The following is a 66,637-nucleotide window of genomic DNA, read 5'->3' as shown; positions in this document are numbered from 1 at the left end:
ATCAAAACAGAACTTGTACCTCCCAGTCATACCTACCAACCTACCTACATGTGTGCCCTTACAGTTTGTCTTCTGTCTTCTTACCTGGACGACTGCCCACATTGCAGCCTCTCCGGGTGAACCCTAGATCATCCCCTCTGCCTGTCAGTGACATTGTTCCTGCAGTTGTCTATGCTCCTGCATCATCAGTATTCTCACTCTACTGGCTAATTCTTCTTCTTATATAAACACATTACAATCTTCTGTCTTAAATTGCGCTCCTTTGATCCCCTCCATCCTCTGCTTCCCTTAATGGAAAATTTCCCTTTGTCCGTCTTGTCTGCGCTTGCTGTCTCCTTTCTCTTTATCTCATTCATTCATGAACCCAACATAAGCCGACTTTTGCTCCCATCCCTTCACAAAATCTTTCTTGTCAAAGTCACACTAATACCCTATTGCCAAATCCCGTGCTTATTTCCCCGTTCTCATCTTTCTTAGCCTATCATAGCATTTGACACAGTTGACTACTTCCTCCTTCTTGAGGCAGCTTCTTCACTTGACCTCTCACTTTTCCTTAGAGACTCCTCAGTGTCTGTCTTAGTCTGTTCAGGCTTCTGTAACAAAATGCCATAATGCATGGCCAACATGGTGAAACCCCATTTCTACTAAAAATACAAAAATTAGCCTGGCGTGGTAACGCATGCCTGTAATCCCAGCTACTCGGGTGGCTGAGGCATGAGAATTGCCTTGTAGCTTAGAAACAACAGAAGTTTATTTCTCACAGGAGGCTGGGATGTCCCAGATCAAGACACTGGAAGACTTGGTGTCCAGTTCCTCATAGACAGTGCCTTCTATCGTGAGGCAGTTTTCTGGAGCCTCTCTCTCTCTTTGAGACACAGACTTTGTCTGCCAAGCTAGAGTGCAGTGGTGTGATCACAGCTCTCTGCAGCTTCGATCTTCTGAGCTCAAGCGATCCACCTACCTCAGCCTCCTAAGTAGCTGGGACTACAGGTGCACGCCACCACGCCTGGCTAATTATTTTATTTTTTATAGAGACAAATGACCCTATGTTGCCCAGGCTGGTCTTGAACTCCTGGCTTCGAGTGATCCTTCTACCTCAGTTTCCCAAAGTGCTGGGATTACAAACATGAGTCACTGTACCTGTCTGTGGAGCCTGTTTTTATAAGGGCACTAATCCCATTCATAAGTGGTCCACCCTTGTGATCTAATCACCTCCCAAAGGCCCACCTCCTAATTCCATCACACTGGGGATTAGGTTGTCAGCATACGAACTTGCAGGGACACAAACATTCATTCCATAGCAATCTCCTTCCCTGGAATTCCCCTTTCTTCCTTACCTTTCAGTGTTGACAGCTGAAATGCTAAGGACTTAGTTCCTTCTCATTGTCATTAACACTCATGCTGAAGGAGATCTCATCCAGTTCAAAGCATTTAAATAAATTCCTGTCTTTAGGATTCATACACAATAGGCTAGATTTTTCTGCACACTACCCTCAAATCTCAGTCATTTAGAACAACAAAGATGTTTCTCTTTCACTGTAAAGTGTCCGTCATGAATCAACAGGGGTATCTGTTCATCCTGGTCGCTCAAGGACGTGGTGAATCATACTCTTTTTTTTTTGAGATGGAGTATCGCTCTGTCGCCCAGGCTGGAAGGCGTGGTGCAATCTTGGCAACCTTGGCCTCCCTGGTTCAAGCAATTTTCTGCCTCAGCCTCCTGAGTAGCTGGGATTACAGGCGCCCGCTCCCATGATTGGCTAATTTTTTGCATTTTTAGTAGAGAAAGGGTTTCACCATCTTGGCCAGGCTGGTCTTGAACTCTTGACTTTGTGATCCACCCGCCTTGGCCTCCCAAAGTGCTGGGATTACAGGCGTGAGCCACTGCGCCTGGCCGAGAATCATACTCTTTTTTTTTTTTTTTGAGATGCAGTTTCGCTCTTGTTGCCCAGGCTGGAGTACAATGGCATGAGCTCAGCTCACCACAAGCTCCGCTTCCAGGGTTCGAGTGATTCTCCTGCCTCAGTCTCCCAAGTAGTTGGGATTACAGGTGCCCACCACCACGCCTGGCTAATTTTGTATTTTTAGTAGAGACGGCGTTTCTCCATGTTGGTCAGGCTGGTCTTGAACTCCTGACCTCAGGTGATCCACTCCCCCCCCCAACTTGGCCTCCCAAAGTGCTGGGATTACAGGCGTTAAGCCACCGTGACCGGCCCATACTCTTAAAGCTTAAGGATTCTGCCTGAAGTGAGACAGCCACCTCCACCTTCATTTCATTGGCTATGGCAAGTCACATGGCTCTGCCTAACTTTAAGGGGGTAGACAAGAGGGTCCTACCATAATGGAAGGAGTGAATTAAAAATATTGGTGGGCCAGGTGCAGTGGCTTATGCCTGTAATCGCAGCACTTTTGGAGGCTGAGGCTGGGTGGTTCACCTGAGGTCAGGAATTCGAGACCATTTTGACCAACATGGTGAAACCCTGCCTCTACTAAAAATACAAAAATTAGCTGGGCGTGGTGGTGCACACCTGTAATCCCAGCTATATGGGAGGCTGAGGCAGGAGAATCGCTTGAACCTGGAGGCAAATGTTGCAGTGAGCTGAGATCTTGCCACTGCATTCTGCCTGGACAATAAGAGCAAGAATCCAGCTCAAAAAAATATATATATATTGGTGAATAGCTTTAATGATTACGACAGTTCTCACAGTTTTGTCTCAGACCCTGACATCTCTGCTAAACTCTACACCGGTGGATCAAACTGCCTGCTTGGCATCTTCTCTTAGATACTTAATAAGCAATGCGGCCGCGTGCAGTGGCTCACGCCTATAATCCCAGTACTTTGGGAGGCCGAGGTGGGTGGATCATCTGAGGTCGGAAGTTTGAGACCAGCCTGACCAGTATGGAGAAACGCCGTCTCTATTAAAAATACAAAATTAGCCAGGCATGGTGGCACATGCCTGTAATCCCAGCTACTTGAGAGGCTGAGGCAGGAGAATTGCCTGAACCCGGGAAGCAGAGGTTGCAGTGGGCCGGGATCGCGCCATTGCACTCCCACCTGGGCGATGAGAGTGAAACTTCATCTCAAAAACAACAACAACAAAAACCTACTCTTTATTGAATGCTTATTACTTGCTTTGCTCTATGCTTTACATTATCATACTTTATGAGACATTTCCCCCATGACAGAGAAGGAATGGAGACTCAGAGAGGGTGTGTAACTCTCCTGAGATCACACAGCTGGCAAGTGGTAGAGCCTAGACCCAGTCCCAGGTCAGTCTGCCTCCAAGTTCATGCTTCTAGCCATCATATGCTAACGAATTTGTCCTGCCATGATTTTGGCAAAATACCGAGTGAGCAATGTATTAATGCACTCTTAAATTAGAACCTAAAAGTAAGGGAGGATTAATAATTAACTGTTGCCATAAAGAAGAACTGGGCGGGCCTAGAAGATTGTGAGCTTTAAATGGAATGGAAAATATATTTGGGAATTCGGATGATTTAGGGTCTTCCATATTGGATCTAAAACCACCCAGATAAACATTTCTATACTTAAACAGTGACCTGATAACAAGCCCAACGTGCCAAAATAACTCAGCGCTCTTGATCAGTCTTAAAGACAAACAAACAAGCAAACCTCAGGTCAAAGCGTGTTTTTGACCAGACTTTGACCTTACTGAACTAGGCTGGCTGAAAGGGCATTAGTATGTTGAACGTATCTTCTAAAATTGCTTCTGATCTCAGCTATTGGGTGATGTAACTGGAAAGTTCAGGGAGTGCTGCGTCATGCTGAGCATATTCTGTTTCCCTGGAACGAGGGCCTCATTGGCTCTGTCTTCTCCAAACAGCAACATGTCTTATTAATAGGGTTCTTTCTCCACAGGGCCATAGATTATTGATGGAGCTCACTGTTAGGCAAGGCCTCCTGTCACCCTAGACAAACACAACACAGCTCTTCAGCCTCACTTCAGCGGGCACAGATGTCTCCATATAGCAGCCCACGTGCGTGCCCGCCCAAGGCAATGTGAGGGTGGCTGTCGTTCAAGCTGCTGCTCAAAGGCAGAGCGCCTCTTCTCAGGCTGAGTGAATAGCAGAGGTATCAGGTGAGCTTGAAAAGGGAGGGGAGGGACACTGGCAATTATTGTCATTGTTCTAGACAGACATCATTGCTGGATGTCCCTCAGGTTGGCCGGGAAGCTCTCGCTGGACCCCAAATCCTGATTGTAACCTGGTTGCATTAAAATACCTTCTCTTCAAGCTCTTTCTCATGTCTTGCTTCATTTAGGCATTTTATTACATGCAAAACTGCACTGAAATGCACAAAGCACCAGGTCTATTGTAAGATAAAGTAGGTTACCAAAGGAATGCTTGTTTAATTATTTTTCCTATCGTCTTTTCATACATACTTTAAAAGCTCCTCTGATAGGAGTGTAGTAGGAGGGACTTGAACTAAAATTGTAGTGTTATTATAACTGAAGGAAGGGACTCCTGAGGTTACCTGGCCCAAACTCCTTGAAGAAACTTAAGACAAAGAAATAGACTTGCCCCAGCACATAATGGTGAATACTGGTGGAGCATGAATTGAACTTGGAGCCTCTAGCTTCCCAGTCCCATGCTGTTCTCATCATACAGCCTGCTGGCTTCCTCTGAGCCTGGGCTCCTACCTTGTATTGTTAGGATTCCCTCTGTGCTCCTTAGATCTGGCTATTTCTCCTCTGGTGTATATCACAACTCTAAGAATTTGGACTCCTATCCTAGTATCTGGCAAGTTGATTATTAGGTTTAGAAATAGCATCAGTCTCCTAAAAAGTTGGGTGATGAGTCACATATAATAACTATTTAACATATCCTACTAACATTTGCATTTCTGTTTTATAATTAAAGCTAATCTGTAGGCCAAACGCAGTGGCTCACGCCTGTAATTCCAGCACTTTGGGAGGCCGAGGCGGGCGGATCACCTGAGGTCAGGAGTTCAAGACCAGCCTGGCCAAGATAGTGAAACCCCATCTCTACTAAAAATACAAACATTATCTGGGCATGGTGGCGGGCACCTGTAATCCCAGCTACTCGGGAGGCTGAGGCAGGAGAATTGCTTGAATTTGGGAGGCAAAGATTGCCGTGAGCCAACATCACGCCACTGCACTCCAGCCTGGGCAACAGAGCAAGACTCCATCTCAAAAAAAAACAAAATAAAAAGAAACGAATCTGTAATACATCTGATACTAAGAAGTAACCTCTTGTGCAGATACATCCAGGGGCTCTGTCACTCATAACTTAACACACCAATTCCTATTATTCACAAATAAGCAACAGCCACAAAAAGAGGAAGAGAACTTATATTTTATAAATTAGACATTGGGATGAAAAAAGCATTAAAGATAAATGAATTTATGTTGGGGAAAAAAAAACTTTGTTAATATGGCAGTTTTAAGATGACATCAAATGCCTCTTACTCTTTTTACCAAAAGGTGGGATCAAAGTCCCTGCCATTGAGTTTGGGTTGGGACTCACCTGGAATTGATAGAATGTGGTGGAAGTGATGCTATGTAACTTCTCAGGCCAGGCCTGGAGAGGATGTGCAGCTTCCACCTTGTTGATGGGAAACATTTGCTTTTGGAGTTCTGGGCTGTTTTGTGAAAAGTCGTCTAACAGCCCTGGGGCAATCATGCTGAGACGCTATTGTGGAAGTGATCTTCCCACCCCAGCAGTTCAGGCCACCAGGCATTTGAGTCCTCTCAGCCATTCTAATCATCCCACTGATTGCAGGGTAGACACTAAAGAGCAGAGAAGATCTGTCCCCACTATGCCCTTTCTGAATTTCTTATTCACAGGCAGCAAGCACAAGAAAACTGCTGTTTCTGGACAGGCGCGGTGGCTCATGCCTGTAATCCCAGGACTTTGGGAGGCTGAGGCGGGTGCATCACCTGAGGTCAGGAGTTTGAGACCAGCCTGGCCAATATGGTCTCTACTAAAAATACAAAAAATTAGCTGTGTCTGGTGGCACAGGCCTATATTCCCAGCTACTGGGGAGGCTGAGGCACAAGAATCACTTGAACCCGGGAGGCGGAGGTTGTAGTGAGCTGAGATCACACCACTACACTCCAGCCTGGGCATCAGAGCGAGACTCCGAAAGAAAAGAAGAGAAGAGAAGAGAAGAACAGACAGAAGAGAAGAGAAGAGAACTGGGTGGGGTGGCTCATGCTTGTAATCCCAGCACTTTGGGAGGCCGAGGCGTGCGGATCACCTGAGGTCAGGAGTTCGAGACTAGCCTGGCCAACATGGTGAAACCCCCGTCTGTACTAAAAACACAAAAATTAGCCGGGTGTAGTGGTGCGCACCTGTAATCCCAGCTACTCGGGAGGCTGAGGCAGGAGAATCGTTTGAATTCGGGAGGCGGAGGCTTCAGTGAGCCAAGATCGCGCCATTGCACTCCAGCCTGGGCAGCAAGAGTGAAACTCCGTCTCAAAAAAAAAAAAAAAAAAAAAGGAAAAGAGAATTGCTGTTTCTATTTTTATTTATTTATTTTTAAATTTTTTTCGAAATGGAGTCTCACTCTGTCACCCAGGCTGGAGTGCAGTGGAGCAATCTCAGCTCACTGCAGCCTCAGCCTCCTGGGTTCAAGTGATTCTCCTGCCTTAGCCTCCTGAGTAGTTGGAATTACAAGTGTGTGCCACCACACCCAGCTAATTTTTGTATTTTCAGTAGAGATGGGATTTTGCCACGTTGGCCAGGCTGGTCTCAAACTCCTGACCTCAAGTGATCCACCTGCCTCGGCCTCCCAAAGTCCTGGGATTACAGGCGTGAACCACCATGCCCAGCCTGTTTTTATTTTTACACAACCAAGTTTGGGGATGGTTTATGATACCTCAGTAAGTAACTGGAACAGTTAAATAGTTCAATGCTTCTCTTTGTTTAAATTTATGATTCTTTATACCATGTTGCATGCTATTTTTATTTTGCCACCTTTAGCGAATACCTTGCCTCACTCTTTGATACACTTGCATGTTCCTGTAGCCTTTCTATAGTTTTTATGCTTGGATCCGTATCAGTGTTAACTAACATCTCTTCTGTGTCTGAAAAAAGAAGAATCTATAAACATATACTGGGTGTATCTCACTCGACCTGAGTTCATGAAAATGATTAAAATTTTACCATTACCATTGCAAATAATTCCTCTGGGATGATTATAAGAAAGATAAGTGATCTATAAAATAGTGAAAATTTTAATTTTAAGAAACCAGCTTCAGCTGGGTGCGGTGGCTCACGGCTGTAATCCCAGTACTTTGGGAGGCTGAGGCAGGCGGATCACGAGGTCAGGAGATCGAGACCATCCTGGCCAACAAAGTGAAACCCTGTCTCTACTAAAAATACAAAAATAAAAAAAAATAAAAATAAATTAGCCAGGCGTGGTGGCGGGTGTCTGTAGTCCCAGCTACTTGAGAGGCTGAGGCAGGAGAATGCCGTGAACCGGGAGGCGAAGTGTGCAGTGAGCTGAGATTGTGCCACTGCACTCCAGCCTGGGGGACAGAACAAGACTCTGTCTCCAAAAAAAAAAAAAAAAAAAAAACCCCAGCTTCCACCATTTTAGTTACTCCTACTTCATTCTAATAGGGATTTGAAAAAGTCAGTTATTCAAAGACCTAGTAAAAATTAAGAACGTCAAGGACATGTTAGGAGTCACAGACTGGCTATTCCACAGAAGCAAAACCCCAGCAATGTGTACTGAGCTTTTTATACAGAGGAAATGCCCAGCAGTGCCCAGTAAAGGTTAGATTTTAGTTTTGATATCTTTGTATTAGAACAGGAAGGGAGAACACTATTATGACAAAAAGACAAAGCATGATTCTAGAAATGAAAAATTATAGCAATTTTCATTTAAAAATTTTAATTTGTAGACTGTACTCCCTGTATCATTTGTCTACCCCAGGGCTGTGAAGGTCTGAGCCAACTCAGTTAGATTACAAACTTCTGGAATCGGAGGATCTCAAATATGACACCAGTTTATCTTGTTTTTGTTTTTTTGAGATGGAGTTTCACTCCTGTTGCCCAGGCTGGAGTGCAATGGCACAATCTTGGCTCACTGCAACCTCTGCCTCCCGGATTCAAGCAATTCTCCTGCCTCAGCCTCGCGAGTAGCTGGGGTTACAGGCATGCGCCACCACGCACAGCTAATTTTGTATTTTTAGTAGAGACGGGGTTTCTCCATGTTGGTCAGGCTGGTCTCGAACTCCCAACCTCAGGTGATCCACCCGCCTCAACCTCCCAAAGTGTTGGGATTACAGGCGTGAGCCACCATGCCCGGCCCAACACCAGTTTATCTTTTACAGTTACAGAACCTCTAGCCTTCTAATACAAGCTATTTATATCAGGATCTGAACTGTTATCTAATTAGCAATACTAAGATTTGAATTTTCCCCTTTCAGCTTGGAGACGCATATGCTGTGTATCAGTTCAGCTGCTCCTTTAGGTAGACTATAATCAATGCAGATTTCTTCAGAATAAGTTCAGATGTGGTGATTATTTTTGATTGAGAAGATGCTCCCAATGAGTAAATACAGCTTAGATAGACCTTAGCTGCTGATTTTCCCTTTACCCCAAGAACCTGGACTTCATTGAATATATAAAAAGTTTCTGCCAGGCGTGGTGGCTCACACCTGTAATCCCAGCACTTTGGGAGGCCAAGGCGGATGGATTACGTGAGGTCAGGAGTTCGGGACCATCCTGGCCAACATGATGAAACCCCATCTCTACTAAAAAATACAAAAATTAGCCGGGCATGGTGGCAGGCGCCTGTAGTCCCAGCTACTTGGGAGGCTGAGACAGGATAATTGCTTGAACCTGGAAGGCAGAGATTGTAATGAGTGGAGATTGTGCCATTGCACTTAACCTGGGCAACAAGAGTGAAACTCTGTCTAAAAAAAAAAAAAAAAAAAAAAAAGTTTGAACTTACTTTATAGCATGGTGGCTATGTATTTCTGTACAATTAAGAGATTTACCTTTAACATTGGTTGATATCATTCTTTGGGAGAATAATTTGTCTTAATGGTGTACTGGCAACACAAACATATTTCTTTTTTTTTTTTTTTTTTTTTTTTTTTTTTTTTTTTTTTTTTTTTTTTTTTTGAGACGGAGTCTCGCTCTTTCACCCAGGCTGGAGTGCAGTGGCGCGATCTCGGCTCACTGCAGGCTCCGCCCCCCGGGGTTCACGCCATTCTCCTGCCTCAGCCTCCTGCATAGCTGGGACTACAGGCGCCTGCCACCTCGCCCAGCTAATTTTTTGTATTTTTAGTAGAGACGGGGTTTCACCGTGTTAGCCAGGATGGTCTCGATCTCCTGACCTTGTGATCTGCCTGCCTCGGCCTCCCAAAGTGCTGGGATTACAGGCGTGAGCCACCGCGCCCGGCCTAACACAAACATATTTCAACAAATTTGTTCAAATTTCCTGGATTAAATTTGCTCCCCCAAAGGGAGCAAGTATATTACCCAAGACACTTGTATTTTTTTGAGCATTTTCTTGAATGGGAATGAAGGAGTGACAATTGCTGAGCCAAAAACTCTTAGCAGTGCCTGGCAGTGTGCCATTCCAAATCCTCCCCTCTGCTGTGCAGAGATCCACAAGACTTATTGCATAGTTATAAAAATCCTCAAATACTGATGTACTATATCTCTTAATCACTCAGAACTCATCACATTAAGAAAATCTAGGCTGGGGGCGGTGGTGCACGCCTGTAATCCTAGCACTTTGGGAGGCTGAGGCAGGTGGATCACAAGGTCAGGAGATCGAGACCATCCTGGCTAACACGGTGAAACCCCATCTCTACTAAAAATACAAAAAATTAGCCAGGCATGGTGGCGGGCACCTGTAGTGGTCCCAGCTACTCGGGAGGCTGAGGCAGGAGAATGGCGTGAACCTGGGAGGCAGAGCTTGCAGTGAGCCGAGATCGCGCCACTGCACTCCAGCCTGGGCGACAGAGCGAGACTCTGTCTCAAAAAAAAAAAAAAAAAGAAAATCTGGTAACTCCGCAGAACCATCAAAATTCTCTTATAAGAATTATCCTGTGCACTGACAATCACATTGAGCACAGAAGCTTGGAATCAACCAGAGGTATTGGCAGTAGCCAAGTGAAGCCAAATAGTTTCCAATAAAATGAATTTTTTCTCCAGCTTCTAGCTTTTACATATCTGTGCACAGTAGGGATGCTGGTTAGCATTGTATCCAACTGAGAGCATTACAGAAACTCAGTGAGGCTGCAGCCACAGAGAATCTGCATTTCTAAGGAGAAAAATCTCTTATTTTGGACAATTAAGTGCCCTGTGGTTATTGCTTGCATTTCTGTGCACAAGCCTCCGGGATGTCTCACCCTTTCAGAAATGCACGAGGTTGATTCATGCACAGGTTGTAAGAAAGCTGGGATGAAATTTTTTTCTTGATAGAACTTCAGGGCCAATTTTGAAAATGCATTGTTAAAATAGTTATGTTTCTTCTCCACATCATCTTGCTGAAATGTCTCATTCTGAGAGAACTGAGAGACCACCACTGTGCCAAAAGTGGCAGCTGGGAAAGATTGTTTTTTTTTTTTTTTAAATACAGATAAAGGAAGCAAGGGCTGAGAGGTAAGAAAGACAGCTGGGAGATTTAAGGGACGTGGCCTCTAAGCAGCTGAAAGAGACAATGGTCTAGAGAGGGACTGTGGGCGAGATAAGAGGCTTTGTGCACGCTGAAGAACTATGCCAAAGATGATAAGAAATGCAGCTGTTACGAAAGTGTGAATGATCAAGATTCTCGGTATGCCCCGGACATAGACATTCAACATGTGCACTTAAAGGACAAGTCCTGGTAAAAGGAGTCCTTTTTACTCCTCAAACTCTCTTAGGAGCAGTTTTACTCCTCAAACTCTCTTAGGAGTTATGATACTGTGCCAGGCTCTCACTTGGTGATTCCTAAACTGCGATGGGTCCTGCTTCTGCCATTACGACTTCAAATCTCCTTTTCTCCTTCATCTTCTCTCAGTTTAAAAACAATTTCTGGCCAGGTGCAGTGGCTCACGCCTGTAATCCCAGCACTTTGGGAGGCCAAGGCGGGCAGATCACAAGGTCAGAAGATCGAGACCATCCTGGACAACATGGTGAAACCCCATCTCTAGTAAAATAAAAAAGATTAGCTGGGTGTGGTGGTGCATGCCTGTAGACTCCAGCTACTAGGGAGTCTGAGGCAGGGGAATTGCTTGAACCTGGGAGGTGGAGGTTGCAGTGAGCCGAGATCGTGCCACTGCACTCCAGCCTGGCAACAGAGCAAGACTCCGTCTCAAAAAAAAAAAAAAAAAAAAATTCTTAAAAATTTGTTTTTAGCTTAATTTAATTTTGAGACAAGGTCTTGCTCTGTTGCCCAGGCTGGAGTGCAGTGGCACAATCACAGTTCACTGCAGCCTTGACTTCCCAAGCTCAAGCGATCCTCTCGCCTCAGCCTCCTGAGTAGCTGGGACTACAGGTGGGTGTCACCATGGCTGGCTAATTTTTAAAATGTTTTGTAGACAAGGCCTCCCATGTTGCCCAGACTGATCTTTAACTCCTGGGCTCAAACAATCCTCCCACCTTGGCCTCCTAAAGTGCTGGGATTATAAGGGCAAGCCACCGTGCCCAGACTAAATTTTTTTTATTGCTATATAATAATTGTACCTACTTATGGGGTACATGTGATATTTTGATACTTGCATACAATGTGTAATGATCAAATCAGGGTATTTTTCTGTGGTGGCTTCTCAGCATATTCATCACCTGGAACATTCATCATTTCTTTGTATTGGGAACATTTCAAATCTTCTTTTTTTTTTTTTTTTTTGAGACGGGGTCTTGCTCTGTTGCCCAGGCTGGAGTGCAGTGGCACGATGTTGGCTCACTGCAAGCTCTGCCTCCCGGGTTCACGCCATTCTCCTGCCTCAGCCTCCCGAGTAGCTAGGACTACAGGTGCCTGCCACCACGCCTGGCAAATTTTTTGTATTTTTAGTAGAGAAGGAGTTTCACCGTGTTAGCCAGGACGGTCTCCATCTCCTGACCTCGTGATCCACCTGCCTCGGCCTCCCAAAGTGCTGGGATTACAGGCATGAGCCACCGCGCCCGGCCTCAAATCTTCTTTTCTAGCTATTTTGAAATATACAATAAATTGTTGTTAATGATAGTCACCCTACTGTGCTATCAAATGCTGGGACTTATTCCTTCTATCTAACTATATATTTGTACCCATTAATCAACTTCTTTTCATCCCCCTACACCCTTCCCAGCCTCGGATAACTATCATTTTATGCTCTACCTCCATGAAATCAACTTTTTAAGCTCCCATATATGAATGAGAACATGCGATATTTGTCTTTCTTTGCTTGGCTTATTTCACTTAACATAGTGATCTCCAGTTCCATCCATGTTGCTGCAAATGACAGGATTTCATTTTTGTTATGGCTGAGTAGCATTCCTTTCCTTCCTTTTTCCCTTCTCCTTCCCTTCTCCTTCCCTTTTCCCTTCTCCTTCCCTTTTTCCTTCCTTTTCCCTTTTTCCTTTCCCCTTCCATTTCTCCTTCCCTTTATTTTCTCCTTACCTTCTCCTTTCTCCCCTCCCCACCCCTTCCTCTCTCTTTTCCTCTTCTTTCTTCTCCTTTTATTTCCCTTTTTGAGACAGGATCTGGCTCTGTTGCCCAGGCTGGAGTTCAGTGGCATGATCGTGGCTCACCACAACCTCTGCCTCTAGGGCTCAAGTGATCCTCTCACCTCAGCCTCCCAAGTAGCTGGGACTCCAGGCGCATGCCACCACTCCCAGCTAATTTTTTTTTTTTTTTTTTTGAGACGGAGTCTCACTCTGTCGCCAGGCTGGAGTGCAGTGGCACGATCTCAGCTCACTGCAACCTCCTCCTCCCAGGATCGAGCAATTCTCCTGCCTCAGCCACCCAAGTAGCTGGGACTACCGGCATGTACCACCACACCTAGCTAATTTTTAGGATGGTCTCCATCTCTTGACCTCATGATCAGCTCACCTCGGCCTCCCAAAGTGCTGATTTCAGGCGTGAGCTTCCGCGCCCGGCCTGAATAGCATTTCATTGTGTGTATGTACTTTTTCTTTTCCTCTGAGTTTTAAAGGAGTCAGGCAAGCAATTAGTGGTAGATGACTTGAACAATACACCTTTAGTAACTATATTGTCTATTTAAATACAAAGTTATTATGAAAATAGGCGAAGTTTATTAAAAGCTTATGATTACTTGATATTCTTTGACATAAACTGAGATATACTCTTATTTGATTTTATAGGAGTTCATCATAGTAAATCACAGCATTAGTATATTTTCCCCACAAAGGCACAAGTGGATTGAGGCCAAGATGACTACTCATAATAATCCTTAGTATTATCACCGAACAAATGTTGCCAACAGAAATGAGAGAAAATGAGCATGGAGATGTTTATGTTCTGTGATCCTTATTAACAGTTTTGATCATGTCTACAACTCGCCTCAGAGTCCTTAGATTTGGTCTTGATCCCAGAATTGAAGGCATGTTTATTTAGCTTTCATTAGAATTTCTAAGACAATTCCTAGTGACGTAGAAAAAGATGCTAAAATAATCCAGGGGCAGTTACTCTTTGCCATCAGACAGATGCCCATTTCAACTCACAGTTCTACCATTTGAGTTGTGACTTCAGGCAAATTACATTAACTCTGTAGAATGGAGATGACAATTCCAGGCCTGCTGTGAGGTTGTGAGGATGTAAGCCAGTGCATTCGGCATCTGGCACAAATGAATGCTCAGTAAATGGTAGCCAAAAGTCAGGATATTTAAAGTAAAGGAGTAACAATGGTTAAAAAAAAAAAAGAAAAAGAAAAGGGTGTTCAACTGATGTTATTACAACCAATATTCCTTCTCAAATATTGATCTATAACACAGAATGACTCTTTAAAAATGAAAGCAAGGCTGGGTATGGTGGCTCACACCTGTAATCCCAGGATTTTGGGAGGCCAAGGCAGGAAGATAGTTTGAGCCCAGGAGTTTGAGACCAGCCTGGGCAACATAGTGAGACCCTGTCTCTAAAAAAAAAAAAAAAAAAAAAATTTGAGAAACAAAAAGAAAGCAATAGCTGCAGAGAAAGCCCCAAGCCAGATGATCTGTGAGGAGGGTTTTATACCTACAGCTACCGCCTGAGTCCTCTTGGGACTTCAGATACTTCCTTTAACTTCACATTTGCCCAGTTGCACTCTTCCAATGTATTATCTTTCCACTGGGGCATTGGTTTATGCCAAGCACATTGCCAAACATCGTAGATGACAAAGCATATAGAGTGCTTTGAAAATACTATTGATGAGGCCGGGCGCGGTGGCTCACACCTGCAATCCCAGCACTTTGGGAGGCCGAGGCGGGTGGATCAGGAGGTCAGGAGATCAAGACCACCCTGGCTAACACGGTGAAACCCCGTCTCTACTAAAAAACACACAAAAATTGGCCAGGCGTGGTGGTGGGAGCCTGTAGTCCCAGCTACTTGGGAGGCTGAGGCAGGAGAATGGCGTGAACCCGGGAGGCAGAGCTTGCAGTGAGCTGAGATCGCGCCACTGCACTCCAGTCTGGGTGACAGAGCAAGACTCTGTCTCAAAAAACAAAAGAAAATACTATTGATGAAGTAGACACGGTGTGGAAAATTTGCATTGGAAGAATTTTTTTTTTTAATATGATCTTCCAGTGATAAGTGGGCACAAAAGTAGTTAGAAGTTAGGCTGAAGGTCAAAAGGATAGATTCAACTGTGGTCGAGAATAAATCGAATGTGTTCAGGGCAGTCCTGAAGGCTGCTTCAGCTCCCCTGGAATCTTCTGTCTCCATCCTCCCCCAAAATTCAAATCTACAAGTAGGCATTTTCTCTCCACTAAGTCAGTGTTGCCTGCTCATGTGTAACAGGAGGCTCAAAACAGAGAACCAATGGCTCTACTTAAGGAACAGCAATGGAAACTCATAGAATTCACTAGAAAAAGGAGTGGTCAAAAGCAGTGCAGTGAGATGGTGTGCATGTGGGATTTGGTTTCAGGCCACCTGATATGGTTTGGATGCTTGTCCCCTCCAAATCTCATGTTGAAATATGACCTCCATTGTTGGACATGGGCCTAGTGGGAGGTGATTAGGTCATAGGGGCTGGTCCCTTATGAATGGTGGTGCTGTCCTCATGGTAATGAGTGAGTTCTCACTCTATGAGCTCAGGTGAGATCAGGTTGTTTATAAGGGCCTGGCACCTCCCCACACTCCTCTTACTCCCACTCTTGCCATGGGATGCACTGGCTCCCCCTACATCTTCTGCCACAATTGGAAGCTTCCTGATGCCCTCATCAGAAGCAGACATCTGCACTGTGCTTCGTGTACAGCTTGCAGAACCATGAGCCAAATAAACCTTTTTTCTTTTTTTTTTTTTGAGACGAAGTGTCACTTTGTTGCCCAGGCTGGAGTGCAGTGGCGCGATCTCAGCTCACTGCAAGCTCTGCCTCCCAGGTTCAAGCGATTCTCCTCCCTCAGCCTCCTGACTAGCTGGGACTACAGGCACCTGCCACCATGCCCGACTTATTTTGTTTTTGTATTTTTAGTGAGATGGGGTTTCACCGTGTTAGCCAGGATGGTCTCAATCTCCTGACCTTGTGATCCACCTGCCTCGGCCTCCCAAAGTGCTGGGATTACAGGCATGAGCCACCGTGCCCGGCCATAAACCTCTTTTCTTTATAAATTACTCAGTCTCAAGTATCCCTTTATAACCACACAAAAGGACTGACAGCTTACCATCTTGAAATCCGGGTTCTGCCCCATACTGACACCGTGACTGTGGGCAGGTTTTTTTCCTTTGAAAAATGGGGGATACTATTACCTACCAATCACTGTTGTGAGGATTAAATACAAGTACCTGGCACATGGTAGGTGGTCAGAGGCACAGGCCTCTTTTCTCACATCCCATTGCACTTTCCATTTCTCCCAAAGCCCACTGACAGGAGTAGGCCAGTGTCAAGTCAGAGGCAGCACTGCAGGGCAAATACAGATGTGAAGAGCTTGAGTTTCCCAGCCACAAATGGCTTAATGCATTGATTCAAAGTATACTGGAGAGCAAGGTACATACATTTTCTTTAATCTTTCCCCTCTCTTTCCACTCACTTGCCTGCTTGAAATGGGAAGTGACAATAGATAAAAGAATGCCAATGTTCCCTGTCCCTGGAGGCCCAATGTCCATTACTGAGCTCTAGCTAAACCTACTAGAGGTGCCATAATGGTTTCTAAAAGTTTTCAGTTACAAAGAATACACTCCATTAAAAAAAAGCCTAAACCTTTATAAGCATGGTACAAGAACTCAGCTGGTAACTAAAAATAGAACTACCATATGATCCAGCAATCCCACTTCTGGATATGTAGCCAAAAGAATTGAAATGTCGAAAAGATATCTGTGACTTCATGCTCATTGCATTATTCACAATAGCCAGGACATGGAAACAACGTAAACTGCCCATCAGTGGATGAGTGGATTAAAAAAATAGTGTGTGTGTCCACACACACACACACACACACATACACACACTGGAATACTATTCAGCCTTTTAAAAGGGGAAATTATGTCTTTTGCAGCAACATGGATGAATATAGAGGATATTATGCTCAGTAAAATAAGTCAGGTACAGAAAGACAGGTATCACATGATCTTAACCTAAATTTGGAATCTAAAAAAGTTTAACTTATAGAAGTAGAAACTAGAATAGTGGTTACCAGATGCTGGGGGGTAGGGTGGGAGGGAGTTGGATGGAAAAATAGAAAATGCTGGTCAAAGAGTACAAAGTTGCAGTTGAACAGGAGGAATATATTCTGGTGATCTACTGCATAGCAACATGGCTACGATTAATAGTAATGTGTTGTATATTTCTAAATTGCTAAGGGTGGATGTTTAATCTTCTCATTTGGCCAGGCATGGTGGCGAATGCCACCTATAATCCTAGCACTTTGGGAGGCCAAGACAGGTGGATTACTTGAGCCCAGGAGTTCAAGACCAGCCTGGGCAGCATGGTGAAACCCTGTCTCTACAAAAAATACAAAAAAAAAAAAAAAAAAAAAATTATCCAGGCATAGTGGTGTGTGCCTGTAGTCCCAGCTAGTCTGAAGGCTAAGGTGAGATCGCTTGAGCCCAGGAAGCTGAGGCTGCAGTGAGCCATAATGGCGCCACGGCAGTCCAGCCTGGGTGACAGAGCAAGGCCCTGTCTCAAAAAGAAAATAAAAACAAAAATAAACGAAACCTTCTCACCACAAAGAAATGATAAGTATGTGAGGTGAGGGCTATGTTCATTAGCCTGATTTGATCGTACCACAATGTATACATGTACAGAAACATCACATTGTACCCCATAAATATATGCAATTATTATTTGTCAATTAAAAATAAAATTAAAAAAAGAACTCAGTTACCTTCCTATTTTATTAGAAAACAGAAGGAAACAATGTATCTGTTTACTCTCCTTTGAGTGATCCTCCACTCCCTATCATCAGATGAAGTCTCCTGTCACTCAGCAAATGACCACCCCTTTCTACCCTCCATGATCCCCTTAATGGCAAGCCCTGGCCTCACATGATCCAGCCCACGTGACTCCCACTCCTTCTTCTCACCTTCTTTTGCCTATTTTTAGGAGATGCTTTTTGATTTTTGCTCTCCCTTTATAAACGATTTGCCTCTACATACTTTTCACACTCCGTTTTCCTCAGATTTCAAAATGAACACAAGTGAATGCAGAATGAAAAATGCCTGTCCTAAGACTCTCCACACAGCATCCACCGTATCTCTTTTGCCTCACCTTGAGACATCTGCAGGACAGGCAGCAGAGCCAGGAGTATATAAAAAGTAAGTAAGTTCATACCTGGTTGGGACTATCAGATAACCATCATTTAAAAATAGAGCTAAAAGGTAATTTTCTACTTGGCAATACTATGTTTTTGCATTTAGAACTCATTTTGGAAGTCAGTTTGATATTTGCCCTTTTATGAACACATTATCTGAGGTATTAAATGAAAAGAAGTAACGATTTATACTCAATCCATGTTATAATGTAATTGGAATTACCTCTAATAGTGGCGGAATGGAAAACAATGTGTACCCTCCAACTCACTTAAAATATATTAATAGCTTGGTGGTAGCCTCTTGTATATAAAAAAGGAATGGTATTTGTCTTCCAGGGGACAAATGACAGAAGACACAGGGACCTTACAGACTTTCTTTCTGAACAAGTTGGTCAAGAAGGACCAAATATTGTGCAATAAGATAGAATTATTTTATATCAAAGATATAAATGTGTATCATTTTTCTTATCTACAAATTCTAAAAGGCTCATATAGGCATTGTCTCATTTCTTAGTTTGATTTACAATTGGGACTTCAAAGCTTGAAATGTAAATGATTTAGCTAAAATCATCATTGAACTTCTAAAATTCAACTCAGAACAAATACTCAAAATGAAACCTCTTCTGTACCAAGTGCTTAAGCAAAACAAAGTTAGAATTTCCATGGAAACAGCCTGGAACTCTGGAAGTAGAAGAGAGGACAAAAGTAAGCATGAAAATGCATTTATTTATTTTTTTGGTTCCTCTTCACCTCTGCCCCTCCAAACCTCAAGCTGTCACCTTAATGAACGCTTTCAAGCCTCAGAGGGAATTAAGAAGAACAATATTTGACAGGAGTGAGGAAAGAACTAAATATAGTTCCCTTGTGAGAGAAATGTATTCCATAATCTCATCTACTTCTCTTTCCCTTATCTGGGTAATCTCTCCATCTTTCAACGTTATTTTTGTGCTGCTTTTATTGTACAGCCAGTTTAGCTGTTCCTTGGTTGGGATAGAATAAAGATAACATGAGATACCATTTTGTCCTCTTTTGGAAGGGTCATTTAATGAGACAATTGAGATCAGTTACCAAATTAATATTGTACATATTTCCTCGGTATAATAATTTCCTTGCTCAATGCTTTGGAACTTCTAAAATGCTCTCATCTCCCTTAATTTATTCAATGAACACAACCTGAGAAGTAGATGGAATAACTATGCTGACTACAATCAACCCACATTTTATCCATTTAGAAGGGTTTAAGATCACCCTGATGATAAGTAATGAAGCCAGGACTCACCCAGCACTTTGGATCTCAGCCCCATTACTTTCTCTAACTCTACAAGTAGCGTGCCTGACCAATCATTATGTCATGGCTATTCTCTCCTTCCTATTAGATATTAAAAACTTCTATTTGTTTCTTTTTAGAAATGTATTCGTGACTGGGCGTATAATCCCAGGACTTTGGAAGGTTTGTTTCTAAAGTGGGAGGATCGCTTGAGTCCAGGAGTTCGAGACCAGCCTGGACAGTATCGTGAGAATCTGTCTCTACAAAAAATAAAAAATGTGCCAGGTGCAGTGGCTCATGCCTGTAATCCCAGCGCTTTGGGAGGACAAGGCGGGCAGATCACGAGGTCAAGAGTTCAAGGCCAGCCTGACCAACACGGTGAAACCCCGTCTCTACTAAAAATATAAAAATTAGTCGGGCTTGGTGGTGTGTGCCTGTAGTCCCAGCTACTCAGGAGGCTGAGGCAGGAGAATTGCTCAAACCCAGGAGGTGGAGGTTGCAGTGAGCCGAGATCACACCATTGCACTCCAGCCTGGATGATAGAGCAAGACTAAATGAACTGGGCATGTGGGTGCACACCTGTACTCCCAGCTACTTGGGAGGCTGAGGTAGGAGGATTCTTTGAGCCTGAGGGGTTGAGGCTGCAGAGAGCCACAATCATGACACTGCACTCCAGCCTGAGCAACAAAGCGAGACCATCTCACAAAGAGAAAAAAAGAACAGAAAGAAAATTTATGCTTTAGCATTATGAAGTAAAAATCTTGCTCTCTATAACTGCTAATGTTGCTACTGCTGCAGATCAGGAAGAAAGGTACAGCCTGGGGTAGGTGGACTTTTGGCTTTCCTGAGTACGCCTATTTTTGACAAGCTTTTCCCAGAACTGCCTGACCTATTTTTTATCAATAAATCAAAACTGCTTCATTTTAAAGTTCAGCAATAGACAGCTCATTGAGGACAAAAGTGACCTTTCATAAATCTGAAAAATTAAAGCACATCTTTTGGAATGAAATAACCATTGATGCATTGACTGAATTAAGTAGCTTAGAAATTATTTTAGTGGTCCTAAATAATACCTTGGGGTACAGTAATCTCTCTCCCTAGGGAGAGGCTGGTAACTATTTTTCCTTGGAAAATTAAAGTTTAAGGTTGTTGATAGGTCTAAATAGGCTAACAGTTATTATATGGAATGGAAACTATTATGTGGAATCTGTTATTACTGCTTTCTGTTGCTTACAATTACTGAAAACTAATGGAGTTCAAGAAAAGATGTCATGGATTTGGGAAATATCAGGACCAAGAAATCAATAAACAATCCATTCCAGGACGGGCGCGGTGGCTCACGCCTGTAATCCTAACACTTTGGGAGGCCAAGGCAGGCAGATCCCTGAGGTCAGGAGTTTGAGACCAGCCTGGCTAACATGGTGAAATCCTGTCTCTGCTGAAAACACAAAAATTAGCCAGGTGTGCGCGGTGGGTGCCTGTAATCCCAGCTGCTCGAGAGACTGAGGCATGAGAATCACTTGAGCCCAGAAGGCAGATCTTGCAGTGAGCTGAGATCACGCCACTGCACTCCAGCTGGGGCAACAGAGCGAGACTCCGTCTCAAAACAAATAAACCAAACCAAAAAAAAAAAAAAAACCCCCACAAAACCAACCCCAATCCACTCCATAATTAGCATAACATACACTTCTAGACTGTCAATATGACACTCATTTAATGTTCTAACACATACCTTATTAGATATAACCACATCATTGTGGATATAAATTAAAACATCCCAATAGGTGACTTCCTCTGGTTAGCTACCACTATTGGGCCTTACAACAATTGCTACTATATATATACACACACACACACACACACACACACACGCATATATATATATATTTTGTTTGTTTTTTTTTTTGAGTCTCAATCTGTTGCCCAGGCTGGAGTGCAGTGGCGCGATCTCCGCTCACTGCAATCTCCACCTCCTGGGTTCAAGCGATTCTCTTACCCGATTCTCCTGCCCCAGCCTCCTGAGTAGCTGGGACTACAGGCACGTGCCACCATGCCTGGCTAATATTTCTATTTTTAGTGGAGAAGGGGGTTCACTGTGTTAGCCAGGATGGTCTCAATCTCCCGTGATCCGCCTGCCTCGGCCTCCCAAAGGGCTGGGATTACAGGTGTGAGCCACCGCGCCTGGCCACTACTACATACTTACTTACTATGTATCTGGCTCTGTGGCAAGTAGTTGGTGTGCTTTGTAAATTTAATATTTAAATAATCATGCGAGACAAGTATTATTGTCACAATACTATAGATGAAGAATGCATTAAAAAAGTGAATTAGACCAGGTGCGGTGGCTCACACCTGTGCACCTGGGAGGCTGGGGTCAGGAGATCCAGACCATCCAGGCTAACACGATGAAACCCCGTCTCTACTGAAAACACAAAAAATTAGCCAGGCATGGTGGCAGGTGCCTGTAGTCTCAGCTACTCCGGAGGCTGAGGCAGGAGAATGGTGTGAACCTGGGAGGCGGAGCTTGCAGTAAGCCGAGGTCGCGCCACTGCACTCCAGCCTGGGTGACAGAGCAAGACTCTGTCTCAAAAAAAAAAAAAAAAAAAAAAATGGTGAATTACAAAGAGCAATTGGCTTCACTCACATTGCTGAAAAGTGGGAGTCCAGCCCAAACCTCAGTTTAGCTGACCCCAGCACCAATGGGCTGCTCCCACTTCTGACTAGTCCTCTCTACTACTGGCCCACGCCTTCCAAGCCATCTTTCAGCTAACCAGTTTTCAGTGATATGAAGTCCTTTAGGGCTCCCCTGGTGGGATAGGGGATGACCTATATCATTTGCTAAGTATAAGGTAGATACTGAGTTAGTGAAACTTACTTTAAAGGCACAAAACCAGGACATCCAAGAGAGTATTATGCTCACTGAAAATGTTACGTATCAATCACGGCTATTGATTCAAGTTCAAAAGAGAAATCATTCACCTTTACTACAGAATTAGAAACAGCCAATGCAACAGAAGTTTTTAAAAATTATATTTAATACAAGTGAATAGATTAGAAGATCTGAAATGTTATAAAGCAATATACACAACGAATAAATAATTTGCACAGGAGAGTCATGTCTACATTACATAACACTGTCTAGTATGGGAATACTTAAAGTAAATCCAGTGATAATGGAGAAAGTCCATAAAAATGCTAACCTGTCTTCCCTTGTATGAAATTGTTCAAGTATAAAAATCCAATACAGTGTAAAATAGTATTCAATTTAGTTTAAGAATAAAAATTGCAAGTATTGCAGTTTCAGAAGAAAAATGTAAAGCAGCATTTAAAAACTACATTAAGAAGAGTGTTCAACTAATGAATTACCAATAAATGAGATCTACACAGGCAAAATCAGAGGAGGAAGCATGACTAGCAATATATCTTGTTTAAAAAAAAATCTAAAAACTAAACTAAAATGTGTTAATGTAAGAGTACTCTCTTATACAGTGCACATATGAATTTAAATAAATCCAAGTCAACATCTTTAGTTGAATAGGTTAATATTTAATACGCTACATCTAGACCTACTAAATAATTTATGCCATGAGATGAATACATAATTTTACAGTGTCACATCTAAAGTTCCTTTCTTTAGAGTGCAGCATAGTAAAACTTAAAAATAAATATCTTAAATAGCATTACTATTAAGGCACAGTATAAACCACATTATCATTAACCTTTGAAGAATTGTAATCTCAGTAACCTTGTTGTCTCATGTACTGTAGTCACTAATAAATAGTTTTAAATATGACTCTGAAATAGATACTAAAAAGTGTAAAATTACTTAAAAAGGGAAAAAAAAATAAATGTCCTTAAGACAGTTCTGCAAACTTTGCCTGCCTTTATTCATAAGCCACGAGTCGACACAATAAATAGAAAGAGAAGGCTGTTGTAGTAAAAGCCTGATCCTATTTCAGAATCAGAATTGCTGACACCAGCAGATACAAGTTTCCCAAAATTGAAACAGGATGGGGAGAGGGATTAGAATGTGACAAGCTCATCAAACAAGCACAAGTGATGTGTTCTTTCCAGAACTGTGTGTGTTATTGATTGTCTGTACAGCTGTTGCACCCATTAATTCCACATCACTTGTTCCACAGTTCCACTCATCCACAGGACAGATGAGAAAATAGCTTTGGTGCCTGTCCACCATTTTACCCACTGCCACGCTCCTAGATTGATTGTTCGATGCCCATTTTTGAGATAGTAAGAGCAGGACCTTCCGACTTGAAAAAAGTTCTATAGGCCTTAAGTGACTGCTAAAAATGACAATCAGTGCTTTCGCCATTTTGTTTGTAAAAAATCTGCTTTTAAATGTAATTCAAGCTACATATTGCTCGCTCTGTATTCCCTGGTTCAACTAGATTCAAACAGCATTTTCTAACTTGTAAAAGGCAGTTTGCTTCCCTGATACTATAAAAAGAGCAAAAATAAAAATCCCATTACAAAAGTGAAGTTCCGTTGTTACTCCTGGCGTCATTTCGTAGTGGCCTTTCATTTACTCAGGCTCTTTGGGATTGATTTCCAAAATTGTGCCCATTCCCCTCATTCTTACCTCTTTCTCATCTAGAACACTACCTGGAGTATAAAAAAAATAATAACTCTGCTTCACAATAGCATGGCTGTTTTTTTTTTTTTAAAGCTGTTAAGTCAATGTTAACTCTCTTATTAGCTACTAAAAATTGGAAAATTGGGAGGGAAAGAGAAAACAATTCAACTTTGATCAGATGGCTGGTCTATTGCATTCGGTCTGTCTGCAGCTGCTGAGGCTGGTACTGGCCAAATGCTGCAGCGGCAGCAGCTGCTGCAGCGGCGGCGGCAGCTGTCCCAGGTGCTGCTGCGGTGATTGGCTGCTGGACTGCGTAGCCATAGCCCCCAGCAGTAACATATCCTGCAGCAGCTGGAGAGGCTGCATAGGGGTACTGGTCATAGGCAGCAGCGGCAGCGGCAGCAGCAGCAGCTGCGGAGTATTGTGCATATGCAGCTCCAGTGTAATCAATGTAAGGGGTGGTGGAGGCGGCAGCTGCTGTCGGCTGGACATGTGGAATGACCACTCCCGGCTGCACAAAAGCCTGCGGATAGACATAGTGGGCAGGTATCCTGTTGAGAAATGGAAAACAAAGTCAGGTGGTAGTCACCTCCTATCCGTAGCATGTTGTTCAAAGATAAAACAAACTCAAATTTAGTGGTTATTATGAGCATAGGGTTGCCACAATATCTACTTTCTAGTGGTCCATTGAGAGTACTCAGGCAGTAGCCAAAGTCATAGAGTGCCCCCAGAAGAATTGGACCCCAAAAATATGATGACACCCTCCCTGCTAGAATTGTCATGTATGATTATTTGGAGCTGTTAAATACAGTTTATCAAGAGTTTGGAAAATAAATCAAGATTCATGAGGGCTACACACATAAGAGATATTTAACAAGTGCTCAATTGATGAAGACTTTGGAAAATTTTGTAATGAGTTCATAAAATAAAAATGTTTAATTAAGTAAATAGAAAAATTGTTAGCCGAGAATACTGGACTCAAAAGGTAGTCCATAATTATTCACTTCTGTGGGGTGATCACCAGTTTGTCGAAATTAACATAAACATTAACAAAATCCGTATGTTTATTATCATGGCAACCCTACTTGAAATTGCTATGCAGACTCAGCACACATTAATCTCTCTGCAACCTCAGTCACCCTTATTAAAAATAATAATTAAAAAAGGAAGCAGGCGACAAAATAAAAAAAGGAGTTTAAAAGTTCACAAGTGTGGTAAACACAGCAGAATCACACTTCTCAAACGAACTGTAGTGCAGCTCACTCTGTCACAAGAGGCTGTCGTGGGAAGCTACAAAAATGCTATTAACATTCATGGCAGTGATTCCCAAAGAGATGTGCAGCACACTTATTTTCTTTCTTTCTCTTTTTTTTTCCCCCATAAAATTCATAAGGACACGACGGTCAACCAAACCTGTTTGACTATCAGGCACCTGAGGGTCAGCCAGCTTGTTTATCTCTATGCAAGACAGACAGAAGGGGTTTTGGGGAAATGATGAGGTTGAGGGAAAAGGCAGGACAGGGAAGTACAACTAAATATTTCTAAAATTAATAGAAATTTAAAAGGTTTACATAACAAGAAAACTTTTTTTGCACATCTACTAACTCTTGTTTCATCCTCCAAATCAGCAGAAATACGTTAGTGTTATGTTTGAAATCTGCCCTATTCGTTGATATTTTGTACAAATCATATCAATTGTATAATCATGTGTTATCCTGCAAAAGTTCAAGAAAGTCAAACAAAACCAAGTATCTTTTTAAAATTATACATCCACAGATAATACAAGACAGACTCCAATGACGTTACTTAAAAGTTAATGTGGTTAAAAAAATAAATCACAAGAGGTATTTAAACAAAAATTCCATGCATCTCCATTCTCACTCTTGCAATTTATTACTGCCCATCTGAAACACTACCATGAATATCTGATTTATCTTCTTCTTTAAAATAATCTCCATTAAAGCCCCCTATATTTATATCTAAAAACATGACACTATAATGCTATGTGGCTGTTGGCAAAGCCAACTTGTAAGAAGTACAAGGACAAGTAACAATCTTCCAATTTCAAAGAACTCAAAACAGAGAACAGCACGTGTAGATTTTTCAGAAACATAGATTTTGCTTTGCCTTTTCAGAGTTTTACTGAGAGCACTCATTAATGAACATCCATGGAAAAGATGAATTTATCTCAGAGGATAGTGGACTTTGGCCCCAATGATAAAAATACACTCAATTTTACCAGACTTGTAGATGTTTCCCAGTGCCAGGAGAAATGACGTCATCAAGTGTTTCTGAGGACACTCAGAGATGTTCTTAACTGCTTGTCAGAAACCAGGCGCGTGGTCATGCACACACTCAGAAGTTTGCTGCAGGTCAGGTGACTGGCTCACTCGCAGCAACAGGTGTGGCTTTATGAAACACTGTCCCCGGGAGGCTGCCGCGTCCACAACGTGTAGACACGGCTAAGAGAGCCTACTCTTATGCCAGTTTACATGTGGTGATGGACAGCAGGGGCTGCGGCCGGGCTATTTTTGATCCTGTCATGCGACAAGGGTTTCCAGTGGGTAAAATGTCTTTATAAGGCCAAAGTAAAACATCTATCAGCTGCAAAGGCCAGCCAGTGCGGATCTCACTGACACCGAAACCTTAACCCCTTGTACTCTCAAAGTTCCAACAACAACACTGTGGGTGCTAGGTTGGTATCTCTGAATAAAGGTGTTAAGTGAAAATGTTTATCCTACAAAAAGGCAGGACAAAGTGTTGTGAAGAATGCATTAAAAGACAGGCAAGGTTGCTTAGGGGGCTTTAGCTCTGCGTTTACTTTGCATTAGGAAATAGTTTTGATTTCACAATGTCAAACAATGAGAATATAAAGAAAGTTCACCGGATTATCAGACACCTACATGAAGTTTGGCAAAGGTTAAAGAGACATCTGGAAGGCAAATGAAAACCTAGAACATTTTAAGGCTTAGGGAAAAGGAGAATGCGAAAGACCTCGGAGAGCCTAAAATATTCTGGGTCAGGAAGGAAGACAGAATTGGACTGAAGGTTCAAGTGGCACTTTGGAATGAAATCCTGAATTAGGAGTTGTTTTTAATAGTCTGAGACCCATTAAGGTGATCTGGGAATCTCCCTCCTATTAGACATTTACCAATGTCGTTTCCTTAACCATAAAATATGCATGCCTAGCAGTTATAAAAAGCACAAGTGCAAAGAAGATACTTTTGGTAATTTTCAAAGAAAATTTACTACATTTTCCTTTTCTTCCCATCTCTTCAGGTTCCACTGACATCTCTATATGACTTTTGAAGCAACATCCTAACTTGTTTTGAAGCAATATCCTAATTGGTTTCCTTTTCCAATCTATCTCACAGCAACTGATGACAAGGTCTCCATCTCATTCATTTGCTCAAAGTAATCCTTGGCCCCTAAAAAATCAAACTCAGTACAAATTTCTTAAGCCTTGGCATTCTAGGCCAAAACACCCAGACTGCCTCTGGCTCCAAAACACCCTTCTAGTATTTCCTTCCACCTTTCCTAGAACCCAGGTCAACTGGGCTTCTTTGTGTCTCCTGGACAAGCTTCACATTCCCAGATTCTTGCCCTTTATTCATGTCATCCATCCCTCACTCAGATGCCAATCCTTACACTGTCTCTACCTGCTGAAATCCAAATCCCATTCACCCTAGCTCTAGCACTCACTACGTGTAGAGCTTTCAGAAATTTGCTTTATCTTTTAGTCTCATATTTTTCTTTTTTTATGCTATCTTGTCTTAACACAGCCTCATGTTTTGCAGACGTGAAATGGACTAATCATCTCACAACCCTGGATTGCTGTGCATTAAATAAAATTATCTTTGGAGAGAGTCTACAATGACAAATATAGTAGGCACTCAATAAAAGAGGTCCCTACCCTCTACCATTCTTTAAAACCTAGGTCAACTTCTACTTCCTTCACGAAGACTTCTGAATCCCACTCACTGTCCTGACGTTCGTCTCTCTTATCTGAAGCCACATGGACAGCCCTTCTTGGTGCTTATTGGCTTTCTTACTGGATTATGAGAGAATAGAGTTTTGTCTTTGGGGGCTACAGCTTGACAAAGAGGAAAGAATGCAGCTTCTGAGGTCAGGCAGACCATGATTCTGAATCTAGAATCAGACTCTTAACACTTAGCAGTCCTGTGATCAGGGGGAAGTTAATTAACCTCTCTGTCTTAGTTTTGGAAAAGATATTAACAATGCCTTCAACAAACACTTACTGTGAGAATTAAATTATGTAATTTATGTAAATCCCTTATCATTACAATCCATATGGCAGATGTTTGGTTAGTGTTAGTTACAGTCCCTCCTGCCCTCCTTAGTGGACACTATAAATACTAAGCACAGTGTTACACACAGCATAAAATTGAGCACTTAAAGGAGTACTGAGTCAATGTTTAAGTGTATGTTCAACCTGATCTAAACTAGCCCAGAAATTTGTTTTTTTTTTTTTTTGAGATGGAGTCTCACTCTGTCCCCCAAGCTGGAGTGCAGTGGCACAATCTCAGCTCACTGCAAGCTCCGCCTCCCGGGCTCACACCATTCTCCTGCCTCAGCCTCCCAAGTAGCTGGGACTACAGATGCCCGCCACCACGCCCAGCTAATTTTTTGTATTTTTAGTAGAGACGGGGTTTCACTGTGTTAGCCAGGATGGTCTCGACCTCTCAACCTCCTGACCTCGTGATCCACCCACCTCGGCCTCCCAAAGTGCTGGGATTACAGGCGTGAGCCACCGCACCTGGCCACTAGCCCAGAAATTTCTACTCACAGATCTGTAGCCTCCCCTCTCCAAGGTTTCAATAAGGAAATGCTTCTTTCAACCATAAACTATAAAATATTGTTCAGCAAGTTTACAAGTTTTTCCACATCTGCCCACTGTGCTACATCAGAAATTCCTTTTAGGCCAAGGTTTTGTCTACAAAGGCCCAAAGTAACCTGGGGGCCATTTAAGGACCACATTCAAAGGGAACAGTTCAGTTACTAGAATTTCAAGTAAGTCAAGTCAAATTTGAAATTCTCAAATTTCTTTCCAGGCCTAAAATAGGAACATGTAGCAATTCAAACAGAATTTAGGATGACCAGGTGTGATTTGTGAGGTACAGACTCTGAAATTAGAGCAGTGTTGAGAACCTCTTAAAAAAGAAAGAGAAAGCTCACTTGGTCCACCTGGAATGCTATCTATTTCTAATAAGAATCTCAAGTTCAAACAATTTATGCACACAGTAATAATCACCATCCTTTATAAAGGCAGTTAATATTAGAAGAGGTGAAAAACAAAATGTTGCTATCAAAACACACTTGCTTTGAAATTTCCATGACACATCTTACACTGGTGGTTGTAATTTTCCTTGTGTTACCTTCTTTCTTAAGAACTGATCTATAAGGACTTCCACAATCAGTCCAAATTCCTATGCCCAGCTCTCAAGACCCACCTTAGACAGTCTGGTTTCTCCACACACTGAGTCTTCTCCTCTATGCCTCTGCTTCGGCTCACTCCATCCTATACCCTCCAGGCATATCCAGTCTTCCTTTTACCTGCCTAACACATACCCAGTGGTGCAAGTCTAGTGCCAGTCTATCTGCCACGCACACCACGGCCTTATTCAACTCCACCTTATCTATTTTCTTGCTACTCTGAATTCCTTTTGTAATTGAAACAATACCAAGTCATTTAGCAATTAGTAATTCTTGACTGGTTTTTGCATGACTTTTGCTTCCCAAACTAATGTGCAATTCCCTCGTTTTGCATCACCCACTGGCACAGTGAAAAAATTAACACATGCAACTACCTGTTGATTGATTCAATTTTATAACTGTTTCAAGATTATTAGTGTGAGCTCACCACTAAGCTCACGTCACACCTTCAGATATATGCCCTCCTCCCTAATCCCACCTTAAACAGTTAGTCTAAATGAATTACCCACAGAAATAGCTGAACCCATCAACCCACCATTTGTTTTCAGTATCTGGGTTGGCTTGGATGGGGATTTGCTAAATAGCTATTGACATAGGAAGGCCCTTTCTGATCATATTGAACAGAAGACTCTTCCACAGCTAAAAAAAAAAAAAAAGTAGTAGTTGGCAGTAACAGTGAGGTACCGATATGTTAGAGCTGTAAGGAGGTGGTCATGGGAAATCTAACTTGACTCTTCCAACTCAAGTTATTGTTACTTTCTTATTAAAATCTATTCTTAGAGACACATATGGTAGACATCTATCTATGTAGACAGATTCCAGCCTTCCAGGTTACACAGGTAGATGTTTAGGTCCTAAGCTAGAGAAGAAATTATTATTGAGGATAAAACACTCTTTCAACAACATGAACATTTAAAAAGAAAATTTAAGTATCCTGCGTTAGAGTTACAGGAATGTTGATCAGGTAGAATAGAGCCAAAACAGAATCTAGTGTCCAGGATAAATTGAGGCGAGGGGTGATCTCCCACCCATATAACCTCTGAAAGGAAGAGAAATGGGGACCTTGGAACAGGAAAACTGGTAATCACAAGACCCAAAGACAACACAAATATGAACAGGTGTTCACCTGAATTAGATCTGAAAGGTGCAAGTTAGTGCTACGCTACTCAAAAAAACTGGCTTGTTAATAAAATCTGATGAGAGTTGTTGAACCTTTAAATTAGATGGCCTAAAAGTGGATACATATTGCAAAAGAAGGAACCCCATTCCCAGAAAATTTCCCATAAAACAGAAACTTAGGACATGCAAGCAATGAATCTGTATTCTGACAAAGAGAAATCACACAATTTAGCACTCACTACAAAAATATGGTTAAATGGAAGTCACAGGCTACAGCTTAAAAGCAAGAAAAAAAAAGGCCCTTTGCTTCCCATGGCAAAGTCAAAAGTCAACACCCCTCACCACCACCACCACCAAAACCAAAACGCAAAGAGCCCCTTCCCCGAGGAAAAGAAAACACTTTCACTACAGCTCTTTTCAATTAAGTAAAAAGCACACAGTTTAGCTATCAACACCACTTCATTACTGTAATAAATAAAATAAAGCACACGAAGGGCTATTGACTATTGTGAAAAATAAAAACAACAACACCAACATCCATGCATCGTTAATCACCATCTGAGCTTGTGTGTCTGAGTCTACTGGTTACAGAGTTTAATTCCAAACAGAACTATTCCACCTCTTATCATGGTATCCTTCTGATCAGTTAGCTTAACTGTATACGAGCCCTGTCAGGTTAGAAAGAGATAAATAAAATTGAGTCAAGTCGAACAATAGTAATGGTGATGGGACACAATCGTCTTGTACACAAGTCATACCTGGTATTTTTGTTTTGTTTTGCTAATCATAAGCTCAAAATTTGTCTCGTTTGGAGGCTGCATACTTGGTCAGATAACTTGACTCATCTAAAAATATTTATAGTATCAGCATTAAAAATGCACAAATATATATAAAATTGTATAACCAGGAACATTCTGTGACATCATGATCTTATCGGTATATAACAAAGAGGCACGTTAACAAATGATAGTCACACTGAAACTTAAGAAAGCCTGATTAATCAACTTACCCGAAAGGTCTTTGTATAAGGGCTGGATGAAGTTGTTGAACACCAAAGGCAAAACCTAACAACAAAATATACCACATACTTTATTTGTGCACGGTTAGGCATTTATTATTCCTACATGTAAAATGCAATCACAATTTTCACTTACAAAAGATAACCATTCTTTTGCCACTTTAAAGAAACTATATGTATGTATATTTTTAAAAGCCGATTTTATAAATGCGATCGTTGATTCAAAGTAAAGGTTTTAACAGGGGAAAAGTGGGAACTTTAAAAAAATCTGCAAAGTTAAGTTGACAGACACAGAATCGGACCTTGGGAAAATGTTCATGAAATAAAATTAAGTACAGCAGGATTTGACAATGAAGTTACATCTCAAATATTCTCACAGTTTTGAACCATAATCTATGAAAAGTCTTTGTAATTTGGAACGTTCTGGGATGCTTCAGACAATGCTTTGGAAGATTATGGGTTTTACACTTTCCAATATTAAAAATTCACAAAAAAACCCTCTTTTTTTTCTGGATACTACATACCCACAATGTATTAGACGAATTTTTTTAATGCCCATGAATATTTGCACAAACACTCATTTTCTTGACAACCTAGTTTCCTTTTAAACCCGTTTGGATGGAAGTGTCAACCTCTTCCCAAAATTTCAGATGGAAAGGCTTAGGAGTGAAGAGTACATGATTTAATCAAACTTTACAAGTAAAGTTGCCTGACCAAAGAAAATACATTTGCTTAAAAATCAACTCTCAACTATTTGTGCTAATGCAAAGGGCAGTGTTGTAAATAATCCAAGAGATATTGGTTTCCCATAGACAAAAAGCTGCTCCCTTTTGGCAACTAATAGCTACATGACTTAAATAAAATATTTCTCATCTCTAAGCATCAGTTTCTTTGTCTGTAAGCATAGGGTTCTTGAGTAGGTGCAATTTCTATTTTCTTTGACTGTTGATACTCTGTGATTTTATGTTAAAGGTTTACCATTTTGGGCCAGGCGCGGTGGCTCACGCCTGTAATCCCAGCACTTTGGGAGGCCAAGGCAGGTGGATCACCTGAGGTCAGGAGTTCGAGACCAGCCTGACCAACACAGTGAAACCCCGTCTCTACTAAAAACACAAAATTAGCTGGGTGTGGTGACACATTTCTGTAATCCCAGCTACTTGGGAGGCTGAGGCAGGAGAATCACTTGAACCCAGGAGGCGGAGGTTGCAGTGAGCCTAGATCGCGCCATTGCACTCCAGCCTGGGCAACAAGAGAGAAACTCCATCTCAAAAAAAACACAAAAAAACAAAAAAACCTTTACCATTTGGACATCGCCCCTACCCCTTAATGCTTCCCTTGGGTCTGTGTTCAAGTCAGATTACCTGCTCTGAGCACAGTGCAACCGGTGCCAAAAGGAGAGACACCACTAAGTAGGGAAGTATATTAGCTGAAGTCGACAAATTTGGCCCATATAATCCACATGTGAATTATCTACAGGTGGCTAAAAATTGGAAAATTGAGAGCAGACTACAAATGTATGCCATATAGGAAACAGTTGAGTCATGACTAACTCTTCTTCCTGTATGACCCCCAAGATCCATTTTTGCACACAGGTACATTTCAAGCCTTGAGAGGAGTATTTACAACTCTCATTTATGTTTAATGCCTTGGTAGAATAACAAGCCACGGTTCAAGTTTACTAAACACATCCACAGAAGGAGACAATGTCTTCTAAATTAGAGAATCATCCCACCCATAAGTGGGGGGTTCTTGGAGAGGGGGGCAGGGGAGACAGCCATTTCTCACCTGGTTGCATGATCCTTGGTTTTGCTCCTAAGTATGCCAGATTCACGTTGGCCTTTCTGCCATCAATGATGGGATTGGGATCCTTGCAGGCCCTTTCAGCAGCAGCCCGGTCAGCCATGGTGACCTTAGCAACAGACACACACAGACATACATACATAACCTCTAAATTAACCCTTGAAGGAAATCAAGAATCACAATGGAGAAGTCATTCATGATAAAACTGAGATCAAACTTTCTTTCTATTCCTTTCTTCTTTTGACTGGACCCTCCTCCTTGATCTCCCATTTTTAACAGGCGGGCGGGGGCGGCGGGAAGCGGGTAGACGAAGGAAAAAAGAAAGAAACCCTCTAACCCTGCCTCCCCCTACCCCACCGTCGAAATCTTAAGGGTGCTAGTAGGGCCTAGCTGAGATTTGGAAGCCTAAATTCTTGGAACTCTAGATCCTCCTTCCCCCGACTCCCCCGCCCCCCAGGTCCCTACTCAGCCTCAGAGGCACCGTTTGCTTTAAAGAAAGTCCAGCCTTACATCCGCCCAATGCTCCCAACCTCCCGAAAACACTCCCCAACGACAATAGCTATTGTCCTACTCTGGGGCTCCCTGCTCTTCGGCAGTGAATTTGCACGCTTAAATCTCTAGGAAGGAAGCTTAACATGCTCTGTTTCAGTTCGGCAAAGAGCCCTAGGATCATCATTTAAAAGAACCTACCTTTGCAATTAAAAGGCGGGGGGATGACACAAGGGAAACAGCCCCAGACCTCGTGGGGTGTCCCCTCCCTGCCCCAGCCAAAACACCAGAACACACGCATTTTTACAAAGCAACAGCGCGCTTAACAACCGGCCTGCAGCCCGGGAATGCAATTGTTCGGGGTTGCGGCCCCTCCCTCGCAACCCTCCGCACCCCAAATACCGCCGTCATTACAAGTCTCTCCTTCCACCCCTGCTCTGCCCTGCCCGGCCCCCGACCTCGCACAGCGCTGGGTCTTCTCCGAAACCCGCGAGGCCGGCGCCGGCCCTCTCCCCTAGCAAAGTTTCAGTTCACCCCGGAGCGAAGGGGCAGCGCCGCTTTACCCGCGGGGCTCCTCACGGGTCACGCCGAGCCCCTCACTCCAAGCTCCCCATCCCCGGGGTCAGGCGCCACTCCGTCCCTCCCCCTCATCCCCCATCCGTGCAACTTACAAATCCATAGCCCCGGGACTTGCCCGTCTGCCGGTCGGTGATGACCACCGCCTCCTCGATCTCGCCGAAGACCTCGAAGTACTTGCGCAGGCTGGCGTCGGTGGTGTGGTAGGGCAGCCCCCCGACGAAGATCTTGGTGTACGTCGTGTCCTTTTGGGTCGTGTGCATCTTCGCGCCCGCCCCGCGGCTCGGGCTCCGGCTGCGGCTGCGGCTCGGGCAGCGGCTGCGCCTCCTCCTCCGGCTCCGCGTCTCCCGCACCCTTTCGCGGCCGCTGGGGGCCAAGGGCGAGCCCGGGGGCGAGGGCGGCGGCGCGGCGGGGGCGAGCGGCCGGGGGCGGCTGAGAGCGCCGGGCGCGCGGCTTCCGAAGTCGCCAGCGGCCCTGGAGACTTGACTTCGCTGTCTCCTCCCGCCCCCTCTGCCGGTCACCGTACAAATTCTCCGGATCGTCTGGATTAGAATCCGGTTCTATAGAATGTGCAAGCGGTTTCCACTCACCCGGCGGGGACGCCAAAAATGAAAAGAGAGGGTAGTCCTCAAGCGAAGAAGGGGGTGCTTTAGAGGTAGATTTTTCTTCCTTAGGAATCAGGTGCCTTGGGTAGGGTGTGGGGAGGGTCCGCGGGGAGAGCGTCCGAGCGCCGAAGCGGGCGGGGGGCGCGGCGGCGGGGCCAGGGGCGAGGAACTCCGCGCAGCTTCGGCTCGGGTCTGTCCCTCCCGCCGTGGGATCTGGAAGACGAGTGCCGAGGACGGCTCTCCACCTCTCTGCTCCCTTCCCCCGCGGGCCGGGGGTCGACGCCCGGCTGGGGAGGGGGGCGGGCCGGACGCCTGCGATTGGCCGCGGCAGCACCTGGGGCGCCGGGCGCCGCCGCCCCCCAGCTGTTGGGAACAGCTGCTTCTCTCCCCGCGCGGCGCGGCGCTGGGGCTCGGGGCTCCGGCTCTGTAGCTGGCGATGGGGTAGGGCTGGAGACGCCTGTAGGCGGCCTGGCTCTCGGCGTCGCCTGCTCTAACCAGTCAAAGTCTTAGGGACCCGGCGCAGCACCAGCCGGGACCCAGGGAGCGGGGACTGTGCCCAAGGAGGAAGCTGCGTTGCTTTCCAAAGGGGACGACGCGAGCTTTTTGGGCTAGGCCTCGGTGACAGGGCGGGCGACCTGGACTGACGAACTGGGGTCCCCAGAGGCCTGGGGCGATTCGCTGAGAGGCCAATCCCCCTCCCGGGCGCGGGGGGTCAAGGAGCTCGGCCGAACGAAATCCAAGCTGGACACCCTGGGGTCTGAAGCGTGAGAAGAAGGGCCCCAACTTTCCTTGGCCCCAAAAAACCGGTGCGGGGGAGTATCAGAGAGGTACAGCCAGAAGGAAAAGAAAGATCCAGCGCTTGGGTGTAGTTGGGAAAACCATTAGTTTTAATTGCTACCGCCCAGCCAAACCAAGTAACCGGAGATACCTATGTCCATCAGGCACCGCCTTCTATTTCAGAGAACCACAAGTTAGTACTTTAGCCCCCACAGTCACCAAATTTGTCTTTCCTCCCTAACTTAGTTATTCAGGAAGATTGGTACAGATGTCTCAGCATAAGTCGTCCTTGTTTTTTGTTTCGTTTGTTTTTTTTTTCCTAAACAAAGAATTAATCTATTTCCTTCTCTTTGAATTACAAGAATGTTTAGTGGCTTGACCTCATCTGTTTTTATCTGGATGTAAATGTAAAAGGTGTAATTTTTGAAATCAACTTATTGCACAACCAGTGGTTTCTACCAGCAAACCTGAAAGCATTTGTAGAACATAGGGCACCCCATATATATTTATTACTTTACATCAGCTTTTTGCAACTTCTTTTAATTGAGAGTTCATTCAATTAGGCCTTAAAATCATTCTCATACTTGAGGTTTGGATGAAAATATTTAATGTGAGCAGAAGGTTTCATCCACCATTGTTGGTGCACAACTGCCTTTTAAGTCCTTTCTACGGGAGTCCACCCTACAGTCCCTACATTAATCGCCCCTGAGCCGCACCATTTATTCCATTAAAACAATTCAGTATGTTAACCATTAGAGAGGTGCATACTCTGTTTCTCTCCAGGACACCTTTGCAGTCAACCCAAGAGGGTGAGAAATGTTGCATTTGCAAAGGCTAATGGGAATGCAAATATTCTTGTGCAAAACATTAAATTACGTTTTTCATCTTGCTGACTTCCTCATGAGGTTGACTTTTTGATGTCACTGGTTTCTTTAAGTTTGAACCCCCGGTGGGAGATATAGAGAAATCAGAAATCTATTAAAGTTAAAAATATTTTTTTCACCCGATTAAAAAAATAATAAAGAATTTTACAGACAGATGAGAGCCAGAAAGTGAAATTGTAAACACCCTCTCTTTATTGCTTAAGTAAAGGACAGGTTCCAAAACGACTCTCTGTGCTGGTATGATGAAAGATAATTTTTAAAAGTTAGAAAAACAAAGCAGGCGGGGAAAGAGAAGGGGCGTGTTTTTAAATATTCAACATCCATCTTGTGTCATTTAAGAATTACTGTACGTAGATGAGGCTCAGGCAAAACCCTTTTATGAAGGGAAGCTGCTTAGAGAGAAGCCTTAGAAGGGCGCCTTTGGCTGTCTCGCCTTTCTTCCTACCTGGATTGGGAGCCCACCCTGGAGGAGACTGTGATAATATCAGGGAAGGAGCGTGTCTGGGAGTGTAGCCAGCAGCTAGGATGTTCACAAGGTAAAGTGGTGAGATCTACAAGGAAATTCTGATCCCGGGTTGGAATACTCGTGTCCTAGAACTCAGCTTCTGGAAATAAGACGCCTCCTTGTCATTGTCCCTCCCATCCCGTGCAACCCGACTGCAGTGCTTTTATTCTTTCAAGGGAACAGTAAATACTTGATCACTTTGCCTGAAACTTTGCCTGGATGGTCGCTAATTTTGAATTCCAGGGATAATTAAAACATTACTAATACACTGGTATTACGTCAGTCACTGAGAACAAAGGTTAAGAGGGATGGAGATTCCTTATTTTCCAAACCTATTTAAACGGAAGCCAGAATTCATACCCGGTTCAACTCAACAAACTTTCATCAAGACCCCCTCCCCTTCGCCCAGGCAAGCACTGTGGTAGGCATCATTGCTGCCCACTGTGGGTTTTATTTTACATTTGCACAAAGGTGGACACAGTTAAAATGGCCAGATCCTCATTCTTGGTGGATTTACGAATCTGAACCATCAAATCATGTAGGCTTGGGACCATAAAGTTTTTCTGAATTCAAGGTTTCAAGGTTAAGTACCAAATACTTCTGTACAATTACCCATTACAAATTCAGGTCTGAAAAACAATGCTTGGATAATCCTTTTGCTTTCTCAGCTGCTTTTGGCAGAGAATACTTGTGTATTCACAGGCCTTGTGCAATATAATGTGTGCTTCTTTGGAAAGAAAGAACCATAAAATACTGTAAAAGTTATAAATAGATTCCACAAGCTTGTCATCTCCAAATTAGTACATATGGATGGCCCTGAAGTTTTGGTTCCTACTCCATGGCAAGATCAATATTATTTTATTACTTACAGTAAATTATTGTCCACTTTGTTCAAAATCTTTATCTGACTATAAAGGCCAGAACCAAACTCACAAGTTTCACGTTCATGTATAACTGTCTTCTCTTTTCCCCTTCCCTCTTAATCATGGAAATAAACTTCAGGCTCACAGCCTTTTAGAATAATTTTGAAAAAAGATAGAAATATTTCATGAAGATTGAGAAGCACTCTTTTGGGCTTTGTACCCCAGAGATAATATTGCTTTGGACAATAAGCCACCTGAGAGCAGGGTGACACTCTTAGGTGTCACTGGATCTCCTGCTGGTCATTAAAACCCTTCAGAGGGTTCTACATATACTTGGCACTAAAGAAATATTTACTGAAAAACGTTGATGTTTTAAAGATGCCTACCTTCAAGCTTGATGGGAAGAAATGCATTCTTGATTAGAATTGATGACCTATAAAGTGGGCACTTTTTTTTTTTTTTTGAAGCTGGGCACTTTTTTGTTTTTGTTTTTTTTTAAACAAAAATATGGCTTCAGTGAAGTCTTTTGTTTTGGTTGTTTGGCAATATTTTATCTTCTTTTGAGTATCTCTGTGAGCGTTTTGATGTAAAACCAACAGGTTTTCTGGCCTTTTGAGAAGTCCTGTCATCAGCCGTATTTCTGTTTCTTTGGGTGGGTTGCTAATTCTCTCTTAGTAACAGATAACAAATGTGTGTGATAGGTTATGCTGCTATTTTAGTGTGCAGAAGAATTGGCAGTCAAAAACCTAGTCAGTTCAGCTCAGACTCACCTCTGGGGGAATTCTATTCATGTTGCATTAAACCACAGCTAAGCTGGTAAATAAAGTGAAATGGAAATTTGTGCCTGTTATTCAGTCATTAAAGTCATAATGCCTCTTTTACACTGAAAATCCAAAAAACAGAAAGCAGAGTAGGATTATTTGAGGGACAGGCAAGGGCAAAAATCAAAGTGCCGAGGGACAAAAAAGTTTATTGCCAGTGTCACCGTGCCAATAATTTCACCCTGCCTGTGTAGAAGTAGCTTTAAGTGTATGCACACTTTGATTTCTATTATGTAAACCCGAAAGGCAAGAAAGAGAATGCAAACATTTTAAACCCACTGTGTGCTTGTTCACATTTTAAACTCAGGGTGTCCTTTGGTTTTAAGTCTTTAAACAGTGAGCTTCTGAGCTGCCAAGTTATTTTTAGGGAACTGATGATACTCTCCAAATGTATTGAATGACCTCTCTCTGGATGACAGATACATTCTAATGCTGTTGCTTGTGGGCTGGGCAGAGGGCACCGAGTGATGGAAATAGTCCTGGATCTCAAGACAGGAGACCTAGAGTCTAGTCCAGGCAGTTATTAACCAGCTCCAAGACCTTGTTTGGTTTACTTCATTAAAAAGGACAATGTGGTTAGAAAAAGTACTCATGATCTTATCCTAGAATGGAGGATGCTAGCGTGACCTTTTATTTAAAGATGTCTATAGAGGGTGACCTCGGATTTCAAAGATGGCTTAATGTTAATACTTGAGTGTTGCTTATTAACTTTTTAATTTAAGCTATTTGAGATCATTTTGTAAGATTGATATTTTCTCTGATAACAAAGGAAAGGCATATTCATGATAGGAAATTATGAAAACATAAAGATATACAAAGAAGAAAATAAAAATTACCCACAATTCTTTCTACTCCTTAAAATAACTGTTGACATTTTAGAGTATCTAATTCCAGGCTTTTCTTATACATAAATATACACACGTAAGTGTTACAAACATAAAGTACAGCTTTTATCAGCTTTTTAAAAAAAACTACTAGTATGTATAGTGAATATTTTTCCTTGTTTTAAATTGTTTCTACAATTTGAATAGCATTTTAACATGTCATTGTCCCCAAGTTTATTTATGCAGTCTCTTTTTGTTGGATATTTATATCATTTCCAACTTTTCGCAGTTATAAAGGGCTCTGAAATTAATATTTTTTTTTTTTTTTTTTAGACAGAGTTTTGCTCTTGTTGCCCAGGCTGGACTGTAATGGTGCGATCTGGGCTCACTGCAACCTCCACCTCCTGGGTTCAAGCGATTCTCCTGCTTCAGCCTCCCTAGTAGCAGGGATTACAGGCCCCTGCCACCATGCCCAGCTAATTTTTGTATTTTTAGTAGAGACGGGGTTTCACTATGTTGGCCAGGCTGGTCTTGAACTCCTGATCTTAGGTCACCCGCCTACCTCGGCCTCCCAAAGTACTGGGATTACAGACGTCAGCCACTGTGCCCGGCCAATACATCTTTTTTTTAAGAAACTTTTAGGTTCAGGGGTACATGTGCAGCTTTGTTATAGAGATTAATTGCTTGTCATGGGTGTCTGGTGTACAGATTATCACCAAGTAATAAGCATAGCACGTGATAGGTAGTTTTTTGGTCCTCTCCCTCCTCCTAGGGAGAAATAGCCACACTGCTATCTACAGTGGTTGAACTAATTTATATTCCCCCCACCGTCAAGTTGGCCCCAGTGTCTATTGTTCCCTCCTTTGTGTCCATGTGTACTCAGTGTTTAGCTCTCACTTAACAAGTGAGAACATGCAGTATTTGGTTTTCTGTTCCTGAGTTAATTCGTTTAGCATAATGGCTTCCAGCTTCACCCAAGTTGCTGCAAAGGACATGATCTCATTCTTTTTTTATGGCTGTGTAGTATTCCATGGTGTATATGTACCACATTTTCTTTATCCAGTCTACGCTTGATGGGCATTTAGGTTGATTCTGAGTCTTTGCTATTGTGAAAATTGCTGCAGTGAACACATGTGTGCGTGTGTCTTTATGGTAGAATGATTTTTATTCCTTTGGGTATGTACCCAATAATGGGATTGCTGGGTCAAATGGTAGTTCTGTTTTAAGTTCTTTGAGAAATTGCCAGACTGCTTTCCACAGTGGCTGAACTAATTTACATTCCCATCAGCAGTGTATAAGGGTTTCCTTTTCTCAGCAACCTTGCCACAATCTGTTATTTTTTGACTTTTTAATCATAGCCATTCTGACTAGTGTAAGATGGTATCACATTGTGGTTTTGAATTGCATTTCTCTAATTAGTGATGTTGAAAGTTTTTTTTTTTCATATGCTTGTTGGCTGTGTGTATGTCTTCTTTTGAAAAGTGTCTGTTCCTGTCCTTTGACCACTTTTTTTTTTTTGAGACAGAGTCTTGCTCTGTAACCCAGACTGGAGTGCAGTGGCATGATCTCGGCTCACTGCAACCTCCTCTGTCTCCTGGGTTCCAGCAATTCTCCCAACTCAGCCTCCCGAGTAGCTGGGAATACAGGCATGTGCCACCACACCCGGCTAATTTTTTGTATTTTTAATAGAGACGGAGTTTTACCATGTTGGCCAGGCTGGTCTGGTACTCCTGACTTCAAGTGATTCACCCACCTTGGCCTCCCAAAGTGCAGGGAATACAGGCGTGAGCCACCGCTCCCGGCCCTTTGACCACTTCTAATAGGGGGTTGTTTGACTTTTGCTTGTTAATTTGTTTAAGTTCCCTACAGATTCTGGGTATTAGACTTCTGTTGGATGTATAGTTTGCAAAATTTTTCTCCCATTCTGTAGGTTATTTACTCCATTGTTAGTGTCCTTTGCTGTGCAGAAGCTCTTTAGTTTAACTAGATCCCATTTGTCAATTTTTGTTTTTGTTGCAATTGCTTTTGGCATCTTTGTCATGAAATCCTTGCCAGGGCCTGTGTCCAGAAGGGTATTTCCTAGGTTATCTTCCAGGGTTTTTAGGTTTTAGGTTTTACATTTAAGTCTTTGCTGAACTTGTTTATTCATCTTGAATAGATTTTCCTTTATGGTTATAAGGAATGGGTCCAGTTTCAACCTTTTGCATATGGCTAGCCAGTTATCCCAGCATCATAGGAAGTCCTTTCCCCATTGTTTGTTTTTGTAAACTTTGTCAGAGATCAGACTGTTGTGGATGCGTGTGTGGTATTATTTCTGGGCTCTCTATTCTATTCCATTGGCCTATGTGTCTGTTTTTGTACCAGTATCATGTTGTTTTGGTTACTGTAGCCTTGTAGTATAGTTCGAAGTCAAGTAATGTGATGCTTCCAGCTTTGTTCTTTTTGCTTAGCATTGCCTTGGCTATTTGAGCTCTTTTTTTGTTGCATATGGATTTTAAAATAGTTTTTTTCTAAAAAACTATTTTGTGAAGAATGTCGTTGGTAGTTTCATAGGAATAACATTGAATCTGTAAATTAGTTTGGGCAGTATGGCCATTTTAACAATATTGATTCTTCCTATCCATGAGCACGGAATGTTGTTCCATTTGTTTGTGTCATCTCTGATTTTTTGAGCGGCGTTTTATAAATCTCATTGTAGAGATCCTTCACCTTTCTTGTTAGTTGTATTCCTAGGTATTTTATTCATTTTGTGACTATTGTGAATGGGATTGCATCCTTGATTTAGCGCTCAGCTTGGACATGGTTGGTGTATAGAAATGCTACTGATTTTTGTACATTGATTTTGTATTAATATCTAGAAACTTTGCTGAAGTTGTTTATCACATCTAGGAGCTTTTGGGCAGAGACTGTGAGATTTTCTAGGAACAGAATAGATAAATCTTTTTGAAGCGACTGTGTTGTCTGGGGTATATACCCTGAGGTTCATTGTCACGGGCCAGGAAAATTTAAGACATGGACACACACAAGGCAGAGGTTTAATAGGCAGAAGAGAAGAGAAGGAGAAACAGCTCTCTCTATAAAGAAAGGGGTCTCCAAGCAGAAAAGACCAGCTGGTGGTGAATGTGCCAGATTTTATAGTCCAGTTTGAGGAGGTGGTGTCCGATTTACACAGGGCTCATAGATTGGTTCCATCAGGTATGAAGTTTACGTACTGCATAGGTAATAAGGCTGGTCTCCCACACTAATCTTATTATGCAAATGGGCTTTCCAGTTGATCGGAGCCATCTTATCTGCTCCTTACTATACACGTGGCTGACAAAGAGAAGGGAAGATGGAGCCGCCATCTTGAACATGTCTGCTCCCTAGTTCCTGCTGGCATTCACCTGTGCAAGCTCCCAGTTTGCTTGTTTATGTCTACAACTTGACTTTACAGGCTGCTCTTTGTTAGAAAATGATTTGGGGCTGCTTTTCATTAAAAAGAAAAGCCTTACTGAGTTCTCCCATACACTTACTATCTGCCTATAATAATATCTGCCTATAATATAATATAATAACTATCTGCCTAAAAATAATTTCTTCTTAACTTCTCCATAATTTTTACACAGCCTTGATTGTTTCCTAAGGCAGGTTCCATAAGGGACTTTGTTTTGTTCACTGCTAAACCCCTGATTCCTAGAATGATGCTTGGCACATAGGGCTTAAATATTTGTTGAACGAATGAATAAATTTTACAAGTTTATGCAGTAGGTTGAAGGATATGCCCATATTTAGATCTTTTGATGCATGTTGCCAAATTGTCCTCCAAAAGATAGCATCAGGTTTTATTTCCACCAGCTGTATGTTGATGTCAGTTTTCCAGAATCCTCACTGACACCTCTGTATAAGATAAAATAATTGGGCCGGGCGCAGTGGCTCACCCCTGTAATCCCAGCACTTTGGGAGGCCGAGGCGGGCAGATCACAATGTCAGGAGATCGAGACGACAGTGAAACCCCATCTCTACTAAAAATACAAAAAATTAGCTGGGCATGGTGGCAGGCGCCTGTAATCCCAGCTACTTGGGAGACTGAGGCAGGAGAATTGCGTGAACCTGGAAGGCAGATTTTGCAGTGAGCTGAGATTGTGCCACTGCACTCCAGCCTGGGCAACAGAACGAGACTCCATCTCAAAAAAATTAAATAAATGAAAAAGACAAAATAATTTTGGTTGCAGTTGCAAAAAATCCTAAGAAGCACTGGCTTAAATAATAAAAGGAATTTATTATCTCCTGATATGGTTTGGATATGTTCCCCCTCCAGATCTCACGTTGAAATGTGATTTCCAATGTTGGAGGTGGAACCTGGTGGGAGATGATTGGATCATGGAGGCAGAGCCTTCATGAATGGCTTAGCACCACCTCTTTGGTGATCAGTGAGTTCTTGCTCAGTTAGTTCATGCCAGATCTAGTTGTTTAAAAGAGTCTGGGACCTCGCCCCTCTCTCTCTCTTGCTCCTATTCTTGCCATGTGATATCCTGGCTCCCCTTCACCTTCTGCCATGATCATAAGCTTCCTGAGGCCTCGCCAGAAGCCAAGCAGATGTTGGTGCCATGCCTGTACAGCATGGCAGTTTTTGGTTATTTTTTTTTTTTTTAATTATGTAGTCTCAGGTATTTCTTTATAGCAATGCAAAAAACAGACTAACACATCTGTTGTAATTACAAAGTCCAGAGGAAGGACAGGCATTAGGTGTGGTTTGGGTGCGAGGGTCATGTTGTTAAGACCGTGGCTCTGTTTGCTGGGATCCTTTGGCTTCTCATGGTTGATTTGGCTCCTAAACCAACTCCCTCAAGGTAGCAAGAGGCTCCCAGCAGCTCCCAGGGCCACGAGCTTCCATGAGGGTGGTGGGGGTGGTGGTCAGATGTTCTTTTTGTTCAATTATTAGACAAAAGTCTGATGTTCCTTTGGATTGTATCAATTTATGTTGCTAGCTCACTCTTGAGCCAATCTAAGAGGCCAAGGGAATGTGATAGCTGATTGGCTTAGGACTGGGTTCTATTCTGTTTTGTCACCATGGGATAAATTCCATGGGCACAGGGGTTGAAATGACACTGGTTGACCCATGATGACCCATCCCTGGAACTGAGGGTGAGATGAGCCCCACCAAACCTTGTGGTTGTGAGATTCTGAGTTTTCTGGGGAAGAAGAAATGGTAGAGGAAAAGCTTTGGAAACAATAAAACGCTATACTAAATATTTGCATTTAATTTTTAAATATATGTATTTGTATATATATATATGTAATCTAGATTTAAAATGCCCTCTTTTTGTTTTTTTTTTACACGTCTCTGAAACCATTTGTTTTTCTTTTGCGAGCTGCCCTTTAAAAATGTTTTTTTCTTCAATTTGCAAAAATACTTTAAAGAGCTGTTTTGATAGACTCATGGCATGTAACTCAAATATCCAGTCCAATCCCTCATTTTGGAATTGAGAAAACTGAAGCCTAGAGATAAATGGCTTCCAAAAGGTGATGCATCTGGCAAAGGACTCAACAGGGATTCAGATGAGCTTGACTTACCTTTTAAAGCACCATTTGTTAAATGTATATGTAACTTAGATATATTCAGTTGCACAGATTTAAATATATAGCTTGGTGCTTTTACATAGGTGTTCACCATGTAACCACTACCAGATCAAGTTGCAGACCATTCCATTAACCAGAAGATTCTTCTGTGCCCCTTTTCAATCAATAACCACCTTCCTTATACACACACACACACACACACACACACACACACACACTGTTCTGACTTCCATCATCATAGGTTAGTTTTTACCTGTTCTTGACTTCCATATAAATGAAATAATAGAGTATTTACTCTATTTTGTTTGTCTTTTTTTGCTCAACTCACAATCATAGTTGGGAGTTGTTAACATCTCTTTCTCAGCAATTGAAGGAAATAAGATTAAGCACAGGGAAAACTCTATCTGCAATGCAGTCTCAATAGAGTCTTCAGCCAGTTGCTATGGGGAGTTTTGGAGCTGGAATGACCCTTGGGAGTGGAGAGAGCTGTGCCTTTTTCCTGCTCTCATTCATCAGTCATTAAAGTGGGCCAACACAGGAAGAAGGCATGACCTTGGACAATGCAGCTCTCTTCAGCCAGTTTATTCTCCATGTGAGGCTGACAGCAGAAGACTTCCTGCTGGTAGCTATTCCAGCACCTGGGAAAAAAAAGTCCTTCATTCCTGAAGGGGAACCTGGGCAATGCATCACAGTTTCCATCACACACTACTCTTTGTGCCTCTTGGATTTACTTCTTCATATAAGTTATGGGAGCAACCCTTCCAGGGCTCTTGTGCTCCTTTTCTTGAGGGAACTTAGAAATAGAAGGATAGTGGAATAAACTGTAACCTCTACTGCTTCAGGTGGTTTTGGGCCTGCAACTGATACTCATCCTCAAGATACATTCTAAATTCCTGTCATCCTCAGCTAGCATACCTCCTGGTCTCAGTGATTTGCTTAGTCATGTGTATGTATCAGTCAAGATTCTTCAGAGAAACAGAACCAATAGGAGATCTCTTTCTCTCTCTTTCCCTCTTTGGAGAGAAGGGTCGGGGTGGAGACTGATTTATTTTAAGGAATTGACTCATGGAATTGGGAGCTGGCAAGTCTGAAATCTATAGGGGAGGCCAGCAAGCAGGAAACTCAGGCAGGATTTTTCCATTGTAATATTGAGGCAGAATTCCTTCTTTTCTGGGAAATCTCAGATTTGCTGTCAAGGCCTTCAAATGATTAGATGAGGTCCACCTATATTATTGAGAATAAGCTCCTTTACTGAAAGTCAACTGATTGTAAATGTGAATCACATCTACAAAATACTTTCACGGCAACATCTAGAATGGTGTTTGACCAAACAAATGAGCACCATGGCCTAAGCCAAGTTGACACAGAAAATTAACCATCACAGGATGTAACCTAGACCCTCAGTCCTGAGAGGTATGGACCCCTGCTTGCCATGCCCTTCTCAAGATGGAGCTGCTGCACTTCTGCATTCATTGTCAAAATAGAACGAGGGAATACCAAGAAGCATCCATGTGGACCATGGGAGTGTCAAATCTATTCCTGCCTCACAGTATAAAGCACCCCAAGGTTCTTCTGATGACTGGGCTCTGTCAGGATGGTGACTCTTGTCTGCTGGTCCCTGGACATAAGGGGCTTGAAGTGCCCAGGTGGCAGTTGTACCTTACAGTTCCATTTGACTCTTGCTGTGTCTCCTGGCAAAATAAGTATCTTTTGGGGACTAGGACCTCTAAACTTACAGAGCCCAGAATTGCAGGTGCAGAAGGCACAGACTGGCCAGAGAGTCACTGGGGGGTGATGGAAGAAGAGGCACTCTTAATTTCACTCATTGGTTCTTAGACCTATTCCTTCCACCTGTTGACAACTGTGGTATACTAAATAATAAATGTTTGGTCTTTGTCCTTAGTTTGTGGCAAGGAGCTCCTAAAACCCTTGGAATTTACTGTCTTTTGTATGCTAATGAGATAGCTTCAGGATGGGGCTGGTTACCTGAAAAACCAACCACGTGTGGGAGGGTTAGAACTTTCAGCCCCACCTTCCAACCTGGGAGGGGAGAAGGGCTGGAGATTGAGTTCAATCACCAATGGCCAATGATTTAATCAATTATGCTTACATAATGAAACCTCCATAAAAACCCCTAAATGACAGGTTCAGGGAGCTTCCGGGTTGGTGAACACATTGTTGTGCTGGGAGGGTGGCACACATGGAGACGGCAACCCCACCCCGGCCCCTCCATGCTTTGCCCTATTCATATACAAGTGTTTCATTTGCTGGCCTCTGAGTTATACCCTTTATAATAATAATCTAGTAATCATAAATAAAACACTTTCCTGAGTTCTATGAGTCATTCTCGTGAATTATTGAATCCAAGGGGAACTTCTGAATTTGTAGTCAACTGAGTAGCAGTGTGGGGTGCCTGGGGCTCCTGCTTGAGGCTGGTGTCCGAAGTAGGGGCAGTCTTGTGACACTGAGCCCTTTATCTGCGGGGTCTGCACTAACTGTGGGTAGTTAGTGTCAGAATTTAATTAAATTATTGAACACCCAGTTGGTGTCAGAGTTGGAGAATTGCTTGTTGGTCTTGGAAAAGACATCACACATTTGGTATCAGAAAAAAAAGTGGAGCTATAAATCACGGCATAAGGGTCATTGACTGAAAGCATGCACCGTGTTCTGTAGGATGGTGACTCAGTTTTGCCAGGCATCACCTCTGAGAGCACCAGGAGAGACAGAGAGAGAAGGGGGAGAAGCTACATATTTTCAAACAACCAGATCTTGTGAGAGCTCTACCACAGTAACAGCAAGGGGGCTGTGCGTTCAACAGATGATTCTGTCTTCGGGCCAGTAGCTTCTGTGTAGTGAGGTATATGATATGACCAGTAGATTCTATGATCACGTGTTCAATCTCATACTCCCTTTATTATAAAGTGGATCCCCTGGCTTATTGCAGTTATACGAGGTTCTGTGCTGGTGCCAATACTGCTCCCTATGGACAGAAAAGGCAAACTCTCTTCCCCAAAAGATATTTATACTTGTCAAAGTCTCTGCTCCTTCCTGAGTAGAAGGAGGCCAATATAGAATGTAGTCAACTTGCTACCAAGGGACTGGTTGGTCCCATCGAGGAGTGGGGATTGACTGTGGAACCAGCATTGGCCTTTGCTGCCGGCAGGTTAGTCATCATATCAGCCTTGGTCAGAGCTGCAAGGCCTGCAACCATGGTGACTGATATGGTTTGGCTCTGTGTCTCCACCCAATTCTCATGTCAAATTGTAATTCCCAGTGTTGGAGGTGATTAAATTCCCTGGTGGGAGGTGACTGAATCATGGGTATGGACTTCCCCCTTGCTGTTCTTGTCGTAGAGTTCTCGTGAGATCTGGTTATTTGAAAGTGTGTAACACCTCCTCCTCCTCTCTCTCTCTCCTGGCAGCCATGTAAAAATGTTCCTGCTTCTCCTTCGCTTTCTGCCATGATTGTTAAGTTTCCTGAGGCCTCCCCAGTCATGCCTCCTGCACAGTCTGTGGAACTGTGAGTCAATTAAACCTCTTTTCTTTGTAAACTACCCAGTCTCAGGTCGTTGTTTATAGCAGTGTGAGAACATACTAATACAGTGACCATGTTTATGTACCCATTGTGCCAGCCTTGGTGTGGCTGATGACAGAAGCTGGCAATATCAACTATTCAAGCTATTTTGGGGCAGTTATATTCTGATTGGCATTAACATGTGCTACAAAGATCTTCACACTTTGTGCCCAATGTTGTATCTCTATCCTTATGCTTCTTCTCTCTACTTGCTGGTTCCTGATCTTCCTGTCTTTCTTCTTCCCAGTCTCTGACCAGATGACCAAATGATGCCAGCCACCTATCTACATATATTCTTACTTTGCACCACTTATTTTTCTGCACAAAAGTGGATAGCCTGGTGCACTGCCTGAGCTGTATACAGTGGGAGGATTTCGCTCCACTGCTGTCTTTCAAGGCTGCCTCCGAATGGGGTTGTAGTAGAGATACCATCCATTTTTTGCTTCCCCATGTAATAGGCTGGCCTACTATGAACCAGGCTGGGGCTTCTTCCTTTTCTGGCAGCTGGTTCTAAAGGATTAAGCCACTGGACACCGTGTGCTGAGGGAGAAGTGCCCGTTCCATAGTGGAGGGGGACATAGAGTCTGCAGCAGCTGTGTGGACAGCTTGCTTGTGCCCTCTGGTTCTGCTTGTGCACTTCTGGGTGCACTTCAGCTTGCTTGTGCACTTCTGGTTCTGCTTGTGCACTTCCGCTTGGTGATGAATTGTTGGGCATGTTCACCTTTAGAGCTTGGTAACTCTGACAGAGTCCAGCTCATGATGTGGAATTACGGTTGCCTGGTCATTTAGTGTCCCATGGCCAGGCACTCTGTCTCTACCAGAACCCAACAGCGTGCCAAGAGCCTTTTTCTGAAAGGTGTGTTAATATCTGCTGCAATTGGCATCAGTGTGCTCTGGAACCCTAGGGTTATAGTATGTTGTAATCCTCTAAGTCCTCTTAGAGGACTTCCCATAAACCCCACATAGTATCTTTTCCCACCAGTGATATCTCTAATGTAATAACACAAGGGCTGTCAGGGTGTATGGCCCAAGTGATAAGACTGTTTGCATCACAGCCTGGACTTGATGTTGTGTCCTTTCCTGCTTTCAACCCCACTGAAAGCTTGTTGCTTTCATCTTACCTGTTAAATGGGTGGGAGAAATATTACTAGGCATAGAATATCTGCCTCTATGACCCAAAGAGGCCCACCAGGCATTATGGTTTCTTCTTAGTTGTAGGAGGTGGGAGATGCAATAATTCATCCTTACTTTGGAGGGGATACTTAAAAATTTTACTGATGTGGCTGGGCCCTGAATATTCATAGGTTTTGTGTCCTACCTTCTGAAGCCCATGTGTAATACCAAGGTCTCCACTTCTTCCTCAGCTGGTCCAATTAGCATGATGTCATCAATATACTGGATAAATATGATGTTCTCTTTGGCCATTATTTTGTCAGAAACAATTTTGGGGGGCCTCATTTTCATTTAATTCCCCTTCTGGGAATTTAATTATATGTGTCTTACATTATCTTAAATATTATCCCACAAATCTCAGAGGCTATGTTCTTTTTTCCTTTGGAACTTTTTTCTCTGTTTTTCAAGTTAACTATTTTTATTGATTTATCTTAAAGTTCACTAATTATTTATTCTGCCATCTCCAATCTGCTATTAAACCAAATGAGCAATTTTAAAATTTCAATTATTATATTTTCTACAATAGAATTTTCATGCTTTAAAAGTTTTAATTTGTCTGCTTAGATTTTCTGTCTGTTTACTCATTAAGACCATATTTGGCCGGGCACAATGGCTCACGCCTGTAATCCTAACACTTTGGGAGGCTGAGGCGGGTGGATTGCCTGAGCTCAGGAGTTCGAGACCAGCCTGGGCAACACGGTGAAATCCAGTCTTTACTAAAAAATACAAAAAATTAGCCAGGTGTGGTGGCGTGTGCCTATAGTCCCAGCTACTCGGAAGGCTCAGGCAGGAGAATTGCTAGAAGTCTGGATGTGGAGGTTGCAGTGAGCAAAGATCACACCACTGCACTCTAGCCTGGGTGGCAGAGTGAGATTCTGTCAAAAAAACCAGACAAACAAACAAAAAACATATTTTTCTTGTATTTTTTTGACCATATTTATAAGACTGCTTAGTTATTTTCTGCTAAACCAATATCTGGGCCATCTCAGGGTTGGTTTGTATAAACTGCTTTTTTTTCCTATTACTTTTTTGCCATGTATAGTAATTTTTTTTTATTAAAAATGTTCTTTGGACAAAGTTAAGAGATCTGTGGCTTTAAAAAAAAAGAAAAATAAAACACACACAAAACAATAATGGCCTTTGACAATTATACATTAGAGATAATTTGACATTGTTTTGTTTCTCTAAGAGTGTTGACTGCTGTGTGGCAGTTACTACCTGAGCTGTATGAGGGTTTGGTTTTACATTTTGTTTAGATAGAACTGTGGAGGTATTTTCCAAGCCTCAATAATTTGGTAAGACTAAACATACAAACTCTCTCTCCCCCCATGGGGACATGGTTTTAGGCTTTTTTGGGATGGGTCTAGAAAAGAATTTAATCTGTTGAATCCTGGCATGAGGTATCGATGAGTTATTAGCTGGACTGAAATTTCAGTGTTCTACAACACTTGTTTGTCCTCTTGTGTCTTTTTTCCAAAACAGCCACTCTTTGGCAAGTCTCAGGTAGTCTTGCCCTGTATCCCTTAGAGAAGGACTTCTAGGGGGATCCCCCACATGTTTCTCCCCAACTCCTGCCTCTCAAGGATCCCTTCTCCCTGGTGCCCTGCCTCACAAATTTTAGGCACTTCATCTTCCCCAAACTTCCCGACTCCTCATCTCAGCAAGACCACCACGCTCTGCTGAGACTCCAATTCACTGTGCCACGGTCAGGAATTAGTTCCCAAATAGAAAGCTAGGGCAATCAAAATAGTCAGCTCAGAGTTTTTCTTCCTTCAGGAATTTTTGTCTTGTGCAATCCATTGCCAAATGCCTGAACACAGTGACTTCATATATTTTGTCTAGTATTATATTAATATATATTTTTTTTGAGACGGAGTCTCGTTCTGTCGCCCAGGTGGCGCGATCTCGGCTCACTGCAAGCTCCGCCTCCTGGGATGATGCGATCATGCCATTCACCTGCCTCAGCCTCCTGAGTAGCTGGGACTACAGGCGCCCGCCACCACACCCGGCTAATTTTTTGTATTTTTAGTAGAGATGGGGTTTCACTGTGTTAGCCAGGATGGTCTAGATCTCCTGACCTCGTGATCCACCCGCCTCGGCCTCCCAAAGTGCTGGGATTACAGGCGTGAGCCACCGCGCTCAGCCTATATTAATAATTGTTTACAGAGGGAGGGCTACTCCATTACGATTAACTTTCCATAACAGAAGCAAAAGTCTATATGCTGTCAGTTTATTTCCATAAGGTTGTTTTAAAAATTTTACAGCTATATGATGATAAAGTTGATTTATAATCAATCATAGCCACACACATTTAAAATGTACAGTTTGATGCATTTTGGCATATAAATGCACACACACACCCACATACACATGTGAAGTTATCACCACTATCAAGATGATTAACATTTCCAGTACCCCAAAAGTCACCTCGTGCCTCTTAGTAATCCCTAGCTTCTGTCCCTCCCTATCCCCAGGTGACCAATGATCTGCTTGCTGTCACTATTAGTCTGATTTCTAGAATTTTACAGAAAAGGAATAATAGGGTATGTCCTCTTTTATTGTCTGATTCCTTTCAGCACAATAATTTTGAAATTTACTTATGTTGTGTATATTAATAGTTTATAACTTAATTTCTAAGTAGTATTGTCTTGTATGCATGGTAGCACAATTTATTTATCCACTCATCTGTCAATGGACCTTTGGGCTGTTTCTAGTTTGGCCTATTCAAAATAAGTCTGCTGGAAACATTTATGTACAGGTCTTAGCGTGGACATATGTGTTCACTACTCTTTGATAAACATCTAGGAGTAGATTGGCTGTGTCATAAGGTAGGTGTACTTTTAACTTTTTAGGAAACTACCAAACTTATGCATCTTATACATTTCGATATGTTAGTATTTTCATTGTCGTTCATCATTAAATGTTTTCTATTTTTCATGTGATTTTTTTTAACCTGTGGTTTATTGAGAAGTATGTTGCTTGATTTTCAAACATTTGGACATTTTCTAGTTGTCTTTCTATTTTGGGTTTTATTTGATTCCACACAGTGGTGAGAGACATACATTGTGTGATTTAAATCCGTTGACCGTCTGAAATTTGTTTAAACTTACCTATTGCCCAGAGTATGTTCTATTTTAATAAACATTTTATGAGCACTTGAAAATGGTACATATCTTACAATATCATAGCATGTTCTACATATGTTAATTAGGTCAAATTTTTAATTGTTGTCCAAAACATCTATAGCTTTATTGATTTTTTTGTGTGTGTGCTTATTCTGTCAGTTACTAAGAAAGGTTTGTTAAAATCTCCAATTATTACTATGGATTTGTCTGTCTCTCCTTTTATTCCTGTCAGTTTTTCTTTTATATATATTTTTTGAGAGAAGATCTCGCTTTGCCACCCATTGGAGTACAGTGGGGTGAACACTGCTCACTTCAGCCTCAACCTCCTGAGCTCAAGTGATCCTCCCACCTCAGCCCTCCAAGTAGCTGGGACTACAGGAGTGTGCCACCACACCTGGCTAACTTTTGTATTTTTTGTAGAGATGAGAGTTTTGCCACATTGCCCAGGCTCATCTTGAACTCCTGAGCTCAGCCAATTTGCCTGCTTCAGCCTCCCAAAGTGCTGGGGTTACAGATGTGAGACACCGTTTCCAACCTGAAGTTTTATTATGAAGTACATATATATTTATGATTCTTTTCTGTTGAACTGATCTTTTCATTTTTTTTTGAACTATCTCTATTGCTCATAATAATGTTTACCTTAAAATCTACTTTGTATGACATTAATAGAGCCACATCAGCTTTAAGTTAGTTTGCATGAAACATCTTTTTCCATTTCTTTATTCTGAATCTGTCTTGATATTTACTGCATATTTCTTGCAAATAGCTTTTCATCTCTTTTACTCTTTTATATCCAGTCTGATATTTTAGTGTTTTAATTTAGTGTTTAGTGTTTAATCTTTAGTGTTCAGTGCTTTAATTTAGTGTTTTAGTAGAGTAGTTAGTGGAGTATTTAGTCTATTTAAATTTATTATTGATACAGTTGGATTTAAATCTATCAACTTGTCTTCTATTTGTTGTATCTGATTTCTATTCTTTTATTTCTTCTTTTCTTTTCTTATTCCATTTTATTTCCTCTATTAACTTTTTTTGATTATAACATTTTTCTTCTGATGGTTACTGTAGAAATTATAAAATGTGGCTGGGCGCAGTGGCTCACGCCTGTAATCCCAGCACTTTGGGAGGCTGAGGCAGGTGGATCACCTGAGGTCAGGAGTTCCAGACCAGCCTGGCCAACATGGTGAAACCTCGTCTCTACTAAAAATACAAAAATTAGCCGGGCATGGTGGTGGGCACCTGTAATCCCAGCTACTTGGGAAGCTGAGGCAGGAGAATCACTTGAACCCAGGAGGTGGAGATTGCAGCGAGCTGAGATATCGCCACTACACTCCAGCCTGGGCGACAGAGTAAGACTCTGTCTCAAAAAAAAAAAAATGAAATTATAAAATGCATTTATAATTTATTGCAGTCTACCTTAAAATGGTACTATATCACATCTTGCAAAATGTAGAAATCCTTAACTACATTTATCTCTTACATGTTTTTGCTGTTTTAAAAAATATATTTTACTTAGATATATACTTCAAACTACATAAAACTTTGTTATTATCATTTAAAATGGTTATGAGTCTTTTATGTTTATACTCTCTGGTGTTTTTCTTTTTTTTTTTGCACTTCTGTGTTCTCATTTGTAATAATTATTTTTATTTTATTTTGAAGACTTTCTTTAATTATTTTTTGTAGGACTGGTGTGCCCATTGATATATTTGCTTAAACTTTGTTTTCTTAAGAGTCTTATATCATTTTCATTTATTAGGGATATTTTCTCTGATACAACCTGGAATTCAAGGTTAGTAGTTAATTTTTTCCTTTGGCACTTTAATGATGTCTTCTGGCTTCAGTGGCTTATATCAAGAAATCATTTGTCCTTATTTATTTTTCCTTGAGAGTCACGTGTGTGTGTATATATATATATATTTTTTAAACTGCTTTTGAGATTTTACTTTTTGTTTATTTATATTTAGTTTTCAGCAGTTCGACCATGAAGTGCCTACTTGGGGTTTTGTGTTTCTCCTGTTGGATTTTTTTGAACGTCTGGAATTTATGACTTTTATTATATTTGTAAAATGATATAGTTTTCCTTAAAATTTTTCATATTTTATTCTCTGTTTCTTCCCTATTGAGAGGAAATACTGTGTTTCCTCTCAAATGGCATGTATGTTTTTTTTTTTTTTTTTTTTTTTGAGACGGAGTCTCGCTCTGTCACCCAGGCTGGAGTGCAGTGGCGCAATCTCGGCTCACTGCAAGCTCCGCCTCCCGGGTTCACGCCATTCTTCTGCCTCAGCCTCTCCGAGTAGCTGGGACTACAGGCGCCCGCCACCACGCCCGGCTAATTTTTTGTATTTTTAGTAGAGACGGGGTTTCACCGTGGTCTCGATCTCCTGACCTCGTGATCCGCCCGCCTCGGCCTCCCAAAGTGCTGGGATTACAAGCGTGAGCCACCGCGCCCGGCCAGGCATGTATGTTAGATCTTTTAATTATGTCCCCGATCTCTTTTATTCTTTGTGCTTTTTTTACTTTTTTCACTCTATCATTTGGTTCACCTGTCTTTGAGTTCCCCAAGGCTATTTTCTGTTGTGTTCTGTTACACACATCAAGTGACTTCTAATTTTAGATATTATATTTTGCAGTTCTAAAATGTTCATATAACACTTCTATGAATTATAATCCTCCACTAAAATATTTCATATTTTATCTATTTTATTTGTTTTCTTTTATTTTTAAAAATTTAATGTTTGTAGGGCTGGGCACGGTGGCTCACGCCTGTAATCTCAGCACTTTGGGGGGTTGAGGTGGGTGGATCACGAGGTCAGGAAATCAAGACCATCGTGGTCAACATGATGAAACCCCGTCGCTACTAAAAATACAAAAGATTACCCGGGTGTGTGATGATGTACACCTGTAATCCCAGCTACTTGGGAGGCTGAGGCAGGAGAATCACTTGAACTTAGGAGGCGGAGGTTGCAGTGAGCCGAGATTGGGCCAGTGCCCTCCAGCCTGACTGATAGAGTGAGACCCTGTCTCAAAAAAAAAAAAAAAATAAATAAAATAAATATTAACCTGTTTTTAATGAAACAAACATGTCTTGAGACCTGCAATGTACAAATTAGTGTACTTATTATGTTGGATTTTCATGTAAACTTTTGCCAAAACTGCAGGTGATATCTCTCTGTGTGTAAGTTACATATTTATGCAGAAAAAATATATCAGAATAAATAATTATCTTCTTCACACTAAACTTTTGCTAAGGCCAAAAGATGAAGAAACTGGCAGTTTTAATGAGAATTTGGAATACAGAGGCAGTTAAAAAAATCATGGACTCCTTGAAGTCCACATCTACTCCCTTACCCATCAGTTTCTGGGAAAGTTTGTATAAAGTCGATTGTAATATCTCACAGTTTTAGCCAACAGCATATTTGTATTAATCACAATGCTCAGAAACAGTTTAAATGAGCTAAAGTCAACATTAGGAGGCCAAATTATAATGGAAATGTATCTCTCAGGAGATTTGTAGGCTCAATGTATAAATCTTCACTGCCTCTGAATTCTTTTTCCCTTCTTCAAAGATGTGTAGGTTTGTTCTCTGCAAATGTAGTTCTTGGGCTGCAAGCATAGAAATTTTATGCTTATTGATAAGACTGGCAAGTGATTTTATGCACTTGCAACTATTGCCTCGGTGTACATATGTGAATTTTTTAAGGACAGATGGGAAGGAAGAACCAGAAGTGTTTCATAAGGCCATGCACATCCTCTCGCTGTGTCTACACCAAGACTGGATTGAGATGGGGCATGAAAATGGGAGTATATCAGTTTCTAGATGGGTGGATTTGTCAGAATACCCCACAGTGCTTTACCTTGGCATGGCTTCATGCTCTTTCCACATGAAACTTTCTAGGCCTTGAAAATGTTCCAGATGTTTTTTCTCTGACATTTGAATATTTCTCTTTCCTCACCCAGCAGTATTCCTGCATGACTACAGGTATATATGCTTGTTGTGAGAGGCATGCCAGAAATCTGGAACTGAACCTAGAAGGGAGAAACAGAAGAGACAGCGTAGCGACCAGTTGATGAAGTGCAGGAGTGTCAATTAAGGAAAGCAGGCAGTCTATCTATATACTTCAAGTACTCCATTTAGAAAGCAATTCAGCAGGCTCTGCCAAAGAGACAAGTGCCAATAAATTAACTAAAAAGCATACCGAAGAGTCAAAACACAATCAGGGTTTCTGTCATTTTCTTGCAGTGATTCTGAGGGGGTCTTGTGCAAAGCAAGGAATCTTTCTGTACTGTTTTAAATCTGCTAAACGGTGAAAGCAATGTTATACACATATATATATGTATACTTAGGATTAAGATATAATATCTATTTCTTTCTGTTTACAAAGTAAAGTAATTCATCTGATTATTCTCACAAAACATAGTGAAATAACCCAAGCATGTTATGGAAATTATTTTGGTTTATCTGTTCTGTTTCTATTTATACTATACTGCATGAAAATACTTGGCCCCCTTTGTATATGGAACAGTGTCGTTTTCAACTTACACTGAGAACTCATCTCAGTATAGGATATGTTAATTAAAGCAGTGTTTCTTCTAACTTAAAAGGACAATTCAAGTGATGAATCAGTGTTATAAAAGTTATTTAAGCTAAGTAACTAACTGCACAGTTGGATATTTTTCTAATCTTTGGGAGATGTTTACTGAGCTGTTTTCCCTCACAGCTTGAAAAATGATTTTTTAGTCTAATTTTAATTCTAATTTCAACTTTTCTTTTCCTTTGTCTTTCACACTTAATGGGTGAAAAACTATCATTTTTATTTTTTATTTTTTACCAAATAAAGACCAACAAGTAATTTCACATAGAAAAAGCAAATAAATATTTTCTTAGGCTGCCTTATACTTTGCAAGAAATAATGTAATTCTATATAGCAAAATAAATTAGCCTAGGCCCAAATATACACATTTATGGGAATTAAATATTTACACTCCTAAGAATCTGTTTTTAACCTGTTGATTATAAATATACACTGATTTAAGTATATATATATACTTATATATGAACATATATATGTTAATATTATACATATACATATTATATATATGAACATATTGTAAGGGGAGAAACACTTCAGGAATGGCAGAGTAAAGACCTTTGAAAATGTATTCTCCCATAAAAGCAAGGAGAACATTGGCAAAAATTGTCAAAATAAACTTTTTCAGAACTCTGGAAATTAATTAAAGTCTTACAATAATTTGAGGAGTGTTTAGTGAAGAAAAATAGGTGAATCTTGGTAAGAAGAGAGTATATGTTTTATATCTATGACCTATGTATTTTTTTTAACCTGTTGACATTGAGATGTCATCATCTCAGCTAAACTCCCAAGGTAAGTTTGGGAAGAATAAAATACTTCTGACTAGTAAAATATCACAGGTTTGAAGAATTTTTGAAATGTTAGAAACTTGAATCTACCTCTTCATTTTCCTGGAACCATCCCGTGTGTGTAAAAATACTCTATTCTAAATGCCAAAATACATTGGTTAAGGTTTGCATTATCTTCTAATCATATTCATCCATAGACAAGATGGGTTTAAAAAGATAGATTGCTTGACCTTACTTTATGTCTTACTGGTTTAAGGCAAAGAAGAACTTTTCTGAAGTGATTGGTGTCTAATGTATCCTGATTTCTCTGCTACACTTTTACTAATATTAGGTGGCTATACTTGTGCTCTTTTATATTTTAGCACAGCAAAAGCTCAGCTCAGGAAGAAAGGGATAGAAAATGAAGATTTCAGAAAAACTATGTGAGAAATATGTGTTAAACTATAAATAGCCGCTAAAATGTAGGAAGAAAGGACTGATTTTTCTTCTCACATGGAAATCAATTAGCTGTTTAGTATTATCCATTTGCACATGTCAAAACCAAAGGGTGGGTCCCAACAGAAAAGTATTCTATTTGGAGAAGTTGTCTGTGATAGTGTAAAATGTGCAATGTATTAAAAAGAGTGTGTTTGGCAGATCACTTGAGGTCAGGAGTTTGAGACCAGCCTTGCCAACACGGTGAAACCCTATCTCTACTAAAAATATAAGAATTAGCTGGGTGTGGTGGCTCACACCTGTAGTCCCAGCTACTTGGGAGGCTGAGGCCCAAGAATTTGTTGAAGACCAGCCTGGCCAACATAATGAAAACCTGTCTCTACTAAAAATACAGAAAATTAGCCGGGTGTGGTAGCGGGCGCCTGTTGTAATCCCAGCTACTTGGGAGGCTGAGGCAGGAGAATCGCTTGAACTTGGGAGGCAGAGGTTGCAGTGAGCCGAAATCATGCCACTGCACTCCAGCCCGGGTGACATTGCAAGACTCCATCTCGAAAAAAAAAAAAAAAAAAAAAGGATTTCTTGAGCCCGGAAGGTGGAGGTTGCAGTGAGCCAAGACTGTGCCACTGCACTACAGCCTGGGTGATGGAGTGAGACTCTGTCTCAATAATAATAATAATAATAATCATCATCATCATCATCATCATCATCAAAGGAGTGGACAATAGTTTCAAAACATGATCTGTCTTTCTTTGTCAAGAAGAATCAAAGAGTCTAAATTGGCCAGTTTAAAAACATACTGTAAGGGGAGAAGCATTCAGGAATGGCAGAGTAAGGACCTTTGAAAATCTGTTCTTCCATAAAAGCAAGAAGAACATTGGCAAAAATTGTCAAAATAAACTTCTTCAGAACTCTGGAAATTAATCAAAGGCTTACCAGAATTTGAGGAGTGTTTATTGAATAAAAACAGTGTCCAGGCGCAGTGGCTCACGCCTGTAATCCTAGCACTTTTGGAGGCCAAGGCGGGTGGATTGCTTGAGCCCAGGGGTTTGAGACTAGTCTGGGAAACATGGCAAAAACCCATCTCCATAAAAAATACAAAAACTAGTTGAATGTGGTGATGCATGCCTATAGTCCTAGCTACTCAAGAGGCTGAGGTGGGAGGATCGCTTGAGCCCAGGAGGTCAAGGCTGCAGTGAGCCGTGATCGCGCCACTGCACTCCAGCCTAGGTGACAGAGCGAGACCCTGTCTCAAAAATAAGTAAATAAATAAAAATATAAACAAAAAAAATAAAAAAGAAAAATAAGTGAATCTTGATAACAAGAGTATGCTTTGTGATATTTTATCTTACCCTATTTTCATCTTCTACCCAGTTCCACAGAAGCCTTGAAAACAAATAGTCTTGCAGCCATGGTAGGCGTGAAAAAAGCAGCACAGCAGTCACTGGAGGGGGCGAAATGGTGTTGGAGCATCCCAAGAAAGCACAATTTGCAGAGATTTTTTTTATTATTTAGCTCTCTGGCAGCTACCTGAAAACCTCCATTTACAGAACTTGTCTTTATTTGACCTCATGCAGAACTTTGTGCAAACGGCCTTTTTCCTGGGGCAGTTGTCAAAAACTTTCAGTGGTAATTGTTTAACGCTGTAGCTGCCTGAGGTGGTGTCTTAGTCTGTTCATGTTGCTATAACAAAAATAACCATAGACTAGTGGCTTATAAATAACCGAAATTTATTTCTCACAGTTCTGGAGGCTGGGAAATCCAGGCTGAAGACACCAGCAGATTCAGCGTCTGGTGAAGGCCTGCTTACCAGTTCACAAATGGCTGTGTTTTTGCTGTGTCTTCATGTGGTGAAATGGGCAAAGCAATAGATGTTAAACACGGATGTTAAGATCACAGACGGTGCAGCCACAATGCATGGTTCAGATCCTAGCGCTGCATTTTACTGGCTGGGATAAAAACATTTGTTAATGTTTCTTAAAAGGAAAATACAAAATAGAAGTGCCAAAAATGTTTTGAGCATTGGTATCACCTTTGGAATAAGTGAACAGCTTATTATGGTAACTACTCTGATAATATTTATTATCATATATAAGTCCTAGTAGGTTTGTAAAAATAGACTCTTCACTTTCTGATCATACTTATATACAGAATCAGATTTTTAGGGATGGAATGGATGTTACAAATTTTATTACAAAAGTGAGTTACCTGACTTTTTACACGAAAAGATAACTCACTTATTATAAAAGTGAGTTATTTGACTTTGACTCTCCTAAGATCACATAAGTAGTGAGTGGCAACAGTTAATTGGAAAGGACAACTAGAAGTTGGATATGGAGGTAATCTGGGTCTTGTTCTCATTATCCATGTGTTCTTCAATAATACATTAGATTATACTTCAACTCAATCTCTAGCTTTCCACTGCAATAAGATTTCTCCAACATGTTTTTCAACTTTTGGTTTTGGAACATTCCATTTTCTTTTTGCCCAATATCATAAGGCATAATGCTTAATATTGGTTAATATATATTTGTGCTATTGCATTGTAGATGGTGTACTTAGCTTTTTTCGTTTGATTGTTTATGTTTTTGGCCATGAACTTTTCCTAAAGTTATTTACTACAATGATATACAACTTTTCTTGCGACAGTCCAGGGTATCTTCAGTTAGCTCAAAATACCATTAAAATTTCAAAAGCAAATTAATTTTATTTTTATTTTTTATTAGTTTAAATTTATGGGGTACAAGCATAATTTTGTTACATGGATAGATTGCATAGTTGTGAAGTCAGCGCTTTTAGAGTATCCATCACCCAAATAACGTACATTGTTCCCATTAAATAATTTCTCATCATCCCCCTCCTCCCGCTTCCAATTCTTTGCTATCATTCTATACTCTATGTCCATGTGTGCACAGTATTTAGTTCCCACTTATAAATGAGACCATGTGGTATTTGTCTTTCTGTGTCTGAGTTGTTTCACTTAAGATAATGGCCTCCATTTCAATCCATGTTGCTGCAGAAGACATGCTTCATGCTTTTTTAATGGCTGAACAGTATTCCATTGTATATATGGACTATGCCCATTCATTGGGCAATTATTTATTAGGTAGATTCCATATCCTTGCCATTGTGAATAGTGTTGTGATAAACATACAAGTGCAGGTATCTTTTTCATATAATGATTTCTTTTCTTTTGGATAGATACCCAGTAGTGGGATTACTGGTTTGAATGGCAGTTCTATTTTTAGTTCTTTGAGAAATCTCCACGCTGTTTTCCATAGAGGCTGTATTACTTTACATTCTCACTCACAGTATATAAGCTTTCCCTTTTCTCTGCATCCTTGCCAACATCTGTTATTTTTTTTCTCTTTTTAATAATAGCCATTCTGACTGGTAAGATGGTATCTCATTGAGGTTTTTATTTGCATTTATCTAATGATTAGTGATTTTTTTTTTTGAGACAAGAATATCACTCTGTTGCCCAGAGTGGAGTGCAGTGGTGTAATCATGACTCACTGCAGCCTTGAACCCCTGGGCTCAAGCAATCCTCCCATCTCAGCCTCTCAAGGAGCCGGGACTACAGGTGTGTGCCACCACACCTGGCTAATTTTTATTTTTATTTTTTGTAGATATGGGTTCTTGCTATGTTATGCAGGCTGGTCTTGAACTCTTGGCCTCAAGTATCCTCCTGCCTTGGCCTCCCAAAGTGCTAGGATTACAAGCATGAGCCAGTGTACCCGGCCAATTAGTGATGCTGAGCATTGACCATTTGTTTCTCTTCTTTTGAGAAATGTTTATTCATGTCCATTGCCCACTTTTTAATGAGATTATTTGTGGGTTTTTTTGTGGTTGAGTGGTTTGAATTCTTTGCAAATGCTGGATGTCAGTCCCTTGTCAGATGCATAGTTTGCAAATATTTTCTCTCATTCAGGTTATCTGTTCACTCAATTAATTATTTATTTTGCTGTGCAGAAGGTTTTCAGTTTAATTAAGTCCTATTTGTCCAATTTTTGTTTTTGTGACTTGTACTCTTCAGGTTTGAGTCATGCATAATTTGCCTAGACCAATGTCCAGAAGAGTTTTTCCTAAATCTTCTAGTATTTTTATAGTTTCAGGTCTTACATTTAAGTACTTAATCTATCTCGAGTTTATTTTTATATGTGGTGAGAGATAGGGGTCCAGTGTGATTCCTCTGCATGTGACAAATTCGATTTTCCTGGGACCATTTATTGAATAGGGTGTCCTTTCCCCAGTGTATGTTCTTGTTGACTTTGTCAAAGATCAGTTGGCTGTAAATATGTGGCTTCATTTCTGGGTTCTCTATTCTGTTCCATCGATCTATGTGTCTATTTTTATATCAGTATCAGGCTGTTTTGGTTACTGTAGCCTTGTAATATAATTTGAAGTCAGGTAAGGTGATACCTTCAGCTTTGTTCTTTTTGCTTAGGCTTGCTTTAACTGTTTTGACTCTTTTTTGGTTCTATATGAATTTTAGGATTTTTTCCCCTAATTATGTGAAAAATGATGTGAAATTTTGATAGGAATTACATTGAATCTGTAAATTGCTTTGAACAGTGTGGTCATTTTAATGATATTATTTCTTCTGATCCATGAGCATAGGATGTTTTTCCATTTGCTTGTGTCATTTACAATTTCTTTCATCAGTGTTTTGTGGTTTTCCTTGTAGAGATCTTTCACCTCATTGGTTAAATATATTCCTAGAGGTTTTTTTTTTTAAACAAAACCAATTTATTTTAATTTAAAAAGTAGACCACATATAATATTTCTTGTGATGATGATGCCAGGCATTATTCTAGATTAGAGTTGCCAGATTTAGCAAAAAAAAAAAAAAAATAGTATTCCCAGGTAAATTTGAATTTCAGATAACAATAAATAAACCAATGATGGTATAGGCCATACTTATTCTAAAATGAAGTATTCATTGTTTATCTAAAATTCAGATTTTGCTGGGTGCACTTCATTTTATCTGTCAACCTTAACCTAGGTACTTAGGGTACTTCACTGAACAGAAGTTTCATGCTCTTACAGAGCTTATGTTTTACAGGAGAGAGTTGGACAAGACAATAAACATAGTTAATAAGTAAACTATATAGTATGTTAAAAGATAACTGTTTTAGGGTAAAAGAAAAAAGTAGGATCCCTTAACCTGGATGTGTGCATTTGTGGAGGACAGGTTCTCATTTTAAATAGGTAAGTGGAGACATAAACCTCATTGGAAGGTGAGATTGGAAAACACACACACACATACACACACACACACACACACACACGACACATCCCTCCAGAATTCAGTGGAAGAATATTCCAGGCTAAGGGACAGTGTCTAGAATATTTGAAGAACAGCAAGGGGATCAGCTGACTTGAGAAAAGTGAGGGAGAGTAAGAGGGGGAGGGTGGGAGGAGAGAACATGAGAAGCCAGATCCAAGGGCCTGGAGAGCCATTGTAAGGACTTTGGAGCCATTGCAGGATTTTGAGCAGAGGTGTGACCTCACCTGAGCTGTCTTTTTTAAAAGAATCTCTCTACCTGCTATGTGGAATACATAAAAGTATAGAAGCAGACAGACCATTAGAAAGTTTTCACAGCTCTCAAAGGGAGAGGTGGTGGGGCTCAGACTATGGTAGCGGAAGTAGAAGTCATGTGGAGTGGTGAGATTTGGGAGTATATTGAAGCTTGAAGCAATAGAATTTCCTAAAGGTTAAAAATGGAGTGTGAGAGAAAGAAAGGATTTAAGGGTGATGTCAAGGATTCTATCCAAGCAAGTGCTTTATGCATGGCACTGTTGCAATGGCTTCTTTCTAAGAAGTTGTGGCAAATTTGTGGATTACAAACAAGTTAAAGGTTCATTTGGTGTGACTGATTGAGTTGAACCATTTGTTTTCTGACAGAATGTTTGCTGTTACATAAACACAGCCTACATGTAGAAAAGAGGCAGACAGAAAGCCTGTCCTGTCTACCTTTCCCACTGGCGTTTCCTTGTCAATGTATCTCTCACCTTCTGCCGCAGGTTGAAGAGCACAAAGCTGTGCCTGTCATTAAGATTTTTGTAGAGTACTCAAAACCAAAAACAATGTACTAGTTTTGTCAGACACCAGGTAATTATTAGTCTTATGAAATGTGTCAACCTTCCGTCTGGAGATATTTTAAAGAAGCTGTGTATTGCAATAGCAAAGACATGGAGTCAACCTAGGTGCCCATCAACAGTGGACTGGATAAAGGAAATGTGGTACACATACACCATGGAATACTACGCAGCCATAAAAACGAATGAAATTACATCCTTTGCAGCAACATGGATGCAGCTGGAGGACATTATCCTAAGCAAATGAATGCAGGAACAGAAAACCAAATACTGCATGTTCTCACTTCTAAGTGGGAGCTAATCATTAAGTATACGTGGACATAAAGATGGGAATGATGGACACTGGCAACTGCTGGAGGCGGATGGGAAAGAATGGGCTGAGGGTTGAGGGATTGCCTATTGGGTACTATGCTCACTGCCTGGGTGACGGGATCATCCATACCCCAAACCTAAGTGTTATGTCATGTTCCCATGTGACGCACCTGCACATGTATCCCCTGAATCTAAAATAAGAGTAGAAATTTTAAAAAAGAATCTGTGCATTGAAAGTTCTAAGGGCTGTTTGTGATTACCTTGAAGTGTCATTTAGATAATACACTAACATACATCCATGGATGCAAGTTAGAGCATGACCTACTCCTTCTTTGGGGAAACTAAAGACAACCAAAGAGTATCATGTACTATAAATAGATTTTTATGGAGGCGTTTTATTTTATTCCACCTGTTAGGATAAAGAGTGGGGCAGACAGCTTGCCAGCTTACCAAATGTTACCAATCCCTGAATGCTTCGGCCTCAGCGTAATTATATCCTTTTTATTTATTGATAAACACCACCTGCCTGTCATGTCAGAGATCAGAGAATGTCAAGGAGTCATTCATTAGACTACTACAAAGCCTCCCTCATTATGTTCCACTTCGTTCATTCTTGCTAAGGCCTCACTTCTGAGGACCTCTTTCTCCAGGGGATTCACAAACAGAGTATTTGACTCAAATAACCTGTCTTTGATAATCGAGCCATTGGTGCTATCACTAATATGCAACTGCCTTCTCTCAGTCATTTGCCCTGATGTAGGGACAGTATGATTCAAATAATTAAAAAAAGAGAAGGCAATACAAATTATTTATAATTAGTTCAGAAATATATAAACTGACCTTGAAACATTTCACTCTTCCTAATTATAGTTTACACAGACTAAATATAAAGTTGATTTGTATCTTTTAAGTTTATATGAGCTGGCGGGGAGGGAGGCTTGTTTAGTATCACAGATGGCAGTGATAGTGTTTTGGGATTAAAAAGAAAATATATTGCAGCACTTTTGGTAAAAAAAAAAAGGTGAGAGCTGTTTTTTGTCTGTTTGTTTGTTTGTTTGTTTTTGACAGAGTCTTGCTCTGTCGCCCAGGCTGGAGTGCAGTGGCACGATCTCAGCTCACTGCAAGCTCCACCTCCCGGGTTCACACCATCCTCCTGCCTCAGCCTCCCAAGTAGCTGGGACTACAGGCGCCCACCACCACGCCCGGCTAATCTTTTGTATTTTTAGTAGAGACGGGGTTTCACCGTGTTAGCCAGGATGGTCTCGATCTCCTGACCTCATGATCTGCCTGCCTCGGCCTCCCAAAGTGCTGGGATTACAGGTGTGAGCCACCACACTTGGCCAAGAGCTGTTTTTTATAAACACACAGCAATGCATGATGATGATGATCATAAGAAAAGAAAAATAATGACAACAACAATAATACCTAATAACTATTGGACTTTTAAAATGTGCCATATACTGCTCCATGCCCTCCATGCATATTAAATCTCTTAATCCTTATGGCAATCATGTGAGCAGGGTGT

General features: G+C 41.6%; 1 protein-coding gene across 2 annotated transcripts; it reads right to left on the bottom strand.

Moving 5' to 3' along the window:
• Nucleotides 1-22,150: 22,150 nt before the first annotated feature.
• Nucleotides 22,151-34,719, bottom strand: RBM24 (RNA binding motif protein 24). 2 transcript variants are annotated; one of them, XM_032141112.2, is made up of 4 exons: nt 34,276-34,719; nt 33,101-33,224; nt 31,307-31,361; nt 22,151-24,275 (listed from the first exon to the last, which is right to left on the bottom strand). In XM_032141112.2, the coding sequence occupies exons 1-4, from the start codon at nt 34,441-34,443 to the stop codon at nt 23,912-23,914; spliced, it is 711 nt and encodes a 236-aa protein (XP_031997003.1). In that variant the 5' UTR covers nt 34,444-34,719; the 3' UTR covers nt 22,151-23,911. The 2 variants fall into 2 exon arrangements, with proteins under 2 accessions (XP_031997003.1, XP_031997002.1); XM_032141111.2 differs by lacking the exon at nt 34,276-34,719 and adding an exon at nt 33,806-33,886.
• Between the last annotated feature and the right edge of the window lie 31,918 nt (nt 34,720-66,637).

Source organism: Hylobates moloch, unplaced genomic scaffold, assembly GCF_009828535.3.
Source record: "Hylobates moloch isolate HMO894 unplaced genomic scaffold, HMol_V3 SCAFFOLD_20, whole genome shotgun sequence".
Lineage (NCBI taxonomy): Eukaryota > Metazoa > Chordata > Mammalia > Primates > Hylobatidae > Hylobates > Hylobates moloch.
The sequence above is the reverse complement of the archived record's forward strand: the minus strand, read 5'-3'. Positions and strand labels throughout refer to the sequence as shown.

Bases quoted from the DNA above. Each gene is read 5' to 3' on its own strand.
- RBM24 (XM_032141112.2), bottom strand. From the start codon at position 34,443: ATGCACACGACCCAAAAGGACACGACGTACACCAAGATCTTCGTCGGG. The intron at 31,362-33,100 runs GTGAGAAATGGC...TTTTGTTGTTAG, and splicing joins ACCAAGGATCATGCAACCAG to GTTTTGCCTTTGGTGTTCAA. The intron at 24,276-31,306 runs GTAAGTTGATTA...ATTTCTCAACAG, and splicing joins CTTATACAAAGACCTTTCGG to GATACCTGCCCACTATGTCT.